The following is a 61,556-nucleotide window of genomic DNA, read 5'->3' as shown; positions in this document are numbered from 1 at the left end:
TTATTCCGTAGAAATACCTGATTTATGTTATTATGCCTTTCAAGACTAAAAACAATTGACTCTAGGTTGATTAATCGAAATCTCTTTCTAATTAAAACCCTTATTGTTGCTTTAACTCGATCTATGGATTCCCTTATTAGATTTGAAATCGTCCTATCTCCAGGATTGCATGCAACTCCGCTTAATTATGAATGATCTACTCTTAAACAGGGACTTTTTCCCTACTGAATAAGCACATAAAAAACCTGAATTAATATCCTGGAATATTAAAGTAAGGATTAAAACTAACAATTAAGAATAAAAACAAATATTTATCATATAAATCAAAGAATAATAAGATCCATCTTAGGTTTCATCTCCCTTAGTTATTTAGGGAGTTTAGTTCATAATAATAATAGAAAACACCTCAAAGTTTGGAAAACAACAAAACATAAAGAAACCCAAAGAACTTCTAGGAAATTGGATGGAAATCTTCAGTCTTGATGTAGATCTTGGCTCCGAGGTGATTCTGAATGGCTATTCTCGAGTTTTTTTTGCCTCCAACTCTGTGTGTTCCCCCTAATCATCTTCTAGGGTGTTTATATAGGCTTTAGAATGCTTCTAAACCCTCAAAAGTGGCCTTTTCCGAGTAGAACTAGACTTGGGCTTGACAGGGACACAGTCGTGTGCCACGCCCGTGTGCAGGTGCTCAAACCGTGTGTAATTCTGAGTTGGTTTCTAGTCGACACGGCCATAACACATGGGCATGTGGTCTGCCCGTGTGCCTCACACGGGTGTGTGGTTTGTAACGACCCAAATTTTAAGGTCATCAGAAAATTTAAAATTTCGGGTTATAATTTCCGCAAAATAAATTCGTAAATATTTATTAGAAATATTTACGAAGCTAGTAGTGTAGTTAATTAGACTTTGGTTAAGTGAATTAGCTTGAATTAAGGTTAATTTAGTGAAAGGACTGGATTGAATATAATGTAAAAGTTTAAGCTGTAGAATAGAGAAAATTCAAGGGATTAAATTAGTAATTAGGAATGTATGGTAAAAATAAATAAAATGTGTAAAATATAAATGGTACACATGTAATAAACATGTGTATTTACTTATATTATAAGAAAATAATAATAATGATTAAAGTATATTATAATAATATATTATAATAAAGTAATTAAATAAAATAAAAGAAACAAATAAAAGAAAGAATGAAAAATGAAACAGAGTAGGGAAAGAAAGAAAGAAAAAGAAAAGGAAAATTTAGGGTTTTAGAGTTCCAAGCTTGATTGGTAAGTCAATTTGATCCCTTTTCTTGTAATTTTGATGTCTATGGAATCCTAGGAAAGAACACTACTTGAGTTATGTTGGAATTTAGAAAGTTATTAAATTTTTAAATGTTGATTAAGTTGAATAAATGGAAGAATTAAGTGTTAATTTGATGGAAATTCAAGTTAGAAGTGGGAGAAGGATTAAATTGTAAAAGAAAATATAGGTCTTGCAATAATAGGGATTGAATTGAGAAGATGTTATAATTAGTGTTTTATGCTGAAATTTAAGAGTTGGGATAGCTTAAAATGATAATTGAATGAAAATATAAGGTTTATTTTGAAGAAAAAGAATGGTTATGGTGGAAGGACTAAATTAGAATTTTAGTAAAAGTTACATGGAAATTAAAGAATGTGTTGTTGAATTTTATGTAGCCAACGTAGCACCGGAAACATCATCTAAAAAGGAAAAGGAGAAAGTGAATGAGGATATCGAGTAAATTCGAGAAATTCGGTTTGTATTTCTGTAAACTATGCTTAATGTTTTAATACAATGTAACTGTTATTTTTTAGTTAGAATGTATATGAATAATATGATGGAAACTGTTATTACTATTGTATTGGAATTTAAATACATGTGAATTAATATGGAAAAATATTGAAATGAAGTAAAATTAAATTAAGAATGGAAAATTGAAAATTGAAAGTTGACTAAAAACCCTATTAACAATGTCGGGCTATTCGGATATAGTTGGCATGCCATAGGATCAGTGGAGTTAGGGATATTCCGACTCTGTGTCGATGAGACACTTTATGTGTCGCCAGATCGTGGATCGCTTTTGGATTCGTTCAAGAGGTACTGTACCTAACTATGATCTGGATCTGTTTTGATTTGTTCCGAAAAGGTACTATGTGTACCATGACTGATACTATTACCTTTATGGTGTATTCCGGCTTCAGCCGATGAAACACTATATTATATCCCTGGTGTGTAGGTTGGACTTGAATCCGCGTATCTGTTCAGGTCCGAGTTATGTTAATAGGGGTAATTGAAAGTACTAAAGACAAAGACTAACTGCTATTGATTATGTGACTGTGACGGTTATACAAGTATTGATAGATATTGAATGATATGAAAAGTATAAAAAGAAACTCTTAAATACATTTAAGAGTTATAAGTTAAAGGTAAGTGATGAAGCTAATAAGATTATGAAGTAAAAAGTTATGTTACAAAGTATTTACATAGCTTATTATTATTATTATTTTAAGTATTAGTTTATAGAAATACCACTGAGTGCATACTCAGCGTAAGGTTTGTTTCCATGCGCAGGCTAGGTACGAAAGAAAGCTAATGACTCAGCATCCAAGCTGATCCCGGACTTAAAGTGGTGAATACTTTTCTTTTGGCAAAATGGCATGTACCTAGTTTATTGAGGTGTTATTTTGTATATGATAGTGTATAAACATGAAAGTTATTGAAGCATGGTATGAAATATGCATATTTTGGAAGTTAAACTTACATGAGTTTGACTAGTATGTTAAGGTGGTACATAATTCTTAAGAGGTATTTAAGGGAATGAATGAATATTTGCTAAGTTTGAATGGCATAATGAATGATATTTGATTTAAGAACTATTAGTATATTTTTGGGCATGAAATAGATGTGTTTAGCAAGTGAAAATAGCTTAGAAATGGTCAAAAATCATGTTTTCACACAGCCAAGTCACATGGGTGTGTGCCCAGGCCGTATGAAAAAGTCAGAATCTAAATGAATCTGCCCATGGCCTAGCCCCACGGTGATGTTGAGCCCCACGGGCAGACCACACGGGCATGTTCCAGGCCACACGGGCCTGTGCCCCTATCTTCAAGGAAATTTTTTTAAAGTTGCTGGTTTAGTCCCAGATCACTTCTAAAACATATATTGGGCCCTGTAGGCCCATATTAGGGACTTTATGATGAAATTTGTTGAATATTAATTTGGAATGTAAAGTTTATAACTCAGTTTTGTATAAATGTTAGTGTATAAGTCCGGTAATACCTCGTAGCCCTATTCTGGTAATGGCTTGGGGTTAGGGGGTGTTACATGGTTTACCCGTGTGGAAGTGGCTAGGCCGTGTGAAACACTGTTTTAAGCTCAATTTGTCTGTTTTTGGCCCGTTTCTTGCTCTTTTTGCTATTCTAAGCTCTCCTGAGTGTAAAACATGAAATTAAAGGATTAGGAACATCTAATTCACTAAAACCAAGGAAAAATCATTCATAAATATGCCAAGCATGGGGTAAAAATATGTATAAATTATGGTTTATCAAATATCCCCACACTTAAGCATTTGCTTGTCCTCAAGAAAAATATTCAACTCACAATTAAAATAAATTCTTCTTAACTTATAATTCTTATTAATAATGTTCTAAATAATTCACAAGTAATCATACATTAAAAATTTTAACTAAAAAAATTAAAGTTTCAAATAGTCAAAGTTGAGCATTTTAATCATAAAATTATAGGCATCCCCCTTTATCTAAGTAATTATCTTTAATTCCAAATTGACAAGGGTTGACATCCTCACTAAAGATTCACTCAAATCACTTAATGTGTTTAAGGTTCAATGATTAAGCACTCATTAGTCAAACATGAAAAGTTATTACCATAGGCTTGCATGAAAATCAAATCTCTAACACTATAAATGAGATGATACACAAATCAAAAGGTCTTTGAAGGGTTGTAACGGGGCTTTGGGTTAAAGGTGTGGTTATAGGCTGAAAAAGACAGTTAGAATTGAGATTAAATTGATAAATTACCTAACTGGAAAAATAACTAACATCAATTGAATAAACATGAGCTTCTTCTCAGCGTATGGAATTAAATACTTAAGCTCAAAAATAAAGAATTACTACCAATATGTATGTATATATGTATGTTTTTTTTAAGAATAAGAACAAGTACAAAAATTGGAACATACATAATAAGAAATAATTCAGTAACTTGAATGAACGAAAAAGAAATAGGCAACTAATCAAATTAAATCTCGATAAAAAGGGAGTTAATAAAAAGGTAGAAATTCTTAATGAATCAAAAAGGGTTAAGTTATGGGTTAATATTAAGGGAAAAATTCAAGAAATAATAGTTAAGGCTCAAAGGGGTTCACTAGGGGTCAATTATGAGGGTAGGCTTTTTATGGGGTAAATGGGTTAAAACTTAAGTGCCTTTATGATTTTCATATATCAAATCAAAGGTGTGGTCTCGACATGTATAATCAATGCAAGTTCTAGAATAACAAATCAATGTTGACATACTTATAACCAATAAAATCAGTGAGCAAGAAAGATATATGCTCTAAAAGGCTCAAAATCTCACAAAAATTATGGGTATTTGATGTCAATCCTGTAAATTCAAAACTTCAAGATAATACCTCAATTCAGGGAAACAACCTAGCAATTTTATTTCTCAAAAGTCAACTCATCATGCTTGATTCCCTAATGTCTTAAAGTTTAAACAATTAATGAAAAATTACTTACGGTTTAATTCAAAACATATCAATAAAAATCATAGATCAATTAGAATTTACTTTAATAATGATATGAGAAAGTCATTTAAGAACAAGATAAAAATTCAGGGATTTTTTGATAATCACATAAATAACCTCCTTACACTTAAGGTGTACATTGTCCTCAATGTACAGAGATAGATAATAGCAATATAAGCATAAGATTAGAAGAGAGGGAGAGAATCGAAACTGCTCTGAATGTAGATGTAATCCTTGAAAGAGCAGGAACAGGTTTAGAAGCATTGAAAGTGATGTGTATGTGACATGTAGATAGAGGTGAAGGTGGTGGTAGAGGTTGTTCACAATCACAGTGCCCAGCGAAGAGGTTATCGTGGTGGTCGGTGTTGTGGTGGCTATGGTCATGGTCGAGCAGGATATGGCAGTCGTGGATGATTGTATGTGGATGATTGTATGTGTATGCCTTAGTAGTACCCATTGACTGAACCTTTTGAAACTGCGATACCATCGCTAATATTTAAAGGGTTTATATGTATATGGTTATTAGGGTTAGTAATAATGAAATAACTAGATAAAATAATATTCAAATTATACTAATAAAAGTCTTGTAAGTAATTGATAATGAAAGTGCAAAAGAAATGCCAAAATAAAAATAAAATAAAAAGAAAAGCAATTTAAAAATTAGATGGACTTAATAGTCCTCGTCGACAGCTGAATCGTGCGGTGGTGGTGCTGGAGGCGATATGTGAAAATGTTGGCAGATTTGTTGTAGCGTCGCCTCGATGCTGTCGAATCGCTGAGTGCAATACTACTCCAAGCGAGTGAATCGCTCAGATAAATCTATCAAAGTGGCAGTAGGAGGTCAGTGGCATGGTGGTGGTGGTGGGGGTGGGTCCTCGTGAGGGGGAGGGACATCGTCAGTAATGTCCTCTAGCTCATCCTAATCAGCAGAGCGGACGAGTCTGTACTGAGGGGGTTGACTCCATGGCGTCGCTCTATCATCCTTATGTGGATCATGCTGGAAATTCCCTGAGGAGAAATCTGGCCGACTAATATGAGTGTCGATGACATCTCTGGAGTGTCGAAGAGGCCGAAGTGTCGAGCGAGGCGAGTCACGTAAGGGCCAAGGCAGATTAGGCCCCTCCTATGGTGATCCGTCTGGTGGCGAAAGGTGAGGGCTATAAAATATGCTAAGTTAAATACATGGCTAGTCGCCATGCTCCATAGGAAATACGCGTCGGTGGTGCTAACTACTCCTGTGCTCTCTCTCCTCCCAGTCAGAGTGTTAGCCAAGATGGCATGAATGTAACGTAGTGCTTGAGGGAGAGAAGTTGCCTTTGAGCGAATTGCGTCATAGGGAACCGTACTCGCCATAAGGTTGGTCCAACAACAAGATGGCAAATAGTGTATGTGACAGTGAAGCTGTAGAAAATTCTCGGAAGCCATGAACTCCTCTGTGTAGAGGCCCAAAGCAGCTCCAAACTCGGGTACACTCATATGCCTGACTAGTCCACCGAGTCTAAAAATAATAGTACTAGCCTCGTCATATGTATTCATCAGATGCTGTAGATGGAACGTAGTGCAGAATTCCAAGGGCAGCTCTGAATATGTAGGTTCGATAATTGAAAAGAACCGATCCCATGGGGCACTATCGAGATGGAAAGGAACAAGGTGAGCAAGTTGGACTTGCTCCAAAGTGGCCCAATCAATACATCGGCCCACTTCTAATGGTCATACTTGTAGAAGCTAAAATAGGTCGTCCTGTGTGCCTGATGAGAACCGAAGTAGAGGGTGACGAGCTTCAGTCGAGGCGCTTGAGGAGGTTACGCCAGGACCCTTTCGCTTTTTGGAAGCGGGGATAGCAATTTTCTTGCCTCGTGTGTTTGTCATTATAGGCCTACAAAATAATAGAAGTTAAATATCGCCAAATATTAAACCATGAGTCAACAGAAATAAAATTCTAAAGTAATAAAGTTATAGTCCTAAAAGAAAATTCTCTAACACTAATCATAATAAAGACTAGAATAATAGAATAATAAAATAAAACAAAAAGTATTAAAGAATAAAAATGAAACAAGAACTGATGGAAGTTTGTACTAATACTAATCAACTGGAAATAAAGCAACAAATCGAAAACTATAATAAAGTAATAGTAATAATAATAAGAAAAATAATCATAGGAATGCTAACAAAATAGAATGAAAATTAACAATAATAATAAGGAGGAAAATAACTAAGTAAAGAAAATAAACTAAAATTAAAATAGAAGAATGAATAAAAAAATAACAAAGGAATAAATAAAAATAAATAACTAAAACAATTGAGGGTAAAAGAGGAAACCTAAAAATAGTGGTCGGGGTGTGTACGGCAGTGGACGGAGCTACTGGTCGGAGTCGGTGTGGTTTTCGACGGTGGTGAGTTGGGGAGGACACGGGTGTGGGGAGGTAGGCCGTGTAGCGCGATGTGAGAGGAGCATGGGGGTGTGCCGCGAATGTGGAAGGGAAAGAAAGAAATGAAGTTTGGAGAAGAGGGTTGGCCAGTGGTGGAGGCGCTGGTCGGAGCTACTAGTGGTCGGGAGGGTTCACAGGCGTGGGGGGGAGTTTGAAGGGCTGCGGAGGCTAAGGGGGGAGATTCGGGGAAGAAGAAGAAAATAAAAATTAGGGTTTGGGGGTTTAAAATAGGGGCCACGGTCGTGTAAGCCCCGTGTTGGGCCACACGGCCGTAGCACATGCCCGTGTGGTGTGTCCCTAGCTCATGTTTTTCGTGAAATTGTAGTCAGACCCGCACACGGGCCCTTTGACACGCTCGTGTCCCTTAGCTGCGACACGGCCATGCGCATTATCGTTCGCTTCTCTCACACTCATGTACCTGGTTTATGTTTATGGTTTGATGTTTCAAGTCAGTATCGCATACGGCCTGAGGACACGCCCATGTCCTTAGGCCACGTGACCCATACGGCCACATCGTATGGCCATGTGGTGCTTCCTTTGTTTCTCCCACGCCCGTGGCCAATCCAACACGCCCGTGGAAATTAATTAGGATTGTGCACAACCCTTAAGCACGGCCATGACATACACCCGTGTTCTATTCTGACTTCGTTTATCGTTTCGATTTTTTGAGAAGTTCTCCCATGGCCTCCAGCATGCCCGTGGTGCAGGTCGTGTGTCTCTCACGGCCACCTCGCACGGCCGTGGTGATTTATCTTAAGTCGTGTCTCTGCTGAATTTTTGTGGAAATTAAGGTGCAGTTTTACCACAGTCTGAGACACGCCCGTGTCCCTTAACCGTGTGATGCTCACGGCCGTGGCTATATATCGCAGTCTGTGTGTCATCCAGTCTTAGGAAAAATATGTGTCCTGTTTTAGCACGGCCATGACCACGCCTTTGTCTCCTGTGCATAGGGATTCCACGGCCTAAAGCACACCAGTGTGCTAGGCCGTGTGTGCCGGAAATACTTACAGTTAGGAATAAAGTAAAGGGGATAAAAACAAACTAAGTTATTTAGTGGGGTTAGTACTCGGGTTGCCTCCCGAGAAGTGCTTATTTAGAGTCTAAGCTCGACTTTAACTGGTGGGTATGTTTATTCAGGTTCGCGAAGCTGAAGCTCCTCTCCTTTGTCTTTGAAATCCTCACCGATATAAAGTTTAAGTCGATGTACATTTACCTTGAAAGTGCCCTGAGTTGGGTGACTTGCCTCTACTGTGCCATATGAAAAAATGTTTTGGATGACGAAAGGACCTAACCATCGTGATTTAATCTTTCCAAGGAATAATTTGAGCCTTGAATTGTATAATAAGACAAGATCTCCAACTGTATATTGTTTGTTTTGCTTTAAACGAGTATCATGGCGGCGTTTTGTTGCTTCCTTGTATATTCGTGAATTCTTGTAGGCATTAGCTCGCCATTCATCTAACTCGTTCAGCTTCATCAATCTCCTTTCACCTGTTCGTTGGTATTTATCGCAAGTAGCAACATACCTGTTAGCGTCTTTGAATAGTGTAGGCCAATAAAAACTTGATTCAAATGTTTTATGTATGGTCTTAGTTCCATTGTAATGTCCCCCAGTCGGTCCTAAGTGGCAATGCTCCGAAATTTTAATCGCTTCTGTCTTTGTAACGCATCTTCGAATTACTTGATCTGCATATATACGAAAAAAAAGGTTCTTCCCAAAAATAGTTTTTCACATTAGTAATGAATCACTTCTTTTGCTGATGTGTCAACCTTTTTGGTATAATGTTAGTGGCTGAATAATTTGCAATGTCTGCAAACCAAGGTTCCTCAGAGTCAGAGATAACAAAAAGTTGTTCTTCAGGGAATAAGTTACTTATTTCCTGTTCATTCAATTCAGTGAGATGTGGGTTCTCTAATCTGGATAGATGATCTGCTGCAAGATTTTCTACTCCTTTCTTATCTTAAATTTCTAAATCGAATTTCTGCAACAATAAAATCTATCTTATTATTCGAGGTTTTGCATATGTTTTAGTAAGGAGGTATCGAAGAGCTGAATGGTCAGTGTAAACGAAAACTTTAGATAATATTAAATAGGGTCTAAATTTATCAAATGCAAAAACCACAACCAATAATCCTTTCTCAGTTGTCGTATAATTTTCTTGTGCAGCTGTCAATGTTTTGCTAGCATAGTAAATCAGTTGAAAGTGTTTGTCTTTCCGCTATCCAAAAACCGCTCCTACTGCAAAATCACTCGCATCACACATTAGTTCAAAAGGTAAATTCCAATCAGGTGCAACAAAAATTGGAGCGTTAATTAATTTATCCTTAATAGTATTGAACGCTTCTAAAAAATCTTGACTGAAATTGAAGGGTACGTCTTTTTCTAGCAAATTCGTTAAATGCTTAGCTATTTTAGAAAAGTCTTTAATAAATCATCTATAAAATTCAGCATGTACTAAAAAACTACGAATAGCCTTAACTGTAGTAGGAGGGGGTATTTCTCAACAGTTTCAACCTTTGCTTTATCAACCTCGATTCCCTTGCTAGAAAATTTGTGGCCTAACACAATCCCTTCACAAACCATGAAGTGACATTTTTCCCAATTCAGTACAAGATTAGTTTCCTCACATCTAGTTAGAACTCATTTTAAATTTTTAAGGCATAGATGGAAAGAGTTACCAAATATTGAGAAGTCATCCATGAATACCTCCATAATGTCTACCATAAGTTCATGAAAAATAGCCAACATACATCGCTGAAAAGTAACAGGAGCATTACATAGTCCAAAAGACATTCGTCAATAAGAAAACGTACTGCATGGACATGTCAATGTCGTTTTCTCTTGATCCTCAGGAGCTATTGGGATTTGGAAATAACCGGAGAGTCTATCTAGGAAGCAATAATACATATGTCCATATAATCTTTCCAACATCTGATCAATGAATGGTAGGGGAAATTGATCTTTTCTTGTGGCATTGCTCAATTTCCTATAGTCGATGCAGACTCTCCATCCTGTGACTATTCGTGCTAGAATTAATTCGTTCTTCTCATTAGCCACGACAGTTATGCCTCATTTCTTAAGAACAACCTGCACAGGACTAACCCAAGAACTGTCAGAGATAGGATAAATAATTCCAGTATTTAGAAGTTTAATTACTTCAACTTTTACAACTTCTTTCATGTTACGATTCAACCGTCTTTGCGCTTGCACACAAGGTTTGAATTCATCTTCCATTAGGATTTTATGTGTGCAAAAAGGAGGGTTAATCCCTCTTATGTCAAAAATATTCCAAGCTATGGCTCTTTTATGCTCCTTTAAAACTTTGAGTAACTCGTCCTTTTCGGTTAGCTGTAAATCTGAAGCAATAATTACTGGTAATGTGTAACTATCTCCAAGAAACATGTATTCCAAGTGATCTGGTAATTGTTTTAATTCCAATTTAGGTGGTTCTTCAACAGAGGGTTTTAATTTTACTTCATTGTTTACCTTAATACCTTCGTAGTTCTTCTATCTCAATGAAGGTTCATTGGAATTCAATTCCGCTTTTATCTTACCTATCTCAGAATCATCATCATTTACCTCATCTCATTGGATAAGAAACAGTTCCAACGTGTCCTTATGTATGATTTCCTGCAAAGAGTCTTGAGTAGCATGATCAATAGAGTTAATATAATAACATGAGTCATCCTGTTCCTTAAAAAATCTCATAGTATCATAAATTTTGAAAATAATCTCTTCGTCACCTACTCGAAGCAAAAGTTTACCATCACCCACATCAATGACAGCCCTAGCAGTGGCTAAAAATGGACGACCTAAAATTAAAGGCACCTCAACATCCTCATCCATGTCAAACACAACAAAATCAATAGGGAATATAAATTTGTCTACTTTTACAAGTATGTCCTCTATAATACCCCTAGGATATTTAATAGATTTATCAGCTAGTTGAATACTCATCCTAGTGGGTTTTGTTTCCCCAAGACCAAGTTGTTTAAACATTTTATATGGCATCAAATTAATACTAGCACCTAAATCAGCTAGTGCCTTCTCAACATTCAAACTACCAATTAAACAAGGAATAGTAAAACTCCCTGGATCTTTCAGTTTGGTTGGCAGTTTATTTTGGAGTATAGTGGAGCATTCCTCGTTGAGTTCCACTATAGATAAATCCTCAAACTCCCTTTTATTTGTTAGAAGCTCCTTTAAAAATTTTTCATATGTGGGCATCTGCGAGATAGCTTCAACAAAAGGTAAATTAATATGTAATTGTTTAAAAAGTTCGAGAAATTTACCGAATTGTGCATCCATGCGGTTTTTCTTCAACTTCGCTGGGTATGGGATTGGTGGTTTATATTCCCTCAACATCGAGTTTTCATTATCTTCGGTTTTTTCCTTCTCACATTCTTTTTTATCAGCTTCTGGTTGCAGCTTCTTTTCAGATTCAACTAGCACCTTCCCACTCCTTATTGTAACTGCCTTCACATGCTCTTTTGGGTTGGGCTCGGTATTGTTAGGTAGGCTTCCTGGTGGTCTCTCTGAAATCATCTTGGCCAACTGTCCTTTTTGATTCTCAAGTCCTTGAATTGATGCTTGCTGATTTTTAAGTACGGTTTCAGTATTCTAAAAACGAGTTTTCGCTACTGAGATGAATTTTATCATCATCTCCTCAAGGTTCGACTTTTTCTCTGGCTAGTACGGTTGTTGTTGAAAGCCTAGAGGGGGTGGTCGTCTTTGATTTCCTTTGCCTCCCTATGAAAAATTTGGGTGGTTCCTCCAACCTGCATTATAAGTGTTACTATAAGGATTATTTTGAGGTCGAGGATTATTACCCATATAGTTCATTTGCTTATTCTCCATGGTAGGGCCGTATGATGGATAGTTCAAATTGTTTATTCCACCCCCACTTGCATCACATTGCATTATTGGATGAACCTGTGAGGAGCCAAACAAACCATCAATTTTTCTATTCAAAAGTTCTACATGATTAAAGAGCATAGTAATCGAATCGACGTTAAAAATGCCGGTTGCTTTTGTTGTCTTTGTCCTCATGACTTGCGACTAATAGTTATTCGATGACATCTCTTCCATAAATTCATAAGCCTCTTCAGGTGTCTTATTATTAATAGTCCCACCAGTGGCTGCGTCAATCATCTGTCTAGTTGAGGGATTCAAACCGTTGTGGAAAGTTTGAACTTGTAGCCAAAGGGGTAAACCATAGTGAGGGCACCTTCTTAATAGGTTCTTGTATCTCTCCCATGCATCATAAAGTGTTTCTAAATCCATCTACACAAAAGAAGAAATATCATTCCTTAATTTAGCTTTTTAGCCGACGAAAAATATTTTAGTAAAAATTTTTTGGTCATTTGTTCCTAAGTTGTGATTGAACCTTGTGGTAACGAGTTCAACCACTGTTTGGATTTGTTCCTTAATGAGAATGGAAACAATCGAAGGCAAATGGCATCGTCAGAAACACCATTAAACTTGAAAGTGTCACAGAATTCCAGAAAGTTTGCTAAATGAGTGTTTGGATCCTCGTCCTGCAAACCATCAAACTGAACAAACTGTTGTATCATTTGAATCGTGTTAGGTTTCAGTTCAAAATTATTTGCAGCAATAGCAGGTCTAACTATACTCAATTCAGCTCTTGTTAAAATAGGTTTAGCATAAGCATACATAGTACGAGGAGTAGGATCCTGATTTACTGGGTTTGCAACAACCACAGGAGGTAATGGATTATTTTGATTATCAGCCATCTCCTCGGTTGTGGTTTGAATACCGCCCTCTTTCCCTTCGTTTATGTATCATAGACTTCGCCTTATTTCTCTTCGGTTTCTGTGAGCTGTGCTTTCGATCTCATTATCAAAGAGTAGAGGTCTTGACGGGTTTCTTCTAGTCATAAACTATAAAAACCTACCAGAAGTAAATAAAAGAAAATTTAATAATTTAAGCAAAAATAAAATTAAATTGCAATAAAAATAAAAAAAATGGCTAAAGTAATAAAAATTAAGCGTTCCTAATATCTTAGTCCCCGGAAACGGCGCCAAAAACTTGATGGTCGTGAAACTAACTAAAAATTCGACTTAAGGCAAGCGCACCTATCGAACAATAGTATAGTTATGGTGAGACCGAAAATATCGTATCCACGAGGACTAAAAGTACTAGTAATTAATATATTTTTATTATCTAGCCTAAGAATGAAAGGATGTTTTTAAACTAAACAAATTTTCTAATTTAACTAAGATTACGACAGAAATGAAAGTTGGAAAATACTTTAGAAAAACCAATGGAGAAGACAATACCCAAGAAAGAATCCACCTAGACTTCACTTATTACCTTTGACTTAGACGATTTATCACTTGACTTATTCTGTAGAAATCCTTGATTTATGTTATTACCCCTTTCGAGACTAAAAACAGCTGACTCTAGGTTGATTAATCGAAATCTCTTTCTAATTAAAACCCCTATTGTCGCATTAACTCGATCTACGGATTCCCTTATTAGATTTGACTCTAATCTGACAGATTTATGTCGTCCTATCTCCAGGATTGCATGCAACTCCGCTTAATTATGAATGATCTACTCTTAAACAGGGAGTTTTGCTCCACTGAATAAGCACATCAAAAATCTAAATTGATATCTTGGAATATTAAAGCAAGGATTAAAACTCACAATTAAGAATAAGAACAAATATTTATCATATAAATCAAAGACTAATAAGATCCATCTTAGGTTTTATCTCCCTTAGGTATTTAGGGAGTTTAGTTCATAATAATAATAGAAAACATCTCAAAGTTTGGAAAACAATAAAACATAAAGAAACCCAAAGAACTTCTAGAAAATTGGATGGAAATCTTCAGTCTTGATGTAGATCCTGGCTCCGAGGTGATTCCGATGGCTATTCTTGAGTATTTTCTACCAACTCTGTGTGTTCCCTCTCATCTTCTTCTAGGGTATTTATATAGGCTTTAGAATGCTTCTAAACCCTCAAAAGTGGCCTTTTTTGAGTAGAACTAGACTTGGGCTCGACAGGGACACGGCCGTGTGCCACGCCCGTGTGCAAGTGCTCAAACCGTGTGTAATTCTGAGTTGGTTTCTAGTTATAACAGCCATGACTCACAGGCATGTGGTCTACCCATGTGCCTCACACGAGCATGTGGTTTACCCGTGTGGAAGTGCCTAGGCCGTGTGAAACACTATTTTAAGCCTAATTTGTCCGTTTTTGGCCCGTTTCTTGCTTTTTTTTGCTATTCTAAGCTCTCCTGATTGTAAAACATGAAATTAAAGGATTAGGAGCATCAAATTCACTAAAACCAAGGAAAATTATTCATAAATATGCCAAAACATGGGGTAAAAATATGTATAAATTATGGTTTATTAGTCATCAGTTAGCCACACCTCAACTCAATAATCCCCCATAAGACAATAAATTCCTCATGGATCTGAGGAACACAATAAGCTTAACAAATAATATATGCATAAAAAATAAATTAAGATTAAGGTTTAGAGAATCTTGAATTGTGTTGATTGATGTAGCACAGAATCCATAAGATTTGGTTCGAATCTACAAATTAGCTTCTCTGAATAACACAAAATAGAAGAGAATTGAAATAAATGTTATTCTTTAAAGAAAGGAAAAACTAAAGACTAAATTTACAAAGAAAAACTTAGAATATCAAAAGTTGTCCTTAAAAAGTGTTTAAGAGCCTATTTATAGAGTTAGGGTTATTGTTGTCCTTAAACCTAGGTCAGCTGATGCTATTCTATTTAACTTTTGATTTGCGGACCAAAACACCCTTAGCTCGTAAGTATTTATCATAAAAGATCGATGTCATGACACCCTAGTGCTTGTGTCGTGACATTGAAGGTAATATGCTTAGGTTTAGTGTAATAGCCCAATTTTCACCCTATTTGGAACGGTGGTTTCGGGACCCCGAATCTGAGTTAAAATAATATTTAAATATTATTTTCTATGATTAAAATGTGTGAAGTTGCTTTTGTGAAAGTATCGTTTAAAAATTTTTGATGTTTGGAGGTCGATTGATGAAAAAGGGTTTAATCGCGTAAAATAAAAATTTAAGGGTTAATGTATAAGGGCCAAATTATGAATGTTTTTATACTATGGAATATTAAGGTTGCAATTTAGCCATAATTAGGAATTAGTGGCCGGCCAAAATGCATGAAATAGTAACTTGAATTGTTTATTATATATTATGACATTATGATATATTTTAATATATATTAATATATTATATTTGTTAAAAGATGAAAGTGTTCATCTTTTTATTCTCATTTGGCCGAAACTAAGAGAAAGAAAAAGAAAGTCTAAGCTTTGGTATTTTCGGTCCTTGCAAATTCAATTAGGTAAGTGATTTGAGTTCGGTTTTTATTAATTTTTACGTTTTTGAGATCGTTGCTATGAATATTATAAAGCCCATGCTTGAAATTTTGAAATTGATTATGTATTCATGAAGTGTCATTGTTAATAGTTTGATGAAATTTATGTTTGATGTTAAAAATAAGATAAATGTGTTAGATTAACATTTTTGGTATTGAATATTTTTTGGTAATTTTGAGCATTTAGGGTTAAATTTTGAAAATATTAAATTGAAGGATTAGATTGTGAAATTAGTGAAATGGGAGGACTTATATAAGCCTAGTGAACATTCGGCCTTAGCATTGTACATGTAAATTCTTTATATTTTGTATTTTGTAAAATTGGATTAAATTGTAAAAGTGCATAATGTTAGGGGTGATTTGGTAAATTGCTCAATTATGTGTATTTGGATTTAAATGAATAAAGTTTTATTTGAATGAGCTTAATTTGGAACTTTTAGATCAAGAACCAAAAGATCGGACGTGGATCGGGAAAATCAAAAATCGTTGAGTAGTCAAACTCAAGCGTCGTCGATATCCGAGGTAAGTTATTAAGCAAATTTTGTGTTGTTGATATAAATTTAAATCAAATTAAGTAGAAGAGCTAAATTGAATTACATGAAAGATTGATGTTGCGAATTTGAAAGAAATTGATGAACTTAAATTGGCGTGTATTGAGTAATAGAATTTAGGCACTAAGTGTGCGAGTGTAAACGATTACGGATGTGAATCTTGCACTAAGTGTGCGAATGTGGTTATTGAGCACTAAGTGTGCGAGTTTAAATATTAAGCACTAAGTGTGCAAATTGTATATATATTTTCCGAGTAAACATTGGCGCTAGGTGTGAGATTTATTTGAGTAGTTCAGAAATGGTTGAATGAATTAAAGCTTCAAATTTCTTGATGAATAACTATGATGTATAGCTCAAGTTTGTGCAGGTGAGCATTGATTCTATGTGATGAGTATTATAAATTGAAAGTATGTATAAAGATAGATTGGATTTAATGGCTTTGTGATCGAATATATTAATGTTATTCGACGATGAATGTTAAATGCATTGATTTTTTTTGTGTTTGTGAGTAATGTAGTATATTATGGTTGAGCAGATGCATATTGGGCATATGATTAATAAATTATTTTGAATGTGGTAAGATATTGATTAATTAATCTAGTAGCATGACTTAGTTAGATAATACTAGCCTATTAAATTTAATGTGGTAAGATATGGTAGCTTACTTTGGATGTGTTTTTCTTGTCTCTATTTTATAGATTTTGGAAATCGTTACGTGCTCGGGGATCGTTAGTAAAGTCATCCACACTATCTTCAATATTTTGGTACTTTTAAAAGTTGGTTCGGTACTTATGGCATGTATAAGCTAATAACTCTTTTGGAGATGTTTAAATTTCATATATGTTTAATGGTTAAGTCATGCGAAAATGATTTAATTTACATGTTAAAGTTTGGTTATATTTGGTTGTGGTTTGAGTTTGCCTTTATTTGTGATGTCTAAATTATGTGCATTTGTTTATAGTAATGATCAATATGGTATGTATATGTTGTGGTAAGTGAGTTGTTTTATATGTTATTGGTTTATAATCGAAAATTTTACTTATAATTTGGTCAATTGTGGGTTGGATATTGATATTCGTGTTAATGGCAAGCATGAATATGTTTTAAGCTTAGTGATTGGTATTTATATTTGGATTATTACCTACATGATTTTGCTATGTATATTGAATATATATATATATATATATATGGTTTTATATAGATGTTCAAAATGATTGAAATGACATGGTTATTTTACTTAAACATTGATGACAAATGATGCACATTTGGTCTTGTTATAATCTTATTTCATGCACATAAATTTTTGTTAAGTACTTATATATATACCTTATTTTGTTGAGTAAATATCAAGCATTGATGGCATTTGGTTTAACCTATTATTATTATTATTAATTTTTTTTTTTGAATTCGTAAAATGGTGAATTGACCTTGTTAGTAAGTATAAACAAATGAGTTGTTAAGTTTATATTTAAATTTGGCTTGGCAACATATTATTATACAGTTATAATTTACTATATGAATGTTCAAAGGTTGTTGTGATCGTTGGGTAATACCTCATAACCCCTCTAGCGGCAGAATCGGGTTAGGGGGTGTTATATTTAGGGTAGATTCAAGGGTGTGTTGCGACATCCCAGGGCTGTGTCACGATACCGAAGGCAATCTCGAGATTCTTACATTCTGCTCCCTATGTTGTGACATCAAACTTCCCATGTTGTAACACAACAATCATTATTGAGTTTATACGCCCTCAGATGGTCTCTTGTACACTCACTAAGTACGTTAGCTCATTTTTAGGCCTCATTTGGCCCCTAAGGTCAATAAAATACTCAAAGTACACTTTTTATTAAATTTAAACTAACATAAAGCAGAATAAAAATGCTTGTATTCAAGGTTTTCAAGTGCAAAAACTAGTTTAATCTGCTACAGTGTATTACGATAGATTAAACTCCCCCCAACTTAAGTTATTTTTTATCCTCAAGCAAAGCAATAAAAACATAAAATTAAACGATGACCCTTAAGCAAGTATAGTACAAACGTTGGTTTCGGAGAACATAATTGGGCATTCCATATTTACCCATAATCTTGACATGATATATAACTAATTTACCACTTTTGATATCAAACACTTAAGTTCAGTATATTACGATGTATACAAACATTAGGGTTTTCAAACGTATGAGTCCATCAATAAATCATAAATGTAATTTGATTATCCTAGCAGAATACAAACAGTCGAAAATGTTATTTAATATGATGTCAATTCATAAATATGTCTACCTAGATCACATAAGAATTTTTGGCTTGTAACGTTCTGAGGCTTATGAGAAGTATGGAATTCAAGAATAGTAAGCATCAAAATAGTTTCAAGCACAAAAATAGTTTGACACATCATATTGTTCCCTATTCTCCCCTTTAGTGACCTTTTCCCGCTCACCGCCTTATTTCTCTTTCTCTCACCTTCTTTATTCCTCCACATAGGAAGTTACAACATAATATAACAATTACGGCTAGCTCATGAGTTTTTGTACACTAATGAACAGGCTTTTCTACTTTTGTCACTTTGTCACATTTTTTTTCATTTTCAATACATCTCACTCACAAATGCTTTTACTTTTCAAGTTCTTTTTCTACTTGTTTTGATTTTCTTTTTGAAATTTTCTTTTGTTGCAAATATTGACTAACTTATAATCACTATATCACACTGATAATTCCTATTTCACCCTATTTTTACAAAATTTGTCGTAATGTATCCACTTAACCCTTAATACATATGGCTAAATGTCTATAGTTGTGCAATTCATGACTAAAGAAAAAGGGTAAGTACAAACTGATATTTTGGCTTGGGTTTTGTACGAAGGTTTTCCAAGAAGTGTTTTTTGGCTCAAAAATAGATACTAAGGATGAATAAACGGGTTAGCTTTTTAGCTCTAAGTGGATATCAAACAATCACTATAGTAAAACAGGCTTTTAGCGACGTTTTTAGTGGCGTTTAAATGAAAAACGCCGCTAAAGATCGAGTATTAGCGGCTCTTTTTAAAAAAAAATGCCGCAAAAAAATTAACACAACACGTCGTGGCTTTAGTGGCTTTAGTGGCTTTAGCGGCGCTTTTTAAAAATGCCGCTAAAGATCGAGTATTAGCGGCGCTTTTTGGAAAACGTCGCTAAAATCGAGTATTAGCGGCGTTTTTAATATGTACACCTTTAGCGGCGCTTTTTGAAAAACGCCGCAAAGAATTTTGCAAAATGTCGTCGTTTTGTATTGAGCTTTTAGTGGCTTTAGTGGTATTTTTAAAAAGTGCCGCTATAAGTTCACCTTTAGCGGCGCTTTTTGAAAAACGCAGCTAATGTTCGATCTTTAGTTGCGTTTTTTAAAAAACGCCACAAAAAAATGAAAAAAATTAAAATACTATTATTTAAAATAATTTTAAAGATTTTTGATATATGACTAATTGTTTTTAATTTATATGTTAAATATTTTCTTATATAATTGTAAAAGAGATAGTATTAATTTTAAAATATTGAATTAATTATCATTATAGTTTAGGGTTTACGGTATATGGTTAAGGGTTTAATGTTTATGAGTTAATATTTTAAAGTTTATGGATTATGAGTCTAGGGATTATGGTTTAAGGGTGGTTTAAGGGTTGGGGTTAATGGCTAGGGATTAGGGGTTAAGTGTTAAGGGGATAGGGGTTAGGCGTTAAGGGGACAGGGGTTAAGGGTTAGAGGTTTATGGTTTATGAGTTAATATTTTAAGGTTTATGGATTATGGTTTAGGGATTATGTGATGGGGTTTAAGGTTTAGGGGTTAGGTGTTAAGGGTTTATGGTTTAAGGGTTAAGGAATATGGGTTATGAGTTTAGGGTTTAGGATTTAAGATTTAGTGGTAGGGGTTAGAGGTTTAGGGTTTAGATTAATCAATATTATTTAATTTATATATTAAATGATTTCTTATATAATTGTAGAAGAGATAATATTAATCTTAATATATTAAAATTCTGATTATAGTTTAAATTATTTAAGAGATAATAGATAAACTTTATATATATATATACATATATATATTATTAAATATTGACAATCATAAGTTAATTATTATGGCTTCCAAATTATAACAAATAAAAATAAATATGAAAACTAAGAGATTAGTGGCGTTTTTTCAAAAAACGCCACAAAAAACAGGGCATTAGAAGCGTTTTTTAAAACGCCACAAAAAACACTATGAAAACGGCGTCGTTTTCCTTTCTTAAATTTCATCTTCTTGTATCATGCCCGACACTTAGCCATTTCCCCCAAAATCCCATAACAGATATCCCAAACGCTTAGCCATTTCCAGCAAAACCCCAAAATAGATTTCCCCGATTCTCTACATTTCCCTTAATCCCTAAATTTCCCCCAAAATCCCTAAGTTTTTTTTAATAGTACTTCGTTTAAGTAAAGCCCTTGTATTTTAAAAAAAATTCAATTTTTTTCAGGTATTAGGGAAAGTGATTCGGCCAGGTATTTCAGCATCTAGAGTTTCTATCAATGTTGGAAAAGAGGTAAATATTCGAGTAATTCATGCTTCTAGTTGATTTTTATTTGAAATTTGATCGATCTTATTTTTCTTTTATTTGTAATTGATGTCGAAGATGCTTGATTTGTTTAGGCTTTGTCTCAGTAAATGCTGATATAAAGTAAGAAGATAGTAAAGAATGCAAGATTAACATTTTTTTTGTTTCTTTTTCTTTTAATATATGTGAGGTTCTGGCAGATTTATCAACGGAAATAAACTTTTAAAAAAATGAAAATATCGGAGGTTTTCGCGAGAGAGAATTTCTTTTTCTCTTTCTCCAGATTCATTTGATTTATTTGATTATGTCAGGAAAGACGTAGGAGTCTTACCCTTTTTTTGCCTATAAATATACATACTTATACCCCTTCAATTCAGAATCAGAGAGAGAAAAGAACAAACCCAAGATTTTAGTTTTAGTTTTTGAATCTTTAGATCAAAAGAATGGCAGAGGAAGTAGTACTGCTGGATTTCTGGCTAAGTATGTTTGGGATGAGATCCAGGATTGCTTTGGCTGAGAAAGGGATAAAGTATGAATACGAGGAAGAAGACTTGTGGAACAAGAGTGCTTTACTGTTACAGACGAACCCTGTTCATAAGAAAATCCCTGTTCTTATCCATAACGGTAAACCTATTTGTGAGTCGCTCATTCAGGTTCAGTACATCGATGAGGTATGGCATGACAAAGCTCCTTTGCTCCCTTCTGACCCTTACCAAAAAGCTACTGCTAGATTCTGGGCTGATTATGTTGACAAGAAGGTACGTTCTTTTCTTAAGATGCAATATGTGAAAATAAGAAAATAGTTTTAGTTCAGAAATTTTTATCAAATTTCTCTCTGGAAAATGTGAAGGCAGAGCATGAAATTTTGGCTGTAATTTAGTTGTATGATGATTTAGAGTAGAAATTCTATTGTACAAGATTTGCACCTTTGCCTTTTTTGGTATTTTTATTCATTTTTCACTTACAAAAGTACATATTGATGAGGAGTGGGTGTCTGCTTGAAAATGACTGTGCATTCCTTTTAGTTCTTTATTATCTTAAAAATAAAAAAAAATTTGGCTTCCCGAATGAAATGGTTATCAAGTTGCTTAAATCAAATTCCTTTAAGTTGTGTTAGTAGATCATAGTTTTTTCTATCAGGTTTAGATTATGGCATTACATATTTTGTCTTGACAGACATCATGATCTTGCTATTTTTATTCATTGATTGATGATAGGATTTTGGACTTGTACCTATTAAAGTTGCTACTTGGGGACCATTTGTTCTTCTTAATATGGACAATGAGATTTTACAAAAGGACAATATTGATACTGGCAACGTTGCAAGTGAATGGCTTGGTAGCTCCTCTGAATTATTTAGCCTTAATGGAGTTGATACCACACTAACTTATGTTTGTCGATGTGAGTACATCATAGAATGTAACTGGAAGGTGCGTCTCTGTGGTTAATGGAAGCTCCTTCAATTTAGTTTCTTGCTCTTAGCTTTTTATGATAATACCTAAATGATATATGGAGTTTCCTTGTAGCTTTAATGATGCTATATGTATGCTTTGTCTTCTGATAAAGCATTAATTATTATTATCACTAGCACTAACGACATTATGTTGTCTTGAATATTAAATTGCATATTCTCCTTATTAATGATTATATGATTGCTGTTCGAAGCTTTCTGAACATACATGGAGATGGCTAGTTGTATTTTGTTTCTTTTACTTACAGGTATTCTGCGACAACTACTTGGATGGTGGTTACCATGTGCCATTTGCACACAAAGGCCTTGCATCTGGTCTTTCACTTGATTCATATACATGCTTCTATTTTTACGTAAGTTTTAGATTATACAAGGTTAATGATAGGTAATATTGTTTTAGAGGAGACTTATGCTTGGCTTCATATGCATTAGCCTCTCAAATGTTGTGTTTATGTATGTTGGGCAGTTCAAAGTGCATGCTTGTGTGGGATGCTGACATTAACCGAGGTTTGAAAGTTCCTCTTACATAATATTGATGTTTTCTACTTTTTAGCAATAGTTGCAGTCTGTAGAATTCAACCATTTTTCTATTTTATTATAGAGAAGATTTTCTGTGCGACATGTATTATGTAACTCATTTCATTTTTCATGTATTGGTAATATGGTTCCTATTTAACCGAGCTCTTGTTTTGGCCTTAGGATGACAAAGCTTTCATTGAGAGAAGTCTAGCGGATAGTGAAAAAGTTCACGTACTAGCAAATAATCTCTGGTTTTGTTTGTATGCTCAAAATTTACTGTTAATCTTGCAACCTCCAAAACCTATTTAATAACCAAGAAAAATACGCAGATGGAAGACATTAGACTGTGTGAAGGTGTTCAAAAGGTATTGAATCACCTGCATATAGTACTGGAAGGTATGCGCCAAATGTTGAGAAGGCCATGCATCATTTCCATTGTCTGCTTTATGATAATCTCATAAACTTCTTCTATTTGCTTAATGCATTTCTAAACTGCTGCTTAGCATTCATTGGAACTACCCAGGTAAGTTTCTTTTTGGTTTATATTGTTAAGAAGCCTTTTTTTTTTCTTCAAGACTATCCATCTTCAGTATAATTCTATTAAGTAGAATTTGTACTGTAGTCTCATATTTTAAGATCTACTAGATGATTTGGCTACATCCATGCTTGTCCTCTTGTTGCAAACTAAGTCTCATACATATCGTGTAACGTCCCCTAACCCTATACCGTCACCGGAACAGAGTTACGAGACATTACCAGTTAGTACAGTCCAATTTCGGTCATTAATTAAAATAAATATTCACACACATCCTAGTTTTAAGATGTCGTCCCTTTAATGGGCCCTCGGTCCAATATGAACGATAAATTCAATTCGAGACTAATTTAGAATCACTACGAATTTTAGTAAATTTCAAAATTCATACTACATACCGTTGCCAACCATAATTTACTCATTTCATCAATACTTTTACAACCTAAATGACTCTCATTAAACATCACGGTACATGCCATTATCAATACTCAACATACTTTACCTTAATGAATTCGGGATCGTCTTGGGATCTTGATTCAACGTACTATGTTTACTTAACTCGTGCACGGAAACAAACCGTATCTTTGAGTATGGTATACTCGATGGTATTTCTATAATCCGAACAATTAATAATATAACAAATACTTAAGATCATAATAACAATTACAAATATTCAATTATTTATTCATAGATAAATTTCAACTACTTACCATATAAATTTTATACAAATCATATAATAAACACAATAACATAATTGTTCAATTCTTAACTAAATCCATTATTATTTACTTCATTCTTTCACTTACTACTCGGTATAGCTTTCCTTAATTTACTCACAATTCAATATCATTAAACTATATTCAACTATACACTTATCAATCATATTCTATTTTAATTCATTTCAATAACAGTCAATTTCATTTATATCATATCAACTTACTATCCCTGATAGCTTCAGTATATACATACGATTCATATATCTCAAATCACATTTCAATTCATCAAGTGGCATCATATATCATCAATTTGAACTCCAATCATTTCATGAACCTTTGGTTCATATTTTCAAATTCAAATCTAAATTTTCAATTCTCAATTCAATTTCTCGTTTCATTTCAATAGCTTGATCAATCAAATTTATTCGATTTATCTTTCACTAATTTACCCTATTAACAAACCCGGACTTTGACGGATACAGATTCCAACCCAAACACACGATGCGGCACATTGTGCCTAAAAGCGGTACATAGTACGATTAGTATACGACACATAAAGTGCCTAAAACAACACACGAGGTGCCTGATACGACACACGAGGTGCCTGATACGACATGTAACACCCCAAACCCGGCCCAGACGTTATGGCCGAATCTGACGTGCCACATTGGAGTTGAAAACCCACGCCCGTTTTAGTGTTTTAAAACCATACATTTTATTGAGTTAACAAAGTGTATGGAAGCCGGGCACCGTGTAGGTATCCGAGACAGAGGAGGTGAGCCATGAAGGTCGCTTAAGTACCAAGCTCTTTTGTTGGATCCAATCTAGACATGCCCACAACCATAGCCACACTTTGTTATATCGAGTTTAAATTTGTTTAAGTGGGCGTCTTTGATAAATCGATTAATCGTGGTGTTGAGATATTTTGAAAACAAGTATCATTTTGAAAACACGTCCTAAGTCTAGCCCATTTAATAATTATTAACCAATTTTTAAAGTTATTAAAATTAAAATAATTAGAAAAGAAATAAAAGGAAAGTTAAAATTGGCCTTATTACAACCCAAAAATAAATAATAATTAAAGGAAATTAAATGAAAACCAACACTTATTTAAAAGTCCAAAGACAATCACCGTGGCCACTCTGAATCCCTTAGGCCCAAGTCCCCACATCAAGGCTCACCGCAAGGTTAAGGAAAGGGGGTGAGTTTGAAAACTCATGTGCAACAAGCCCTTTCGAGCCCAAAACAATAACGACTGTTGGGTCTAAGCCCAAATCCAATCTCAATCATGCACTGGGCAGTAGCCCTTTTCATATTTCATATTTCATATCTTGGGCGAAGCCTTTTCATATTTCATATTCTTGGGCAAGCCTTTTCATATTTCATATTCTCGGGTCAAGCCTTTTATCAGAAACGGTATGGCCCTTAGGCCCATTTCAATGTCACATATAATTTCAATGAAAGAATGCAACCCATTTGGGAGACTACTCAACCCACCATCCGCTACTCTCCACCGTACCAACCAACACACCATGTGGGATTAACTCGACCCACCCCGCCAAACTCTCCACTAGCAAAGATAAATGCTTTATCATATAACTGGAGGCCTAGCCTCTTTTAATAACTGGGGCAAAAGCCCTTTCAATAACTGGGGCATAAGCCCTTTTATAACTGGGGCATAAGCCCTTTTGATAATTGGGGCATAAGCCCTTTTGATAACTGGGGCATAAGCCCTTTTTCACTTCCTCCATCCATATAAAAACCCAACCCAATGCATTTATGATTACCTCATGTGCATATCATACATATCATGTGCATAGCATACATTTCATGTGCATATCATACATACCATATTTATCAAAATCCCATGTATTAAAATCATACATAAACCCTAGGGGTATAATGGTCATTTTACCTGGGGCAAAACGGTCATTTTCATATTATAAGGGTAATCTCGTAATTTTACCAAAATTAGGGTTTCCATGTTCATTAACGATTACTAACAATCCATGGGTGCAAACAGTGATTCTGGCCCATTTTTAGCGAAATCGAGTTATTGGGCCTAAAACCCCTAATGGGCCCTACTTAGACAATTCTGTCGTCTAGGCCCACTTAGCCTATATTCCATAATGATTTTAATAGTCTTATCATGCAATTTAACAGATTTCCGTTTTCTACCAATTTTACCCAAATGGGCCCGAAAGCCCAATGGGCCCCACTTCGGCCCCTCGAGGCCCAACTTACCAAGAACGCCAAAAATCACATTCTTACCGTTTCCATCGTTCTTGATCACCGTCTCATCGATTCTAACTAACTAGTGAGCGTTCGCTTGCTCACAAGTCCTCGAAATGCCAGAATTTCGGCATTTCGGCTTTTCGGCATTTTATCGTTTAAGTTATGAAAGGGTTCGTTACACACCTGATTTGCGATATTCCTTGACGAGATCTCCTATGCGATTTCTCCTATAATCAACCACTTATAGATTAGACCATGTTAATATTAAACCAAATCGAAAACTACCTATTATCATCACTTACACATTCGGCCACCATCCACAATGGCCCTTGGGTTCATACCTTTGCCGAAGTTGATGACTAGATTTAGTCACTCCGATGATCCAAGCTTTTCACACACTCCTCGATCGGTAGCCTTTAATCCTCACTAGCACCAACAAACCAAATAACACCAAAACCCTTTTAGCCTTAGTCGACGGAGGGTTTTCACTTTTCTTAAACCACAAGATACAAATGGAAAGAAGGTTCAATACTTACCAAGAGATCTACTCATTGAAGAACGTTCCAAATACCTTCCTACCCCATATCCGTTGTGAATCCAACTTAAGCGTGCGTAGAAAATAGATCTAAATATTAATTCTCGAATCACTAAAATATGAAGCTTTTGCTTTTCAAAGAAATATTAATCTAAGCTATTACGAGGTTAGTACACACATTACGGGTTGAAGTTGAAACGTTTCCAAAATCAATCGCCACGATAACCACCACATCACTCAAACTTAACTAATCCAATATCAATATATGTAAATCCTAAGCACATCGGTCATACGGAACATAAGGGCATATTCGTCATTTTACCATACGAGGGTATTACGGTCACTTTACCCTCTGAGGGCTTTACGGTCTTTTTACCTTTTAGGGGTATTTTAGTCATTTCATCCTACAAGGGTGTTTTGGTAAATCAACAAACCAAAGGTATTTTAGTAATTTTGTAAACCAATGGTACTTCTATAATTTTAAAAAGTCAAGGTATTTCGTAACTTTGTAAATCGAGGTATTTTGGTAATTTTACAAATTGAGGGTATTTCAATAATTTTGTAAATCGAGGTAAAACAAAGAATTCGTAAATCAAGGGTAAAACAAGTAATTCTATAAATCGAGGGTAAAACGGTAAATACGTAAATTGAGGGTAAAACGGTAATTACGTAAGTCGAGGGTAAAACGATAATTATGTAAATCGAGGTAAAACGGTAATTATGTAAATTGTGGGTAAAAGCGGTAATTACGTAAGTCGAGGTAAAATGATAATTATGTAAATCGAGGTAAAAGCGGTAATTATGTAAATTAGGGTAAAACGGTAATTCTATAAATTGAGGGTAAAATAGTAATTACAGAACCGAGGGTAAAAGCGGTAATTCTATAAATCGAGGGTAAAACGGTAATTTTACAAATCGAGGGTAAAAGCAGTAATTCTATAAATCGAGGTACTTTGGTAATTTTACAAGTCGAGGTATTTCAATAATTTTACTGTGTCGAGGTATTTCAATAATTTCACAAATTAGGGGTATTTTGGTAATTTAACAAACTAGGGTATTTTGATAATTTTACAAACTAGGGGTATTTTGGTAATTTTATAAACCAAAGGTATTTTAGTAATTTTACAAAGCGAGGTATTTTGGTAATTTTGTAAACCAAAGTATTTTAAACATGGATAATAATACTAATGGCTCTAAAGCCCATTCTCATTAAATGGGCCCACACGCTCGTGTGGCCCTTTTAGCCCAAATCTAGCCACAAATATTAGATTCACCTAGCCTAGCCCAAATTTACTACACAATCAAACAACTTATCCAATTGGACTTGTAAGCCCATTAGGCCCACATGACCCTTTCGACCCATCGCGACCAAGTAGCCATCCTACTGACTAGAGTAGTAAGAAATACACACGATAGGAGACTGGAGTTAATCCACACTCCGAGCACTCTTAGCCGACGCCCAACCCAAACGAGCACGCCATACAATGAAAGGGATCACCAAGAAAGGTACATTTACTCTCTTCATGGTTCCTCTATTTAAAGACTTCACAACCACTCTTATGTTAGCTTCCGATGTGGGATCCTCCAACATTAGAGTTTAAATTCAACACCAACTCTTGCCGCCTGTTAGCAAAATAAATGCTCCTTGCTTGCCATGGGATTCAACCTATGCCTCCCCTTAAATGCTCCACACGCTACTTGCCACTAAGCCACAAGGCTTTTTGTGTCATATTTTATCCCCAATTAATTATAAGGTCTAAAGGCCAAAGTCCGTGTTCTCTTTAAAAAACAAAATAAATTGCAAGAGCCAAGGCTTGAACCCAGGCTCCCATACAACCTTAATGACGCCACAACCACTAGACTACAAGCTTCCTTGTGTCATTTATTTAACACAATAATTTAAAACCCTCATCCAAGCATCCAGGTTTTTTTTCACTTAATACCAAAATCTTTGCTAAAGCCCAAGTTTGAACCCAAGATTTCTCCAACACTTCTCAAAGCCATTAACCACTAATAGCAAACATTTAATTGTTTCATTTCATTGCATAATTAAATACCTATATACAACCTCCTTACGGACCCCCACTCAAGGCCCAATACTTCTAGGCCCAAATTCGGGGTGTTACACGACACATAAAGTGCCTGATCGATAAAGCCGGCAAATCCAGTACACTTCCAGATCTTATGGCATGCCAATTATATCCGACTCAGCCCGACTAGTTAATAGGGTATTTCATTCACTTTCTCAATTTAATAATTCTTTCATCAATATACCATTCTGATAACCACATTTATTCACCCATTTTCACAATTCATACAATTTCATTCAATTCAACAATATATTTCAATTATTCACATTAATTCATAATTCAATACAATTCAATTCACTTTTCAATATCAAATATTCAAATATCACAATCTCATATATTCATATCAATTTCCTCATATTTCCAATCAATATATTTTCAATATAATATTCATTCAATATTCAAATTTCTACATAAATCATATATATTATATAATTCAATCAATATAAATTCAATCAAAATAATTTCAATCAATATAAATTCAATAAATTCATCGCATACCAAAATCAATCCATTCCAATTGTAAAACATCATAATTCTAACACTAACAATTGCCATATGTATATAAATATAACAAATAATAACTAAGTTCAGATTATAGAAATACAAACCGTAATTTTCGAGCTAACTCCCGTTGATTTTGTCTTGTCCTTTCTTAGCCGAGATTTCCGGTACCACATTGACTACGAAATTAATACAATTCATAATCATTAATACATTACTAATTCATATCTTGAGTTACAAAATTCTAAATTAAGATCCGCTAATTGTTCCTGAAACTAGACTCACAAATCTTCTTACAATAAAATTTTCAGAATTTTGGTTTAGCCATTAAGTACAGTTTATTCTTTAAATTCACCCCTATTCTCATTGCCTAACAGTTTAGTCCCTTCTTCACTAAAAATTAATTATCTCACAGTACATAACTCGGATAATATTCTCGTTGATTTCTCCTGAAAATAGACTCATTGGGGATTCTAAACATATAACTTTAAGCCTAATTATTTTTCTTCAATTTTTGGTGATTTTCCAAAGTCAGAACAGGGGAACCCGAATTCATTCTGACCTTGTCTCACAAAATTTATTCTATCTAATAATTTACAATTCAATTGCTTGTATCGTTTCTTCTATAAGAAACTAGACTCAATAATATTTAATTCTATATTTTATTCATCCTCTAATTAAATTTCTACAATTTTTGGTGATTTTTCAAACTTAGACTACTGCTGCTGTCCAAAATAGTCTTAGTACAAAATGTTGATTTACTTTAATTTCAATTTAATTCTAACTAAATTCACTTACTTTTCTATCTTAATTCATACTTTATTTCTACTCAATTTTAACCAAACTTAGACATAATTATCTATTTTCATCATAAAACCATAATTTCGAAATTCTTTCAATTTAGTCCTTAAAGCATAAAACTTATGAATCACTTTACAATTCAATCCTTGTATCATTTTTAACTTGAGTTTTTATCAATTTAGCCCTTAATTCATCATTTTATTTAACATGGAAAATATCTAGAAATCTAATAACTATCAAAATATCAACTTAATTTCATCAAAACTTTGTTCTAAAACATCTAAAACATCAAAATTAAGTAAAAAAGGCTTGATTGACTTACCTATTAAAGCTTAAAGCTTCAAACCTTTAATTTTCCCTTTTCTCCCCTTCTTTCTTTCTTTTTCTCCCCTACTCTCTGTTTCGTTTCATTCTGTTCCTATTTCCTTTCATTTGCTTCTTTAGTTTATATACATAATATAATATAATATAATATAATATAATATAATATAATTAAAACATAAAGTATCTTTATTATATAATAATATAATAATATACTAAAAAATCTTAGATTTTCTTCACGATAAACCGCCTCAATTTATACTTTTTGTATAATTTTCCTTTTAGTCCTTTTTATTTTCTTTTAATCTACAATTCAACTTTTATCCTTTATTCAATTTAGTCATTTTCTTAATTACTCTTAATTAAGCTAAATTCACTTAATTAAACTCTAATTAATCACTCTACTAACTTCATAAATATATATATATATATATATTTAAATATTTACTAATCAATTTTTTAAAAGCGGAGACCGAAAATACATTTTTCGATAACTTTAAAGTTCAGTCGTTACATATCGTATTAGCATAGATTGTAATAAAACACAATATAAAGTAATGGAGAAAAACAAAGAACATGACGCATAAGAAATATATAAAATATATTAATGAGGATTAGGTAGATAGAAATGCCATCAAGAAGTATCTTGCTTGTGTTGATCATTTGTGATTTGAACTTATTTTTAATGATATGGTCGATGAAAGATCTTTGATATGTGAGGTAAATACCACTTCTTAGCACTAGTTAACGTTGTATACATTTGATTAATTAGTTTTAAAATATATTTGTATAAAGTATTTTAATTTTTTACTAATTTAAATAATTTTTTATTTTTATATTTGTAAAAGAAATTAGTTATAAAATAAAAAAATAGAATTTAGTTTTCTAAATTTTAAAATATAAATAATGTATAAATAGTTTAAAATATAAATTTATTTGAATAAATTGAAATTAAATTGAAATAACCAATAAAATGGTCAAATTATAGTTTTCTCCTCTATCATGCTAAAATTTAATATTTAATCCTTATACTTTGATTTGACATAATTTAATTTAATTGTTATCTGTTAGTTCAATCAGTTAGTATTGTTGACTCTATCAAAATGCTGATTTGAATTTTCTTATTAGAATTTATATATTTTAAAAATATAAATTTTAGCATTTTAACCATAATAGTTAATATTGTTAATTGACTATTGAATTAATTGATTAAATTATATCAAATTAGTTGAATGAGCTCTTTGTCATAATCATTATTGTTAATTTGATGTTTGGATGTTCCATTTTTGGATGTACCATTTTTGTTCATCCGAGAAAAAAGGGTAAAAGGATACTATTTCTTAGGTTGCTTTCATTTTTTTCTTTTTGCTTCTTTTTCTCCTACTTGTCGCATGTGCAGGCACATGAAACCACTAAAACTCCATCTCACTTGAAACTTTTTTTCTACTTTTCAAGGAACATCGACACCTGTGTTTCAGTTCTCGTCACATAGTTATTGGATTCCAGCTTGCAAGTGGCACAATACATCTCCTCTTTATTTACTTTCTTCATCTTATGATGGGAAAGTAATGTTGTGGGATCTAAGAACAGTGGTATCGTTTTGTATTTTCTGCATTCTCATAATTTAACTGTATATTGTTTTTTTGGATATCGTTTTGATGATTACTTTTTGTGTGGCAATAGCTCTTTTATGTTTTGACTGGTGGCAAATGGAACAGGAAAAATCAACTACACTAGATTGCAGTCCAAGAACAATTTGCAGAAGGCACATAATGACTAGCTCCTACCTCTACGAATGCTTGTGGGAGGCATTGCAGCAGCAATAAGGATGATATTGATCAAAATGCAGTTGACACCGTATGTGCTCTGAATCCGAATTCAGGTGTGACTTTTAGCTATTTTATGTGCAAAAAAGTATTAGAGTGCCTTATGTTTGTATGTTAGTTAAGCAAATTATAGATAGAACTTGTAGTAGGATCAACTAATTAGTTGATCAAAAACTACACCCTATTTTGTAATCGTCTACTTGCATATTTGCATATACTTAATAATAATCTCGTGTCAACTAATTATTCTATTTTTTATTTAATTTTTGTTTCAACATTTTATTTTTATTTGAGTTGAAAGAAGAAAAACACAAATTGCAATTTTGACTTAGTTAATCAATTTAAATAATCAATGTTGATATTTCACATGGGAATGGATATTCAAATCTTATATTTTACATGGTTATGATTTAAGTCCTTATTTCATTTAAGGAACTTCATTATAATATCTTATTTTATTGATATCTTTATATTTAATCTAATTTTTATTATTTATTTTAGTTTTGATTCTAAATTTTTATTTTTTTAATATTTAAGATAAGTGAGTTCTAACTTTTGGATTTTAATTGTGTTATTAATTTATTATTTTAAATTCTAAATTTAAATTCATTAATTTTTGTATTTAGTTTTAAAGTTAAAATTTTAATAGAAAATTTAATTTGATAATGAATTTTAATAGAAAATTTGGATATTATTCTTCTCAATATTTTGATAATGAATTTTAATTTTTTTATATTTTTCATGACTTTTATAATATTTTATTTTATATTTTTGAATTTTATGACTTTTAGCGACGTTTTTGGGAAAAGCGCCGCTAAAGGTCATGAGCATTAGCGGCGTTTTTTCAAATAAACGCCGCAAATTTTAACGACATTATTTTTAGCGGCGTTTTTTGCGACGCTTGTAAAAATACTACAAATAGTTTTAGTGGCGCTTAAAAGCGCCGCTAAAGACCTTAAAAATCGCCGCTAAAAGTCAATTTTGCTGCAGTGAATGCCTTAGGTCTTGCCTATGTATCTCAATATTCCCAAATTTAATCAATCAAACAATCACAAATTCAACAATCTATCATACATACTAGAATGCTCGTTTCCCTGTATTTCTTATATCATTTGGTACATTCAATTGCTCAATGCCTATTTACAATGTAACGTATAGAACTTAGTAGTCTAGAGTAAAAATTTTTAAAACCATCTACTATCATGCCAAGCTTATTGTAAACATAATCATCTTATGTACATACTCCTAACCAATCACTTGTATTTCTACAAGCTTAAGCACACATTTGACAACAAAATTTAAAAGAAAAGTATTAAAATTAAAAACAAATTTCCTATGTTACCCCGCCACACTTTAGATAACACATTGCCCTCAATGTGTAGCCTGGAAAAAATAAGAAAAAGAAGTTACTTGATTGATCATGACATTGCAATGGTCTAATGGTGGGTTTTTCCTTCTTTGTTCGTTATAAGTTTGAATATGTTGTACTTCTTTTATGTGGGATTTCTATACAGAAAACTTGAAATAGAAACAATATATAAAGTTTATTATTAGCCCTACTCCTAAAACAATAAAAATTATCCAAAATTAATTATAGTTCCAAAAATAAAAATAAATAGTTCAATTGTCATACGAATCATCAAAATGGGGCGACTACCCCTTCTCCATGGGTGTCTTCCCATTTCCCAAAATTTGACTTCGAGTTGAGCCTTTGCTGCTTGGCGAAGGTACTTGGCAACTCGGGCTTTGGATCATAAGCCCTTTACTGCGTAATATACCGTGGCTAAAAGGCTGCCTTATAGCCATCCTCTCTTTGCTCGGTAGCTCTTTCTTCCTCATCTTCATCATTTTCACTTTCTTCCTCCTTGAATGTTGCAAATGTATCCTAGTTTGGTAGGTAATTTGGTTCTTTGATATGGTTTTGCCATGCAAACTAACTGGTCATGTTTCTTGTATCCACTTTATCATCCAGCCTAGTTTCGAGGTTTTGCTCTTTTTTTCCTTCCAAACTTTTGTTGATTGTTTCTTTTTTAGAGATATGGGAACATCCATCTTTTCTTTTCTTCTTTGGTTCCATTTTGTGATATATTTTCGATTAAGTTCTATATACTATGTATATAGAATCACCTATTACACCTTTTGTTGGTCGCATGAATTGTTTTTTTTTTTCCATAGGAACCCTTGCATTTTTGCAAAGTCCCGTCACAATATGGGGAAAGAAAATCCCTACTTTCTGGCCACTAACACAACATTTCATATTTTGATGTATCTATTCTTCAACATATATTTGTTTTTTCTGTAGAATTCTATGCAACAAAATAACTCGAAATGTATTGACATTAGAAACATTAAGAGCAAGTGAACTCTAGTGCAAATAAATTGCATCCACATTTTGGCTATAGGAAACATTATTTCTTGATTGAAATTAGTCGGTAGTCTAGTATCTTGTCGGAGGTTCCATTCACCTCGATTTTTAGTTAGATATTTTATGATGCTTTCCGTATTTATACCTTCAAATGTTGTTAAATTTGTATTTTTTAAAAAATCAGTTTCATATAAAAGAGCATCATAAAATTCACAAATTGTTTCTGGGGTGAATCGTACATCATTACCCTTTACCGTTATTGTTTCCCACCTGACACCGGATGGCTTTCGAGTCTCTTCATATTTGAGAGCAATGTAAAACTCTTGGACAAGTGGGATAACAACATTTTCTTTAGGAGTGACACAAAATCGCTCTCATCTATGATACCGTACTAAAGACCAAATTTCATTGCAAAGAACCATCGAGGGTTCGAATCTCCTTCCCTGAATAAAAGTTTTCCCTTGAAGCTCGAGAAAATACTTTTCAGCATTTTGGTTTCTAAATTTTAAAGGATTTGAAACCGCCAATGGTTTTTGCACACTAGTTTTTCTACTCTTCCTAGGTGGCATATTCAACTTAGAAAAATTAAGATATTTAAATAATATATTTCAAAAGCAATAGAACAGTAAAATTTGAGAGTTGGAATTCATAACCATTTCCTTGAGATCTTGTTTCCTTCAAAGTAGTTGTTTGTGATCTCTTGTATGAATGCTTAATGTGCAGCCTGCACCAATGAAGAGGAAAATAAGAAATTTGTAGCAAAAATTTTTTAGAGTTTAAAGGATTTTGAAAGAATTTAGAAGTTAAAAAGGCTTTAATTTGAAGTTAAAATAGTTTTTAGGTTTTAAAAGGGTGTTTTAAGGTTAAAAATCGGTTTAAAACATTGTTAATATTGCCCATTGTACTTTTCCGTAATGGAACCTATCTAGGAAAATAGTTCTTGATTCGTCGAGAAGATGGGCCTTAAGCCCATTGGTTGAGGAATTCATGGTCGATACCCTTAGTCTTCTAAGTTCAATGTAGTCAAAAGAAACCATGGATAAACTCATAGTGTACATCATTACCTATCCCTATGGTGCACAATGTACATACATAAGGATGAGTTTCTTGCTCTTAATTAGTTCATAGCCTAGAGTTTTGGTGGTCCTACTAAGTGGACTTGATGAATTCACCGATTTTATAGGATGAACTACTAGATGCTCTTAATGAGTTCATATCCTAAGGTTTGGATGGTTATATTGAGATGGACTTGATGAACCTACTGAATTTATAGGATAAGCCACTAAATATTCTTAATGAATTCATATCCCAGGCTTTAGGTGGTTCTAGTAAGACGGACTTGATGAATTCACCGAATTTTTAAACTGGGAGGTTGAGTTTATTAAATTCTCTTAATGATTTCATAGCCCTGGTCTGGGTGGTCTATACTGATATAGACTTGATGGAATCACTTACGTAAATGTGAAGGATTAGCCACCTTCTATACAAGACGTTGAGTTGTTTTTCTAGAGCACTTATTAGCATCTTGAGGTATATTGGCTAAATTTTTTTATCTATCGCGAAACACAGTTGGACCTGAGATTAGTTGTGTGTTATGAGTTTACTCTTATTTTAATGAGTTTCAGATTCATTCACTTGTTAAGAGAATAATTTTTAATTTCATTGTGTATTAGTGCAAATCGAACAGATACTATTACTTAAGCGATTAATTGCGCTATTGCTCTATTTCTTGTGTTTTCAAAAATCTTTATTTCTTTTGCATTAGTGGGAGAATGTTGGTAATACAAAAATATGGTCCTTAGAATCTAACCGTTACAATATGACAGTTGGAATCTAACCATTGCAATATGATCGTTGAATTTTTTAGACCATTTTGTCCTTTTGAAAATCCTATAAATAGGGTTTATTTCTCCTCATTTTTTACAAGCAAAAAAATCAGAGCTTCTCTAAATCTTTTTGATTCTCTCATCTTTCTTTTCTCTAAAACTTTGACATCTTACTAAAATTACATTAGAGGAAATTCTGTTTAGGAGATTGAATTTTAAGCGGGACCGTTTGTAACCCTCCAACCTTTCGTGGAATTGAATCTAGTGTGATTTTTCTAACCAAGTTTTCCCGACCTGCTTTAAAGCTTTATTTTTATCTTATTTCCCAATTCTTCATAGAAGAGCAATACCAATTGTGTTCTATCTTCCTCATTTGAGTGTACGAATTTGGAAGCACTGTGTTAACCTTAGGGGGCGACGTCCATTTCCGATTACACCAATTAAGACGAAATCGCTTCTAAGGCAATGGTTTTCCACAGTGCAATATTTATTTATTTCTTTATTTGTACTTGTCATTGCTAACTATTTGTTTTGTAGTAGTAATTTTCCAACATTGCATAATTTATATTTATTTTATGATAATTTATTTTGTATCTTATGGCTTAAATGTTTAATTATTGGATTTTGACTTATATTTAAATTATCATAGAACAGGTGGAAGAATTGAAGCAAAAATAGTTTGGAGTTGATTTTTAACAGAGGAAGCATGGAGCTTTCTAGTGAAAAAAAAATTAAGAAACCAGTTACGAAACTCAAACAAGAAAAAAAATTGAACATGAAGCATTCTAGTTCCTCTACCATGTCGAGCTGGTTTTTTAATGTGAGACAAAGATTTAATTTTGAGTACATTCTGGCCCTTTTAGCATGTCGAGTGAGTGTCAAGGAACCGTGCACTTGCTTTTTTTTCTTTTTTTTTTTATTATCTTTTCCACCCTTTATATAAATTTTAACTTACAAATACACTGATAATACTCTAGAATGACATATTTTTATCTATTAATTATATATTTATTTTGAGTATGATCGTACTAATTTGAACTATTTATGGCTTTTTATCTTATAGGGGCTAAATTGAAGGCAAAAAAAATTTGGGGGCTAAAAGCGTGAATTTAAAAATAAAATGGTCCAGCATGCAAGAGGTGGTGCCAAAAATACAAATTGTGGAAGATTTGGAGCAAAAGTGCAAAGAAAAGATTTTATAGCACAAGACTCTATTTAAATTCTAATTATGTTAGGATAATTATTAAGGATTATTCTTTAGATTTAATTTTAGCTTTTATCTTTATTTGTCCTTATTTATCTATAATTATCTTTATTTATTTGTATTTATCTTTTAGAATTTAATTAGGAATAGATTGGGTTTTCTAGTACTATAAATAGGGGATGGAGTGACACAAATTTTAGACTCATCTTTTTTGTAAACACTCTCTCCCCCAAAAAGCTTAGCCATATTCTAAACTTATCTACCCAAAGGTTGTCGAAATTCCCCAAAGGGGTTCATGAGGCTTAGAATCCGCGCTTAACCTTTTTAACGAGTATTTATCGTTTCTCTGCATTACGGGGCTAACGCTTCCGTCCATGTTGCTTAAAAGGTAATCTTTTCAACTTGTGCAAGCAACGGTTGCTTTGTATGTTTTGGGAAGGTTGTATAGTCGGTTCATTAGCTTCCTATAACACCCCGTACCCGAGACCGTTGCCGGAGTCGAACACGAGGTGCAAACAGACTTAATTCATTTATTTACACAGTCCATTTTTTAAAATTTCCAGACAAGCTGGCTAACTGTGTCACTGTCACCTTAAAAATCATATCTCAAGTTCAAAAACTCAAAAACCAGATCCGTAAATTTTTCCTGAAACTAGACTCATATGTACATCTACAAATTTTTTTCTAGAATTTTTGGTCAAGCCAATTATTACAGTTTATTAGTTAAAGTCTCCCCTGTTCAGGGTTCGACTACTCTGACCTTCATGCATTACAACTTAGATATCTCCCTGTACAGGACTTCAATACTTATGTAGTTTGTTTCTAAAGAAACTAGACTCGAAAAGAAATCTATACATATATGGTATGACTTCTAATTATCTCTGGCTAATTTATAATGAATTTCCAAAGTCAGAATAGGGAATCCAGAATTCGCTCTGGCCCTACTTCACGAAAACTTAAACATCTCATAAAATACGGCTCATATGATCATTTTTTTACTTTCATATGAAAATAGATTCATCAAGGTTCGATTACATAATTTATTCACAATTTAATTCTATTCCTACTATTTTTAGTGATTTTTCATATTCACATCACTGCTGCTGTCGGTATCTGTTTTTAAGGTAGACTTTACCTATTTCATAATTTCCATGATTCAACTAGCCCTTTAACATACATAGCACAAAAATATGATTGTGATTAACCATTCCAATGGCTAATCATTGCCAAGCATTTCCACACCTCTCAATAACCATATATATACAAAATGATTATAACGCTATGCTCAAAATATATAAGCCATTTTCGCATGGCTATCCAAATATATACAATACCAAAGTACTTGACTAACAACAAAAGGGCAGCCCTATACATGCCATTATCAGAGTTCAACTAAAAGAGTACCAAAAGGGCTTTGATAGTGTGGGCGACTTCGACTTTGACACTCCCGAGTCCGATAGCTGACGAACCAAAATCTATAAAACAGAGAATCAAAGAAACGGAATAAGCATTTAATGCTTAGTAAGTTTTGAGCAATGAAATTAGGCACAACTGAAGTATAGCATTCATATGACTAAACGGATAATTTCATATACACATATTCTCAAAATCATACCTACTTCACATTTCCAACCCTTATATTCATACATAAGGGATCAACTTAACCAAAGGCCGGAAGCTTATTAATCGATTGGCGAATACTATTTAAAAGGAATCAACTATTCCAATGCATATCTGAAACATACCTCATCGTTGGGATTTTACGGCGTATTAATTGGAATTATTACAGCAAGATTGCTCATTCCCAAACCAAGTACCTTCGGATTTAGCGGATATAGCTACTCGCTCAAATGCCTTGGGACTTAGCCGGTTATAGTAACTTCGCACAAATGCCTTGGGACTTAGCCGGATATAGTAACTTCGCACAAATGCCTTGAGGCTTAGCCGGAATTAGTCACTAGCACAAATGCCTTCGGGCTTAGCCGGAATTAGTCACTAGCACAAATGCCTTGGGACTTAGCCCGGTTATCATCCGAATATTCATGCACATATCAATAAATCATGACACATCTATATTTCATTTTCATAACTAGAATTCAAACACAAGTCACTTATCAAGCATTATCATTTTCGGCTCAATAGCTACATACAAAGAGCATGATTTTGATTTGCTTATAACATGATCTAATCGAATCATAATCTAAGTTCCATTACTCGAAAACTTACCTCGGATGTTGTCGAGCGATTTCAACATGACTATTCGATCACCTTTTCCTTTCCTTTATCGGATTTAGTTCCCCTTTGTTCTTGAGCTTAATTTAACAAATAAATTGATTTAATCATTTTGAACATCAAAGAGAAACTCGAGGTACTTAGCCCATGTATATTAGGCATTAGAGTCATATGTGTATGAAATCATGAATCAAATTCAACATATTAGCCAATATTCTCCTTTAGCCGATTTTCTAAGTCAAGATAAAGTCATCAATATGCTTACCTATAGCCGAACGTACAACATCAATCTATGTATTCATTCATGTGGCCGAATATGCATGTCTATGTTGAGGCCGATTGTATACTAATACATTCTACAAATATGGTCACTTGTATTGACTAATTACCATTTTGTTTCAAGTTCAAAGCTCGGCTAAAACACATATATACACTAGTACTCAAATACTAACATTTGCACTTCACCTTAATAGCTAGCTTAGCAACCCTTAATTTAACATATAATTGTTCATAACACAATTAAAGCATTCTCTCCATTCCATCAATTCAAAACACATACATTACTCAATAATATTCAAAGTCACATTCGGCCTTAGTACACAACTTGCTAGCCGATTTTTCTCCATCTAGCAACTAATGCACATATGTGCTCATTTGTTAGACTCTACTTCATCTAACATGAACAACAACTATATTTCTCTTCTACTTCCTACCATGGCCGAATGCTTCATGAAGTTGCTAAGACCTACCTTTTTCAAATTCTCACACACACTCACATCCAATCCTTTTTGTTGAGCACTCAAACTCTATCATCTTTATACCTCATCAACACAACATCAAACACCAACCAAGAAGGACAACATCCATGGCCGAGTATCATCTCCATCACATAGCAAAGATTTAAACCATGGGCTAGGTAGAATTCAAGCTAACAACTAAAAATATGCATGAATTTCATGAAATAACATCAAACATACCTCAACCTAGTTACAAGCATGGCCGAACCTCTTCAACCTTTCTTCCTTTCTTTCCTTTGATTTTTCGGTCAAGAAGAGCAAAATGAGAACTTTTTTTTTCTCTTTTTTTTTTCATCACCCATGCTCCTTATTTTATTATTCCTAACATAAAACACTAACATAAAATGTTTATAATACCTTTTAACCCATAGCATGGCCGGCCACTAGTTCAAATTTTGGGTAATTTGACATGCAAACCCATCATCTTTATAACATGCATTAATAGGCCACTTACATTTGCCTAGCACATTTCTAAATTTTCTCACATAAGTCCTATTAACTAAATTCACATGCAATCGACTAAATCGAAGCTTAAAACATTCACACATTCATATTCACATATTCTAGACAATAAATATCACATTCAAATACTTCGGTGACTCGGTTTAGCGGTCCCGAAACCACTTCTCGACTAGGGTTAATTTAGGGCTGTCACACTTCCTGCGTCAGAGATTGGCGAGCCCAAGAGACAAAATGGCGTGGCATTCGCCATTGAGAAGTGATGATCTAGCATAAGATGGTCCCACAAAAGCGATTGTTAGTTAGAGTCAGGTTTCTCTAAATCATAAGTCTAAAATCTTGGAGTTGGTGGTCGTAGGTGTCATCTTCTACTATAACTGGCTTATTATGTTTGAGAAGGATCACCTAAAAGTCGAGGATTGAACCCAAGGCAGATCGAGACAATCGGAGACTGGAATCTCTCCATAAGACCCCTTTTTCAGTATTTTATAGGGATAGGATATTTTTGGTGCTCTTAACGACCGCATCATACACATTATTATTAGGATGTGAATTAGGGCTATTTACATCTTGAAAATTTTTTCTTATCTTTTCTCTCAAAATATTTTCAAGATTGTGATATTTAATTGGGTTTATTCTTTATTCTTTAGTAATTAAAATATTTTGTTTTAATTATAAATATTAAGATTTGTTGAATATAGAGCTCGTATTTAATAGTTTAGAATATTTATTTTATCAATTAAAATTGTTAAATTCATAACCATTTGTTTAGTTACTAGTGTAATAACCTAAGAAAAATACATATTTAATATATAAATATTTAAAAATTAAACATAAAATAAAGAATAAATAGAAACTACAATAAAAATTTTGATTTAATTTCACTCAAATTAAGAACGAATTTGAGAAGATGAAGAAATTTGTCAATTACAATCAAATCGGTCTGAAAGGTCATGACAAATGTGGGAATACTTATAAAAATAAATGAATTTATTAAAGCAAGCGAAAATAATAGAATACAAATGCAAAATATGAAATCTGAGGTGCTAATCGTTTTTAGTAACGGTGGGGAAAGAACATTTGGGACTGAGGCAAATTAAAGATGTAATAAGTAATGAGACAATAGAATAGGAAAGAAGAGAAATCAGATCATCAAAAAGAGAAGCAAGTGACCACATCTTATTCTAAAACCCATTATTAGCTTAATTCATATTTTACCATCTTCCTTGTTTTTCTCCGGTATCGTACCACCCAATGTGCTGCTGACAATTGCCAAATAGAGCTACCTACTCACCCACTTACTAAATAAAAATACAACTCAAATCAAAGAAATGATTGTATGAAACAGTGACGTCACGTCATCTGTATCCCTTTTTATTAGTTTTATACCACATCATTACTTTTATTCTGAATTTCAGGATTTTATCCTGAAAAAAATTAAATCTAAATTAAAATCCTAAAATTCAGGATAAGAATATTGATGTGGCATAAAACTTTTAGAAAGGAATACAGATGACGTGACGTCACTGTTTCATACAATCCTTTCTCCTCAAACCATTATTATTATTATTATTATTTTCGAAAATTCACACCTGTAATCCGATTGCCAAGATTTTGAAAAATAAATATTCAACATCAACTACTTGTACAAACATGAGCCAGCAAAAGAAAACAGAAAGATTAATGATAGCTCTCAGCCCCAGTTTTTGACAGTCATCTCATGGTAGTGCTTTAGAAGTTAGCTTTCTGGAGGTGCCTCAGAATATCGACCTTCGCTTTTGTTATTTGTTTATACCAATTCTTAGTACTTGACTCCCTTGAGGCATCAAAATATTTGAGGAAAAACAACTTACAAGAAATAAAGTCTGCATCTCTAGTCTTAAACCAATAGCTTAAACAAATAATTTAGTCCCCGAAGTAACTTACGTGTAAACTTCCAAAATAGACCGGCAGATATAGACACGAGTCTTCCAAAAACTGAAGGGAATGTTCACAAAAGTCATACACAACATTTATTAACATAATACAATAAATACAAATATCCCTTATATTTTCAAATAAGCATGTTAAGGACGGCGTCAATAACAAGGGTCTGCATACCGTACACCGTTTACGATCCTACATCTTCATCCTAATGCAGCATCTTTTCCCTCTGCCTTGCTATAAATATGGGTATTCTTGTTTCTTAGCTTCCCATCTTACCTTAAACCTCATTCATCTTCATTCTAATTTTTAAGTTTTCTTGGTTTCATTGGGTATCAGAAACATGGGGTTCTCGCTCAAACTTCAGTATTACTGTCTTGTGCGTGTCATGTGGTGCTAATACCTGCACTGTGTTACTCAACGACTATTTAGTGAAGTCCAGAGCAACTCACTATGGCAGTTCCGACGGCTTAGGCACTACAAGTATGTACATTTCTCCAATAATACAGAGATACATGTCTATTTTATTACAAAATTTTTGCATATATGAGCTAACAATAACGTGAATCTAGGTGGAGCTTGCGGGTTTGGAGAATACGGAAGAAATATCTCTAGTGGCAATGTCGCTGGGGTTTATAGGCTCTACAAGAATGGAGTTGGCTTTGGTGCTTGCTATCAGGTAAATCTTCAACATTCTAAATTATAATATCGGTATTATGTATATATATATCTTGATCACAAATGTCGTTTCTTGGCTGGTTCTTTTATGTTGCCAATTAATGATGTTTAAATGAAATAACCCCGTTAGGTTAGGTGCACAACAAACCCTCAAATTTGTACTAAGAAAGGGGTGAACGTGGTGGTGACTGACTATGGCCAAGGTTACAACACCGATTTCATCCTCAGCCACCACGCATATGAAGTGATGGCACGACTAGGCACCGCGGATCGTCTGTTTGCTTACGGAGTTGTTGATGTGGAATACCAAAGAGTTCCCTGCTAATACGTTGGTCATAAGATCCAGGTTAAGGTTCATGAATATAGAAGAAAACAAGATTACTTGGCCATTATAATGTTGTACCAAGCTGTTAAAAGTGATATCCTATCCGCTGATATTTGGCAGCAGGTAATCAATCAAAGTGCTCGAACTCTATGCCAACCTTTGATGTTGTATTGCTATTAAATGGAATTGAAAAGTAACTAGTTTTGATGGTAAAATGCAGGGGAAATGGGTAGAAATGAGAAGGTCATTTGGGGCAGTTTTCGACATGCCAAATCCACCATTGGGAGCCATCAGTTTGAGGTTCAAAGTGCAGGACAACGCCGGTATCAAATTGCCAAAGGCTGTTATTCCTCGTTATTGGAAAGCTGGAGTTGCTTATGATACCGATATTCAGCTTCAGTAAACCACAATTCTCAAATATGGTTGCTTTGTTTTTGTTATTACGTCAGTAAGTGTTTGTTTGTTATATATATATATTTTTTAAAAAGTGTGTATTAATTTATAATAAGACAGCAGGCAAAGTGCTCAAACTTTTGCTTTGTGCTGAATAAACCCAAAAGGTTGGGTATTTGTAGTTTCCCTGATATATTTATTTGTGTGTAATCAATAAAGTTCTCTTTTGAGAGGTATTTTCTTTATGTTTTCTTTCTATAAATATGGTTCAACAATCTTCCATAAAATTAAAGAAATTATAAATATTTATAATGTTTGTCGTAACTAATTTTTTGGAAAACGGGTATCAACTTGAAGAAAAACGAAAATGGGAGTCGCCACCAATCTTTTTAGGTGTGATTGGATCACCTTGTAAAAGTGGTTGTTTTTAATAAATGGTTTAATTTATTTAAACAACGATTTTGGTCCACGTAAATCAAGAAAACAAGTTCGGGAGTCGGTTACGCACGAGGAAGGATTAGCACCTCATAACGCCCAAAAATTGGTACCTAGTTGATTAATTAGTGTCTTAGTGTCGAAAAAATGAAAGCTTGAAAGACATTGAAATACGATCCTCTTCGTAAAAATGCTAATTTGAAAATGACCGAATAAATTAAAAATGTTAAAGACTCCATAATAATAGTAGTAATTATAATGAAAGTAAAAATAATACTAGATATAACAATAGTAATATTAGTAATAAAAATAATAGTTATAAATATATTAACCATGACAATAAAGAATAATAGTAATAATAATAATATAGATAATAATATATATAAAATAATAATAATAGTTAGAGATAAAAGATAATGGAAGTAGTAATAATAATGGTATTAAAACAAAATATATATAGATACAAGTATAATAACAATAATGGTAATAAAAATAAAAAAATAGTAATAATATTTAAAATATATGTATATAAAAACAGTAGTAAAAGGATATGTATATTTATAATAATAATAAAATGACATTAGGATAAAATAAATATAAGTATAAATATGATAATAATAATAATGATAATAATAATAATAATAATAATATAGTATAGTAATAATAAAAGTAAAATTAATAGTAAATTGATAATAATAATGTACGTTAATAACAATAATAATATATAAAGGATAGGAAATAATGAATGATAAAAAATGACAATAATATGATAATAAAAATAATGGTGATGGTAATAATGATTATAGTAAGAATATACAATACATATATAGTATTAGAAGTAAATACATAACACATACATATTAGAAATAATCATAATAATAAAAACACTATTAATAACTATATAAATATATATACATGACATAGTTTGAAAAACATAAACATAATATGATATGAAAATGAAAATAAAATGATATAGTATTAAAGTATATGCATAACAATAAAAATAATATTAAAATATATATACGAGTAATAAAAATGTATCCGTATTAAAAATATATACATAATAAAAATACAATATTTAAAATATTTACAGTATATGCATAATAATATTAAAAATAACTATTAATGATATTACATAGATATATACATATGTAAAAAATAAATACATGATAATATTAAAAGTATGTACATAACATAAATATCATACATATAATATCTAAATATATACATACATATATATAGTATTTAAAAAAGAAATATACATAATATAATATTGATATATAAATATGTGTGATATGGAACATAATACATATATATTTATAGAGTACATAGGTGACATACAAAATGAAAACAATAATAGTAAAACTATTAATAATACTATATAATATATATAATATACATATATATAAGTATAACAAAAATATAACATAATTAAAATATAATAGCATGAATAAAATTAAAATTAAAGTAAAATAATGAGAAAGAGTAGAAGAGGGACGAAAATCGAAGCAAAAAGCGAATTTTGGGGTGAATTTCAAAGAAAACAAAAGAAAAAAAAACAAATTGCAGCATGCATATCCTAGAAATCTGAAACGCAATATTCCCCATCCTAAAAGCGGCAGCGTGGTCGAGACCAAATTGAAAAGCAGGACATATTCGGGGCGAATTTAAAGTAGCAATAACTTGATTATAGAGACATGAAAAGCGGAAGGGCTAAATGTGCAAATAGCCCTTCCGCTAAAAAATGAGTGGATCCTCTTTCTAGGCGGGTCGGTCATGAGTTCCTCCCAAAATAGCGTTGTTTTGCGTCAGGGGAGGAACCCCAAAACGCCGCTTCCTAAGGCTATGAAAGCCAAGTTTTGGGCTAAATTCATTTCGCTATCTTCGTTTGAAAAGAAATCAGTTGCTCTCTCTCATTCCTCTCTCTCGCCCCTAGCAGAGTTAAAGTCCGTGAACAAGCCGCCATATGCCCCATGGTCATGCATCATGGTCGCAAATCACCACCACCGCGTGTGGTGGCGGATTCAAGGTACTTTTTTTTTTTATGTCCTTATAATATATGGTATGTAGAGGTAAGCAAATTGAAAATAAAATAAAAGAAAAATAATAATAAATAGAAAGAAAATAATAATAATGTAATATCACCTTTTGTTTTAGATTTTGATTCTTGATATTTCAACTTTTATTTTCCTATTTCTTTGGTGTTGTTTGGATCTCTGCTTTCTTTTGTGCTTAGATCTAAAAATTGTCAAATGCTTTTTTTTTTGTATTTGCTCCAAAAAAAAAATTTCTTCCTTCCGCTACAATGGTTTTAGTATGGCCTTTTTATAGCCATTTACAAACTTTATTATATATATATATACTTAATGTCTTTTCTTCTTTTTGTATGGCAGGCAAACGGTGGTGAAGGCAAGTGCTATTTGCACTATCAATGCAACTAAGGCAGTGGGATTAGGTGATTTAGGGTTTCTTTTTCTTTTTCTTTTTCTTTTTCTTTTTCTTTTTTTTGTTTTGGGTATTGGGCTAGGGTTAGGTATTAGGTTTGGATTTAGTGGGTCATTTGGTTTAATTTGGACCTGCAAATTGAGCTTGTACAATGTTTTATAGTTATGATTGAAAAGTTATAAATAATCAAAAATTAAAAGGAAAAAAATTACATATGATGAATTATATCTCATAGTTATTAAATGTTTATCTCTTAAATGTTAACCAAAATTTGTATTATTTAAATATCTATATAATTAAATATTAATATATATTGTTAAGAGACGTGACTATCTAAATAAACGACTACTTTAATATAATTATGTTGTATGAATAAACATAAAATTAAATATATGTATAATTCAAAATTAAATTCAAAGGACATACTAAAAAAATTCCAAAATAAAGTTTCATTTAGTTAACCTTCAATCTCTTAATATTCCATTAATTATTCTACAAGAAATTACTATACAAGTTTCTTGTAAAATTGATATTCTTATTATACGGGTTTTTTACTCTAATAATATAAAAATAAAATAAAATACTAAAATGATATGTTGCTAAGATTAAGTACCAAAATGGTACATTTAGATGGGTGGAGGGTGTCAGATAGGTGGCACCAGTTGTGCCTATCTGATAGTCGACACTGGTGGTGCCTATCTGATAGACGACACACCCAGTGTATTCCCCCCTACTCTCCCATCCGGCTCGTATCAGTTTATGTTTTTAAATTTCTTTTTAGGGTTACAATGTTTTTTTCTTTTATTATTATTAATTTATTAGTTTTTTTAGGTTGGTTTTAGTTGGTGTTATCCGAAATTCGAAGTTAATACAATTAATACGGAAATAAGACTTCTTCTGCTTCTGATTGTTGATTCAATGTTGATTCAATGCAATAACAAGATTTTTTTGTTACAACAAACCAAATTGCAGAATCATAGAAAAAATGAGTTATTTGAGTTGAAAATAAAAAATGAGCCCAGCCAGGTACTAACCAGGCCGGTCCGTAGAAATTGGAAATTAATAATAATAAAAGGAAAAAAAACATTGTAATCTACTAACTATTTCTTCTAAGCATGTGGGGACCAAACCAAAAGCCCACCCCCTTTTTATACTAGTACTGTGGGAGGGGAAGCTCCAAAAATTTGATTTTTTTTTTAAATTGCAACAGGCTAAAAAACATTGACTTGTCACATCGTTAAAGCCGCTGACGTAGCTGACGTGATGTGACCGGTCAGTCATGATTTTTTTTTTTAATTTTTGGTCCTTATTTTTTTTATTTTTTCAAAGAATAGCTCATAATTTTTATTTTTTTGCGTAAATGACCTTTTTTTTTTTCTTCCACCACTACAAGAAAATGGTGCTTTAGCAGCGTTTTTACAGAAAACGCCGCAAAGAGTATGATTTAGCGGCGTTTGCAAGAAAACGTCGCAAAAAGTTGAGCAGTAGCGGCGTTTTTAGACCAAACGCAGCTAAAAACTTAGCAATTGTGGCGTTTTTAGCCTAAACGCCGCAAAAAGTTGGTCAATAGTGGTGCTTTTGGTTCAAGCGCAACTAAAAGCTGAGCAATTATGGCGTTTTTATCCAAACGCCGCAAAAGGTTGAACTATAATGCCGTTTTTTATCCAAACACCGCGAATATGTATTATTTTTTGCTAAACAACTCCATTTTGTTATCCCCGAAATGCCTTGGTCATTTTTCCAAAATCAGTTCCCCCTTCCTGAAATCAAACTTAATCAACTACTTTTGAATGCCTCGATTTTTATTTTGACTATTATAAAATTGAATCCAATTTAAATAAAACTGTATGTCTCAAATTACAAATCCAACTTGCATTCGAGTGTTTACAATCTCAAATGAATCATATTCAATTAAATCCTAAACCCTTTAATTAATATATATATTTAGGGACATAACTAGGGGATTGAAAGGGTCTGTCCCTTCTAAAATGAAAAATTTTCCATTTAGGCCTTTTGAAATTTTTAAAAATTTTAAAGGTAAAATTGCACATTATCCCTCTAAAAATGGAAAATTTTTTATTTAATCCTTTCAAAATTATAAAAATATATGCTATCAAAATGATGAGATTGCATTTTTACTTATAATTTAGGGTTTAATGTTTAGTATTTTAAGTTTATAGTTTAAGGTTGGTTAATTTGGGTTTGGGGTTTGTTAATTTGGGTTTAAGGTTTAGGGTATATGATTTTAGGCTTTAGAGTTTAGGGTTTAATGTTTAGTATTTTAGGTTTAGGGGTTAAAATTTGTTATTTTGAGTTTGGAGTTTAAGGTTTATGGTTTAGTGTTTTATAGTTAGGGTCTTAGTGTTTATGGTTCTAATGGGTTAGGGTATTAGGGTTTAAGGGTTAGGGATTTTGATAAAAATGACAAAAAATAAATTTATTTTAGGGTTTAATTAAGCAATAAGATTCTTTTTTAATAACTTTTGTACCTTGAATATATATTTAGGGTTTGGGGTTTAAGGATTATGATTTTAGAGTTTAAGGTTTGGTTTTCCACAATTATAAAATTTTATATTAGATATATTGTTTTTTGACAAAAACGCCGCCAAAAACATTTTACTTTAGGCTAAACGGCGTTGTTTTAAGTTGTGTCTCTAGTGGAATTAGCGGCGTTTTTGAAAATCGCCACTATAGATCAAGTATTAGAGGCGCTTTTTAAAAAAAAGCCACAAAAAATTAAGCAAAACATCGCTGTTTTATTTTTCGCTACAGTGGCATTAGCGGCACTAGCACAAAAACGCCGCAATAGATCGAGAATAAGCAGCTCTTTTTGAAAAACGCCGCTATAGATTGAGAATTAGCGGCGCTTTTTGAAAAATGCCACAAAAAACTTAAGCAAAACGACGTCGCTTCGTTGGCAACGCTACTTAATAAACACCACAATAGGTCAATTATTAGCGGTGGTTGTGGAAAACGCCACAAAAGTTCATTATGTTTACCAAAACGGCGTCATTTTGATTTCATCTATTTTATTACCACCACTATACCCAAACTCATTATTTTTCCCCCCAACAAAATGTAAAGCCCCAAAATCTGTTATAATTATTTTTTATTTGTTGTTGTTACACAAATGCATGTCTGCTTCAGTGGTTAAAGGTTTTGGGAAGTGTTGGAGTGGTTCCAAGTTCAAGCCTTGGCTTGGGAAATTTTTGTTTTTTAATGAATAAACCCTTAGCTTTAGTTAGTAGATTTATAAATAAATCTTGTTAAAAATATGTCAAAATGGGCTTGCTGGTCTGGTGGATAAATAGAGTGTAAATGACTAAGAGGTTTGGGGTTCGAATCTCTGTGCGATCAAATGGGATTTATTTTTACGATAGTTTTCTCTGCTTTCCAAGGCTACTATTCATCTTTTTGCTCTTTTCCTGACCGATTATTGCTAGGTCCGTTTTGTTATAGTTCTTTTGTGCCCTTCGGCTTTGCCCTTTCCCACGACAGGCATTCCCTTCTCCTCTCTTATCGATTCTTTTCTTCTTCTGCTTCCCTTTTTGTGCCGTCCCTATTTGTTTTCGTGGCTTTTGTTCTTTGCATTTCTGCCATCTTCCAAATTGTTGTGGCTTTGACCCCTTCTCTTTTTGGTTTTATTTTTCAATTGTCCCTTTCTCATTACGCGGTTCTACACTTTTGGTAAGCGTGTAATTCGTTTTGGTTCAAACCGTTTATGTGAATAACTATTAATAGGGGTTTCGAATGGAATGCATGTAATAACTGAGGAGCTAGTGATCACTCTTTATCAACGGTTTATGAGTGTAAGGCCTCGGTTGTTCAAGCAAGGTAAGTGGCTGTCGATATTTTGGTCAAGTGTTTTGAAGAGGGGTTGTTTTAATTCGATTGATATGCAATTAATTATGTGTCATGGTTCTAAATTAACTGCGATTTAGGATTGATTGTGGGGTTATTTGTCGATTACAGATGTTGATAGTTTTGGGTGCGATTTTGTGTTGGAAACAAACAAGGTGTTTAAACACTACCCTTAATCGTAAATCGAAAAAAAGCCGAAAAGTGTGAATAGTCGACACCATACCGGCGTGCAGCTACCCATGTCGTAGCCCGTGTGACTAAACATGGGCGTATGGTCGACGAGGCCAACCATGTGCTAATTCATGGGTTGGGCCGTATTGGGCTGAATTGGGTCGTGTGCGCCCCACACAGATTAACCACACGGATGTGTGGAAATTATTGGGCCAGGCTGTGAAATCCACACGGCCAAGGCCATTTTGGGCCGTGTAGGCCGCATGGGCGTGTGGGCTCACATGGGCCTGCAATATGGGCCGTGGGCCTATTTTTACTATTTGACTGCTAAGGTTGCACGGGTCGCCCGAGACGACTGTGAACCTACTGTTGGGTCGGTAAGCTTACCTAGACCCCATAATTGATTGAATGACTGTTATGCCCCTATGTGATGTATGGATCTATATTCATGTATGACTATATTTTAGCATGGTATTTTTAGTTGTATTGAGTACATGTATAATATTATGATATAACATGACATGTTTGCATGATGCATTGCATGGGGATGGGTATATTATGATTGGAGGAAGTGTACTGTACTAGTACCTTTGCTGCATATCACTGACGACTTTAAGCCGATTATATTACTGGCAGCTTAGCTGTAAATTACTGTTTAGTGCCGCAACCGGTACTACTTAGAGTCTAGGGATGGATAGGTTGATTATACCCCTATATGGAGTGTAGGGTTGGATGGAGATGGAGTGTAAAGGCTGGTTGGGTAGGATTTCCTGATTGCATATCTGAACTGTTACTGTTACTGAGATGGGCTTATGCACAAACTGTTATTGATATTGTAATAGGCTGAGGCCCTAACTGAAACTGAACCGTTACTGAAATGGGCTTAGCCCAAATTGTATTTGCTCTCTGTCTGGTTGTTTTATATGGGACACACTGAATTTTTGTAAACTCACCCCTCTATTTTATCTGTACAGGTAATCCCCAAACATAGACGGATTGGTGCTGCGGAGGACTCGACGGTGGCCACACGACTTATTTCGTTCTATTTTAGTAATTAATTATAAATTTGGTCTTATTTTGGGGTATTTACTGTAATAATGGCCTCTTAAATTTTCATGGATAATTTGTGATTTCTATTGTTTGGATTTATATATGCTAGCAGTAGGGATAATCGAGTTTTCAAAAATCAAATTATTTTAACAAATTGCACACGAATATGCAAACTATTTTAAAAGCTTCCGCGAAAAGAGACGTTTTGAAAATTAATAACGTTCTAAAAGTAAAAAAATTTTTGATAATGATTCACGTTTTGAAAATGAATGACACATCTTAGAAACAATGACAGGTGATAAAAAGAGGACTAATAGAAAATAGGGTTTTACTTTAATAACGACTTGTTTTATGAAAAACACTCTAATGTGACATCGCCAGATTCCCAAATCCAAAAATTCCCTCAATTAAAAATCCCCAAATTTGTTTCTCAAAATCCCCAAATCAAAATCCCTTTTTATTTTTGCGAAGTCATTTATGAAATTGGATAGATGGGGTTATGAAGTTAAAACCTCTTTCGCTTCTTGCATATCTGTAATCAATGCTTACTATCACTAAGTATTACTCTTCTCCATCTTTTATTGTCTGTTTTGTTTGTTTGAATTGGTAATTCTTTGTTTTGGAGAAGATCCTTGGTTCTAGTTTGTAAGAGTTTTTTGTTGCAGGTGCTTTCCATGCTCGTTTCTTCTTCATATCTGGAAAATATTGCTATCTAAACAATCATATATATATATGGTTTTTATGTAATAAGCAGTGACAACACCAACTGAATCTTTATCGGTAGCTTCATCCTCATATTAAAAACCCAATTACCATAACTCGACTTGAACCAAACCCAGCTCCTGTAATTTTCAACAAGTTAAAAAGCATGCAAAATTGGTATAGTGGAAAATAAAAAAATGATAATATTATTTAGTGAGAGAAGAAAGTAAATAACCCGAAGACTTATCCATTGAGAGTTGAATTTCAGTGTCTTGATTTAAAGATAAAACATGATCATTTCCCCATGTAATTACTTAGTTTTCATCGAATTTAACAGTGTTGTCATCTGCAAATCCTACCCTAATGAAGAAGAAAAATATTGAGAGCAAGGCTAATATGGAAAAATGGTACTGCATTTTTCCTGTGTTTGTTGTGTTCATTGATGATTGGTGAGTGTTTATATAGAGTTTATTTGGTGGTGACATATCAATTATTCTAGGACTTTCTGATGCTATTGAGGTTTGTGTGACTTTTGACATTGGATTATCCTTACTACTTCAGTTTGTTCTTTTGTACTGTATCAATCAACTTTGCCAATTCTTCTTATTGTCTTTATTTTTGCATCATTGTTCCAAAAATAGAACTTTTGCTTTAAATATTAGATGCTTATGCCAGTTGTTCAATTGTCTTCTTTTTTGGTTGTTCTATTGTTCATTCTGTTATGCCAGTTGTTCTTGTAGTTTATCATGGTATGGAGTAACTTGTTATCACCTTGGATTTGCAATTGCAACTCAAATTCGTATTTCACTTTCATGCTTTGGCATCTAATTGTGTATTTAGAGTTTGTAAATTTTTATCTCTTTAAAGTAATACAGCATTAGTAAATAATAATTTGTTTCAATTATTTTAGGACATTTGGACTTGCTTTTCTTTGTATAAATAAACTAAATCGGTTGTAATCAAAAAGCATATATGTCATTTTTTATGTTTGATTTTACCTAATGCATGATAGTGATTATGATAAGATATTTTCTTGTGTTGTATATTTGATCTGGAACTCAATATATTTGTTAATATTGACATTTGGTCAAGAATTCTAGGTTTACGTCTGCTGCATCGCCTTCAGTAGTCCTCCGCATCGTCGTCAGCAGCCCCGTGCTACATCTCCGTCAGCATACCTCTGTTGCTTCTCCAGTTTTCTGCCATCTAGTTTTCTATTATCTGCCATCTAGCTTGCTTAGCATCAATCCACATTGACTCAGGAAAGACAGTTTTCTATAATTATTTAAGTTCTTTTTCTATACTTAGGAAAGGCTTTGATCCTCCATTTTGGTAATTACGATGACCATGACTTCCTCTTTTCTTCTTAGATAGTGCAGCAGCATACCTGCTCTGCCTCCAATGCTTGCCTCTTCTAGTAATGCATGTTTCAATACTTGAATACCATACAAAAATGCAATTAAAATCGTAAATGTGAGACTTGAAGTTGGTGTTTATATGGTATAATTATATTATACTTTATCTGTAAAAAAATTATACTTTATCTTATCAAACACATGTTTCTGCTATTTTTTACAAAATGGTGATTGATTGGTTAACCATTATGGTTGTATCAAATTTTATGTTGTAATTATATTATACTTTATCAGTTAAAAATTATATACAATTTTTATAATTATTTATATAACTCTTAATAAATGTTCATTTTAGTTTATAAATTTTCAAGTTTATTTTTGTACATTTTGAACTTGTGCATTTTTTTTCTTTTTGCAATCAATTAGTTGCACCATTTGAACTTGTAATTTTGCTATTTAAATATTAACATGATTTTTCAATATTTTGACTAAAAATATTAATTTATTATATGATTAAATACTATCTTTTTGACTAAAAGTATATATTTAATACTAATTAATTTTTATATTAATAATGTTTGGTTTTAATATTTAATATTTTTAAATGTTTTAAAACTTATAAATATTTTTATCAATACAATAATATTGATCATTTTAAATTTATTTTAATATAAAATAAAATTACTATTCTTTTTTCCAAAAAATAATTTAAAAACTTTTAAAATGAAAAATTACTTTTTGTTACTCATCAAATTATAACCCATTATTATCCTAAATAAAGAAAAAATTATCTTCTATGATGGATTTAACGTGCAAGTATTTTTTTAAGTATTTAAAGAATAAAAGATAACTTTGGTATAAATGACTTATATGTTGTATGTTGGCATTATATTGTGTCTCAATTCATATGATACTCTTGTATACTTGGTTGTATATTTAATGAAATTGCATTGCTTGGTTGTCAACTTACATAAACATTTAAAGAATAAAAAAAAACTTTGGATCTTAACTTAATAACTTATATATATCATATCATGACTTACATAACTCACATAACATACATAACTTAATAACTCACATAACTTACATAACTTACATAATAAATAAATATATATCATATCATAACTTACAGAACTTAATTATACTTATAAATAAACAACTTACCCGTGTAATTTATTGTTAACTTTAGACTTCAAAAACTACAAAATGGATAAGACTTGGATGAATTTGTCAAGAGCAAGCAACGACTATCGAAATGGAGTACAAACTTTTCTAAATTTTTCATTTCAAAATGCAAGCCAAAAGAATATAATTCTTTGCTTGTGTAATAAGTGTGGCAACATCAATTGGCATTTTCGTGAAGTTATCTACGAACATCTAATTGTTGATGGCTTTATTCGAGGGTATAAACAAACGGATTTTCCATGGAGAGTGTATACCTAGTAGAACCTCTTCAACGGTTAATCCGGCTTAACCTCATAGTACTTACCATCAGTCTGTTAGAGAAGATGACATGCAAGGTATGTTACGGGATGCATTTAATATGCGCAGTCATGGTTTGCAATCGTTTCCACCTAACTTTATTGCATCCTATGATTGTAATCTTGGTGGAAATGCTTTTACCGAAACGGGAAGAAGTGTACCTGATGAAGAGCCAAATAGAAAAGCGGTGAAGTTCTACACGTTACTTAATGAATGAATGAAGAACTTTATGAGGGATCAAAATTTTCAAGAATGTACTTCTTCATTTGTCTTTTTCACTTAAAATTTTGGGAGGGTAAACCAGAAGCTCTTTGACAATGCTGTTAGATTTTTTAAAAGATATGTTTCCGTTTGCAAAAATCCCTCATTCATGTAAAGAAATGAAGAAACTAATAAAAGATTTAGGCCTTGGGTACAACAAAATTCATAGTTACCCAAATGACTGCATGTTGTATTGGGGTGATCGGAAAAACCAATAGTCTTGTCATGTTTGCGGTAAATCTCGTTGGATGAATAGAAATACAGAAAATGTGAATGAGGATAAATATGAGGCTCAGTTAAGAAAAAGCCAATAAAGATTTTGTGATATTTTCCGCTAATACCAAGGCTTCAAAGGCTTTTCATGTCGTCAAAGACAGCTGAGTCTATGATGTGGCATTATGATTAACAAACAGATGATGGATTATTAAGGCATCCTGCAGATTCTTTAGCTTGGAAATCATTGACAGTAAATTTTGAAGCTTTGCAAGTGATCCTCGGAGTGTGAGGCTTGGGCTAGTATCTGATGGATTTAATCCTTATAAAATCATAAGCACTTCATATAGTACTTGGTCTGTAGTGTTTGTTTCTTACAATTTACCTCCATGGATTTTCATGAAGCAATCTTCTTTTATCTTATCTATGATTATCCCTGGAGAGAAAGGTCCTGGAAATGATATTGACATTTATTTGCAGCCATTTATTGAAGAGTAAAAACAATTATGGGCGGGTGTTAAGACATATGATGTATTGAGAAATGAGAACTTTTATTTACGTGCAACTTTGTTGTGGACTATTAATGATTTTCTGGCTTATGCTGATTTATCTGGTTGGAGTACCAAAGGACGTTATGTTTGTCCTTGTTGTGTTGCACAAATATGTTCAAAGTGGTTATATAATGGGAAGAAGTTTTCTTATATAGGGTATCGTCGGTGGTTAGATGGAAATTATAGATTTAGATTTCAGAGGACTCTATTTGACTTTACTGAAGAGTTCAAAGAAGCTCTTGAGTAGATCATTAGATCTAAAATCTTGTTCATGTTGAAAGATATCAATTTCAGTTTGGGAAAATGAATCAACCACCCAACACGCAAACAAAGAGAAGATCGAGAGATGAATCTGATGATGAAGAAGATGATTCTAATGATGCAGACTTGTGGAAAAAAAGAAGTATTTTTTTGAATTGCCTTATTGGGAGCATCACATTTTGCGACACAATCTTGATGTCATGCATATTGAGAAGAATGTTTGCGAGAACATCATTGGGACAATTTTGAATGTCAATGGAAAATCGAAAGACAATCTTCAGAGTCGACTTGATTTAGTTGACATGGAAATTCAGCGTGATCTTTATCCCCAAGTACTTCCGAGTGGGAAATATCAGTTGTCACCTTCTATTTTTGCAATGTCGAAGAAAGAGAAAGAAGTATTCTGCATGGTGTTGAAGGATATGAAGGTCCCAGATGCGTATGCATCAAATATATCTCGATGTGTAAATCTTAAAGATCGAAAACTATATTCCTTAAAATCACATGATTATCACATCTTGATGCAAGATTTACTTCTAGTTGCTTTACAGTGTTGTATGTCAAAAAAGGTGACGTCTTGTATAATTGAACTATCCAATATAATGAAAACTATTTGTGGCAAAGTTTTGAATATTAAAGAACTTGAGAAAGTACAAGATTAAGCCGCTTTGACTTTATGCAATTTGGAAAAGATCTTTCCACCTTCCTTCACTACTATGGTGCACTTGCTAATCCATCTCCCTCATGAAGCAATACTTGGTGGACCAATTTTCTATCGATGGATGTATCTTATAGAAAGGTGCTAATTTATTTGTAAAGTATTCATTCATTCACCTCTATACCTTTAGTTACAACTTTTGATAATGTTGTATATCGTGTTTAAGCTTCTATGCAAATTGAAGTCTTATTGTCGTAATAAGCGTTATTCAGAAGGATCAAATGCTGAAGTTTACTTGGCAAATGAGTGTATGACTTTCTGTTTTTGATATTTAGAAGATGTTGAAACAAGACTGAATAGACCAAGTAGAAATGTTGGGCTTACTGATCATAACTTAGCCGAAACTTATTTATTTCAAAGTTATGGAGAACCAATCGGTAAAGTTGAAATTGCAGAATTAGATGATAGATCTTAGGTACAAGCACATCGATATGTTCTTTTGCACCACGATTCAATTGAACCATTACGCAAGTAAGTTCTAGAATTTGATAAATATTCATCTTTTTTATTTGTTTATCTTCTAACCAATTAAACCTCTTTTTAATATAGTGAATACAAACAAATCTTGAGATCTCATTCACGTTCCCGAAGATTACAACATCGAGAGATTAATAAGTTATTCACAGAATCTTTTCATGAATGGTTAAACCAAACGGTATGCAACTGAAGCTTTCATTGACAAATAATAATGTTTTCTCATAACATTTATAATTACTCAATTTACTTTTGATTCAATAGGTTTAGAGTGGAAAGGACGTTAATGACGAAGCTAAATGGCTTTCCCAAGGTCTGAATAGAGTAGTAAAAAGATATAGTGCCTTCCTCATCAATAGATTCAGATTTCATACAAAATATCATGAGAGATTGAGGAGAACTCAAAATTGTAAAATAGTTGTTAATTCTTCAATTACAAGTTATGCTAGTGCTAGGGACAGTAATCCTGTCGAGGGAAACGTAAAGTGTTATGGATTTCTTACTGACATTATTGAGTTTGATTACTATGGCAAATGAAAAGTTATCTTATTTCGATGTGATTGGGCTGATGTTAATACTACTCGAGGAATTAAAAATGATCAATTTGGTTTTACAATGGTGAACTTCTCTCGATTGATTCACACTATACAACAATTGATAGACGAGCCGTATGTATTTTCTTCTCAAGTGAAACAAGTTTTTTTACTCGAAAGATCCAACTGATGAGGGTTAGTACGTTGTACTCCAAAACACCCCTAGATACTTTGTTTGACATGGGCAATGGAAGTAGAGATGACATTGTCGAAAGATCAGAAACTTTTCCTTTTCCAGAACAAAACTTAAATGAAAATATCCTTAGTACTAGTACACAATTTCAATGGGTTCACTAGGATGTGGATAAAGATATTTACGAATTATGATGTAGTAAGATTTTACGATTTTTTAATTATATGTAATATTATAATTTAAATCTTTGTCTTGTTAAATATTTCAACTATTTTATATGTACTATTCTTGTTGTAATTAGTTACTAAAATTTCAACTATTTTATGTGTATTGCAGAAAAAATGCCTAGAAGAAGATTGCGAGATCTAAGAATTGTCCAGAATACTCCAAATTCGGAAGAAACAAATAGTGAACAACAGACTGCTATTGGATCTTCGAATGTTCCGAATACACCTGACGAACCTGCAGAAATTCAAAGTAATGTTAACTTTAATTTACATGCATGTTGAATTTTATTATTGATTTCTTTTTCAAATTCTTATATTATAATATACCATTTTTCAGCTGAAAGTGATAGGACGTGCAAAGCTCAAGGACGTACGCTACTAAAAGATTTATACGAGTTAAATCCTGACGAGCGTGTCAAAGTATCTAGAAACAGCCATGGTCAACCTGTTGGATTAGAAGCTCGACTTTTGGCAGGATATTTGGGCATTATAGCATGAAATGCCAAAATGTTGCCTATCAACTACAAGTCATGGCATCAAATGTCTGATAGTAACAAAAATCAAGCTCTTGATAATATTAAGGTAACAAAACGTGAATGTAATTTATAATACTTTGGTTTAAGTTTCATTTATATTTACTTTTTAAACTTGTGTTTTTTTAGGAGAGATTTGCTTTAGAGGTCTCGGATAATTATGTCAAGAAGGCATTGGGAAAAAAATGAAGAGACCATAAAAACACTTTAAAGAAAGAATGTTTTAAGAAAAATATAAGCCTCGAAGAGAAATTGCGAAATGTCCCGCCGGGAATGCTAAGGTACCAATAGGAAGATTCGGTTAGATTCTGGAATTCAAAGAAAGGAGAGGTATTACGTACTTCCAAACTCTTATAATTATTTCGGTTTATAGTATTACTATATACGTAATAATAATTTCATAATGTAGGATCGTGAGCGAGTTGGAACAACAAGCAGGCAAAAACAAAAATTCACGCACACAGTAGGGTCGAAAAGTTTTGCTTGTGTAACTGAGGCCGAGGTATTTTGAATTTATTAATTGTGTCAAATATTAATTACTTTCTATTAAATTATATTTTTACTACTATATTGTAGGAACTCTCGTTTGGTCAAAAAGTTGGACACCTTCAGCTTTTTGACATTACACATAGGAAGAAAGATGGATCTCTTATGACTTCTGAAGCTAGAGAAATTATGGTATATTTACTTAATAAAATTTGATTTATTTTAAATATTTATAATGTTTAATTATAATGGTTTAATTCATCGTTAGTAGTTCTAAATAATGTTAAAAGTTATGTTGCATTTGTTTTTATTATATATTTCGTTTCTAACTCTTTGATTGATTTATTAGGAGAAATTAAAGGATAAAAAGGCGAAGTATGAAGTGGTTGCTTCGAGTGATAGTTCTGTTAATCTTGAAGACATTGATAACAGAATTATTACTGAAGTTTTGGGTCCTGAAAGGTATGGTCGGGTTCGATTTCAAGGATTTGATGTTAACCTAACCCAATATTTTGGATCTAGTTCGCAACAATACATTCCTTCGGGGAGTCAGGCTCAAGCTAAAGTTCTGAGGCTAAAAGACCAGATGGCTCAGATACAAGCAGGGGCAGCATTGAGAGAAGCTGAGGTTCAAAGAAAATATGAACTCCAGCTACAACTTAAAGCGGAGGCAGCAGCGAGGGAAGTAGAGCAGAGCAGAAAGTACGACGCACTCCAGCTACAGCTTCAGAATATGATGAAGATGTTTCAATAGTCGTAAAATTTACCATCTTAGACATTTGTTTTCTTATTGTAAGAATACTTTTAACATTGTAACTTTTAACATTATTGTAAGAATATTTTGAATTATACTTCATTTATTAATTTATATCATACATCTTTCGTTGAATTTGAAGTATCATTTAGATTTACTGTTTTCGGTTGGATTTCATGCTACAGGAAGGGTTGTATATGGTTGAAAATGGGATGTTGAAAATCTGCCAAAGTTAGTGGCATTTTTTCTTAAAAACGCCGCTAAAGAACGGTACTTTTAGCGGTGTTTGTGATAAAAGCGCCGCTAAAGGTACTATTTTTTAGTGGTGTTTGTGAAAAAACGCCACTAAAAGTCATGCTCTATAGCGGAGTTTGTTTGTAAAACTCTGCTAATGGTCATGTTC

The 61,556-nt window shown here is 33.0% G+C and overlaps 1 protein-coding gene, 1 non-coding gene and 1 pseudogene across 6 annotated transcripts; all 3 read left to right on the top strand.

Moving 5' to 3' along the window:
- Positions 1-12,410: 12,410 nt before the first annotated feature.
- LOC128280142 (small nucleolar RNA R71) lies at positions 12,411-12,517 on the top strand. The gene has a single exon (XR_008270324.1). It is a non-coding gene; the product is annotated as a small nucleolar RNA R71 (small nucleolar RNA).
- Positions 12,518-20,533: 8,016 nt separating this feature from the next.
- LOC108488496 (glutathione S-transferase U23-like) lies at positions 20,534-23,207 on the top strand. 5 transcript variants are annotated; one of them, XM_017792775.2, is made up of 5 exons: positions 20,713-21,457; positions 21,917-22,129; positions 22,419-22,523; positions 22,637-22,677; positions 22,870-23,207. In XM_017792775.2, the coding sequence occupies exons 1-4, from the start codon at positions 21,143-21,145 to the stop codon at positions 22,664-22,666; spliced, it is 663 nt and encodes a 220-aa protein (XP_017648264.1). In that variant the 5' UTR covers positions 20,713-21,142; the 3' UTR covers positions 22,667-22,677; positions 22,870-23,207. The 5 variants fall into 5 exon arrangements, 4 of the variants coding, with proteins under 4 accessions (XP_052887421.1, XP_017648264.1, XP_017648263.1 ...); XM_053031461.1 differs by adding an exon at positions 20,534-20,687 and having other exon boundaries at positions 21,202-21,457; positions 22,419-23,207; XR_008286868.1 differs by having other exon boundaries at positions 22,419-22,677.
- A 20,188-nt stretch (positions 23,208-43,395) lies between these two features.
- LOC108466056 (expansin-like B1) lies at positions 43,396-44,458 on the top strand (annotated as a pseudogene).
- Positions 44,459-61,556: the final 17,098 nt, after the last annotated feature.

This window comes from Gossypium arboreum, chromosome 8 (assembly GCF_025698485.1).
Source record: "Gossypium arboreum isolate Shixiya-1 chromosome 8, ASM2569848v2, whole genome shotgun sequence".
NCBI lineage: Eukaryota > Viridiplantae > Streptophyta > Magnoliopsida > Malvales > Malvaceae > Gossypium > Gossypium arboreum.
The sequence above is the reverse complement of the archived record's forward strand: the minus strand, read 5'-3'. Positions and strand labels throughout refer to the sequence as shown.

Coding starts and splice junctions, on each gene's coding strand:
- LOC108488496 (XM_017792773.2), top strand. CDS start 21,143: ATGGCAGAGGAAGTAGTACTGCTGGATTTCTGGCTAAGTATGTTTGGG. Junction 21,458..21,916: donor CTGATTATGTTGACAAGAAG/GTACGTTCTTTT, acceptor GATTGATGATAG/GATTTTGGACTTGTACCTAT. Junction 22,130..22,418: donor TCATAGAATGTAACTGGAAG/GTGCGTCTCTGT, acceptor TTTTACTTACAG/GTATTCTGCGACAACTACTT.